This window comes from Coregonus lavaretus, assembly GCF_964263955.1.
Source record: "Coregonus lavaretus genome assembly, chromosome: 13".
Classification (NCBI taxonomy): Eukaryota; Metazoa; Chordata; class Actinopteri; order Salmoniformes; family Salmonidae; genus Coregonus; species Coregonus lavaretus.
In genome coordinates, this window is record NC_140000.1 from 9,040,312 (window position 1) to 9,112,400 (window position 72,089).

At 44.9% G+C, this 72,089-nt stretch overlaps 4 protein-coding genes across 4 annotated transcripts in view; all 4 read left to right on the forward strand.

The window, feature by feature from the left end:
• LOC311140466 (beta-2-glycoprotein 1-like) overlaps positions 1 to 20,263 on the forward strand; it is a 26,837-nt gene extending 6,574 nt beyond the window's left edge. Inside the window, exons 4-8 of the mRNA XM_084175537.1 lie at positions 15,057 to 15,168; positions 15,709 to 15,782; positions 16,194 to 16,373; positions 19,260 to 19,457; positions 19,629 to 20,263. Coding sequence (XP_084031663.1) covers positions 15,057 to 15,168; positions 15,709 to 15,782; positions 16,194 to 16,373; positions 19,260 to 19,457; positions 19,629 to 19,711 — 647 coding nt within the window. The 3' untranslated portion in view covers positions 19,712 to 20,263. The remainder of the gene's footprint in view (positions 1 to 15,056; positions 15,169 to 15,708; positions 15,783 to 16,193; positions 16,374 to 19,259; positions 19,458 to 19,628) is intronic.
• A 3,902-nt stretch (positions 20,264 to 24,165) lies between these two features.
• LOC311139342 (uncharacterized protein) lies at positions 24,166 to 27,418 on the forward strand (the record flags this gene model as incomplete). The annotated part of the gene is made up of 4 exons (XM_084174215.1): positions 24,166 to 24,301; positions 25,352 to 25,500; positions 25,633 to 26,850; positions 27,077 to 27,418. The coding sequence occupies 4 exons, from the start codon at positions 24,166 to 24,168 to the stop codon at positions 27,416 to 27,418; spliced, it is 1,845 nt and encodes a 614-aa protein (XP_084030341.1).
• Positions 27,419 to 42,728: 15,310 nt separating this feature from the next.
• On the forward strand, positions 42,729 to 59,368 carry LOC311139344 (uncharacterized protein; the record flags this gene model as incomplete). Its single annotated transcript, XM_084174217.1, has 12 exons — positions 42,729 to 42,783; positions 46,118 to 46,165; positions 49,088 to 49,213; positions 49,367 to 49,536; positions 49,793 to 49,933; positions 55,377 to 55,545; positions 55,703 to 55,832; positions 56,053 to 56,197; positions 56,391 to 57,011; positions 58,453 to 58,590; positions 58,716 to 58,770; positions 58,941 to 59,368. 12 exons carry the CDS (start codon positions 42,729 to 42,731, stop codon positions 59,366 to 59,368), a joined length of 2,226 nt encoding a protein of 741 aa, XP_084030343.1.
• An 8,810-nt stretch (positions 59,369 to 68,178) lies between these two features.
• Positions 68,179 to 69,922, forward strand: LOC311139083 (L-rhamnose-binding lectin CSL2-like; the record flags this gene model as incomplete). Its single annotated transcript, XM_084173964.1, has 8 exons — positions 68,179 to 68,223; positions 68,501 to 68,536; positions 68,612 to 68,665; positions 68,744 to 68,879; positions 69,105 to 69,214; positions 69,340 to 69,384; positions 69,591 to 69,729; positions 69,817 to 69,922. Exons 1-8 carry the CDS (start codon positions 68,193 to 68,195, stop codon positions 69,920 to 69,922), a joined length of 657 nt encoding a protein of 218 aa, XP_084030090.1. The 5' UTR covers positions 68,179 to 68,192.
• Positions 69,923 to 72,089: the final 2,167 nt, after the last annotated feature.

A 72,089-nucleotide genomic window follows, 5' to 3' on the forward strand; every position in this document is an offset into this window, starting at 1 on the left:
CATTTAACCCAACCCCTTTGAATCAGAGAGGTGCGGGGGGCTGCCTTAATCAACGTCCATGTCATCGGCGCTCGGGGAGCAGATGTTGTTGGGGGGTTAACTGCCTTGCTCAATGGAGTTTACTGGCCCAACGCGCTTAACCGCTACGCTACCTGCCGCCCCCAAAGAATGGAATGGAATGCCCATACTGTAGATTGCACAGTGAATGGAATAGAACCCCCTCTGTTCTATTCAGTCTGTTTCTATCTGTTACATCATGTTCTATTCTATTGATATTTTTTCCCAGAGGTAGCTTTTCACTCTGTCAGGCGTCAGTGTGTAGCGGTAGGACGGAGTCAGGCGCAGGACACAGAGCTAGTAGACAACGTACTTTACTCGTAAATAACAAATGAACATAAACTCCACGCAGGGAGGACAATCCCGCTCACCAGTCGATAACACCAAACATAGAACAAACACGCACACAACACAGTGGGAGCCAGAGGGTTAAATAGGGAACAAATTATAGACATATTGGGAACCAGGTGTGTACAATGAAGACAAAACAAGTAGAACACAGAAACATAGATCGGTAGCAGCTAGTACTCCGGTGACGACGAACGCCGAAGCCTGCCCGAGCAAGGAGGAGGAGCAGCCTCGGCTGAATCTGTGACACACTCTTAGAAAAAAGGGTTCAAAAAGGGTTCTTCAGCTGCCCCCATAGGAGAACCCTTTTTGGTTCCAGGTAGAACCCTTTTGTGTTCCATGTAGAACCCTCTATGGGGCTCTCTATTCTAAGAGTGTATTGGTGAATCAGGAATGAAGGCACTGTGTGTGTGTGTGTGTGTGTGTGTTTGTGTGTGTGTGTGTGTGGGCGTCTGTATGTGTGTGTGTCTGTGTGTGAGGTGTGCGAGCGGTGTGTGTGTGTTTATGTGTGTGTGTGTACCTCAGGAATGGGCCTCTGTGATGGTGTTATTTTGTTGGCAGTTTGTCTGCTTGCGTAGACTGAGACATTGTGTAACCAGGGCCCATTCTCTACATTGCCTTAGCAACGGGACTATCAGCTGTTGATACTAGGACTGCAGTCCAGAAAGAGGCAGGGCTTGATTAGTTCACAGTGTGTCCGTGCCAGATAGGGTGAAAGAGCATGTTCTAGTGTTCATCTCCTCCTGGTTGTGTTCTTTTAACCTTTATTTAACCTTTGTGTGTTTCAGCGTGTGAGTCAAGTGTGTCTTTTAGGAGTGTGAAGGTCTGCATGAATTTGTGTCCTCTGTGCACTATTGTGTGAGTTTGTGGGTGTGTACTTATAGTGTTATATGTGTGCGTTTGTATGTGTGTGTATGTGTCCGTGTCCCAGTCTCACAGAGTTCCTTCACACAGACTGGCACTAGGTTGGCTGGGTGTCTTCCTGTGTGTATTCTGTACATTTGTCTATGAGTTTATTTGAGCTGTGCTCCTTCGTGCTTATTGCAAGGCAGTGGGCGGTAGATCACTGTCAGAGTGTCAAATAGCTGTGTGTATGTGTGTGTGTTTAAGAGAGAGAGAGAGAGAGAGAGAGAGTGAGAGAGAGAGAGAGAGAGAGAGAGAGAGAGAGAGAGAGAGAGAGAGAGAGAGAGAGAGAGAGAGAGAGAGAGAGAGAGAGAGAGAGGGGAGAGCGAGAGAGAGAGAGGGGAGAGCGAGAGAGAGAGAGGGGAGAGCGAGAGAGAGAGAGAGAGAGGGGGAGAGAGAGAGAGAGAGAGGGGAGAGCAAAAGAGAGAGAGGGGCGAGAGAGAGAAAGAAAGAGAAAGAGAGAGGGGGGAGAGAGAGAGAGAGAAAGAAAGAGAAAGAGAGGGGGGAGAGAGAGAAAGGAAGATATTTTGTATATACATTGAATGTGTGTGGGAGGTGGATCACAGATAGAGTGTCAAAGAGCTGTTTGTGTGTGTGTGTGTTTGTGTGTGTGTGTGTGATGTATGTGTGTGTGTGTTTGTGTGTGATGTGTGTGTGTGTGTTTGTGTGTGTGTGATGTGTGTGTGTGTGTTTGTGTGTGTGTGTGTGATGTATGTGTGTGTGTGTGTTTGTGTGTGATGTGTGTGTGTGTGTGTTTGTGTGTGTGTGTGTGATGTGTGTGGGCGACGGATCACAGTCAGAGAGCTCTCTTGCTCATGCAGCTCTGGGCCATGCTGTTCCCTCTTCTCCTCTCCTGTCTCAACCTCTCTTCCTCTCATCCTCTTCTCCTCTCATCCTTTTCCATCTGAGAGGCCCCTGATAAGGTATCTCCCCTCAGAGAGAGCCAAGGACAAGCAAGCAGCTCTGGGCTATTTACTGTGTTTGTTTGGTGAAGCAGAACTGGGCTGTAGAGAGAAGTGTGCAGTGTGTGTGTGTGTGTGTGTGTGTGTGTGTGTGTGTGGTGGACTTGATTGGGAAAGAGGTGCACAGCTTGGCTACCTGGACATCTCTCTGCTTTCACTACCACTCCTTTAAAACAGATGTACCTGTCAGGCAGCAGTAGTTTCACACTGGACCCTGGCTGTGTGGGAGGCAGGCAGGCAGGCAGGCAGGCAGGCAGGCAGGCAGGTAGGCAGGCAGGCAGGCAGGCAGGTAGGCAGGCAGGCAGGCAGGCAGGCAGGCAGGCAGGCATGCAGGCAGGCAGGCAGGCAGGCAGGCAGGCAGGTAGGCAGGCAGGCAGGCAGGCAGGCAGGCAGGTAGGTAGGCAGGCAGGCAGGCAGGCAGGCAGGCAGGCAGGCAGGCAGGTAGGTAGGCAGGCAGGCAGGCAGGCAGGCAGGCAGGCAGGCAGGCAGGCAGGCAGGCAGGCAGGCAGGCAGGCAGGCAGGTAGGCAGGCAGGGAAGGAGGCTGGAGAGCACAGAGAAGAGGGCCACAGTTAGAACACTGAACCAACCCAGCTCCAGGCACTCACACACACTCCCCATACAGCCACACACTCAACTCACTCACCCCGCTCATACTTAGTTACACACAGGATTTATATAGCTACGTATAGGATTAGATATGTTTCAATAACACTCAGTGAACTGACCCCTTTTGATGTTGCTCATGTGTGTCTAAGGGAGAGTTTTACACAGAAGAGAGCCTCTCTCTACCTGCTGTAGTTAGTCTGCATATCAAACTACCCATCCAACATCCATCCCTATAAATCTGAGGTCACTTCAACACCTCTACAAAGAGCCTCTCTTGATATTTATATTTCCATGAACGAGAGGCACTCAAACTTCCAGGAATGAGCAATCCATGCGGTTATACAACTAATGCCGCATCTCTCTCTTTCTGTCACTCTCTCTCTCTCTCTCTCTCTCTCTCTCTCTGTCTCTCTCTCTCTCTCTCTCTGTCACTCAATTCAATTCAATTTCAATTTAAGGGCTTTATTGGCATGGGAAACGTGTGTTAACATTGCCAAAGCAAGTGAAGTAGATAGTAAACAAAAGTGAAATAAACAATAAATATTAACAGTAAACATTACACTCAGAAGTTTCAAAAGAATAAAGACATTTCAAATGTCATATTATGTATATATACAGTGTTGTAACAATGTGCAAATAGTTAAAGTACAAATGGGAAAATAAATAAACATAAATATGGGTTGTATTTACAATGGTGTTTGTTATTCACTGGTTGCCCTTTTCTTGTGGCAACAGGTCACAAATCTTGCAGCTGTGATGGCACACTGTGGTTTTTCACCCAGTAGATAAGGGAGTTTATCAAAATTGGGTTTGTTTTCGAATTCTTTGTGGATCGCTGTAATCTGAGGGAAATATGTGTCTCTAATATGGTCATACATTTGGCAGGAGGTTAGGAAGTGCAGCTCAGTTTCCACCTCATTTTGTGGGCAGTGTGCACATAGCCTGTCTTCTCTTGAGAGCCAGGTCTGCCTACGGCGGCCTTTCTCAATAGCAAGGCTATGCTCACTGAGTCTGTACATAGTCAAAGCTTTCCTTAAGTTTGGGTCAGTCACAGTGGTCAAGTATTCTGCCACTGTGTACTCTCTGTTTAGGGCCAAATAGCATTCTAGTTTGCTCTGTTTTTTTGTTTGTTCTTTCCAATGTGTCAAGTAATTCTCTTTTTGTTTTCTCATGATTTGGTTGGGTCTAGTTGTGTTGTTGTTGTTGTTGTCCTGGGGCTGTGTGGGGTCTGTTTGTGTTTGTGAACAGAGCCCCAGGACAAGCTTACTTAGGGGACTCTTCTCCAAGTTCATCTCTCTGTAGGTGATGGCTTTGTTATGGAAGGTTTGGGAATCGCTTCCTTTTAAGTGGTTATAGAATTTAACGGCTCTTTTCTGGATTTTGATAATTAGCGGGTATTGGCCTAATTCTGCTCTGCATGCATTATTTGGTGTTTTACGTTGTACACGGAGGATGTTTTTGCAGAATTCTGCATGCAGAGTCTCAATTTGGTGTTTGTCCCATTTTGTGAATTCTTGGTTGGTGAGCGGACCCCAGACCTCAGAACCATAAAGGGCAATGGGTTCTATAACTGATTCAAGTATTTTTAGCCAGATCCTAATTGGTATGTCAAATTTTATGTTCCTTTTGATGGCATAGAAGGCCCTTCTTGCCTTGTCTCTCAGATCGTTCACAGCTTTGTGGAAGTTACCTGTGGCGCTGATGTTTAGGCCGAGGTATGTATAGTTTTTTGTGTGCTCTAGGGCAACGGTGTCTAGATGGAATTTGTATTTGTGGTCCTGGCAACTGGAACACCATTATTTTTGTCTTACTGAGATTTACTGTCAGGGCCCAGGTCTGACAGAATCTGTGCAGAAGATCTAGGTGCTGCTGTAGGCCCTCCTTGGTTGGTGACAGAAGCACCAGATCATCAGCAAACAGAAGACATTTGACTTCAGATTCTAGTAGGGTGAGGCCGGGTGCTGCAGACTGTTCTAGTGCCCTCGCCAATTCGTTGATATATATGTTGAAGAGGGTGGGACTTAAACTGCATCCCTGTCTCACCCCACGGCCCTGTGGAAAGAAATGTGTGTGTTTTTTGCCAATTTTAACCGCACACTTGTTGTTTGTGTACATGGATTTTATAATGTCGTATGTTTTTCCCCCAACCCCACTTTCCATCAATTTGTATAGCAGACCCTCATGCCAAATTGAGTCAAAAGCTTTTTTGAAATCAACAAAGCACGAGAAGACTTTGCCTTTGTTTTGGTTTGTTTGTTTGTCAATTAGGGTGTGCAGGGTGAATACGTGGTCTGTCGTACGGTAATTTGGTAAAAAGCCAATTTGACATTTGCTCAGTACATTGTTTTCACTGAGGAAATGAACTAGTCTGCTGTTAATGATAATGCAGAGGATTTTCCCAAGGTTGCTGTTGACGCATATCCCCCGGTAGTTATTGGGGTCAAATTTGTCTCCACTTATGTGGATTGGGGTGATCAGTCCTTGGTTCCAGATGTTGGGGAAGATGCCAGAGCTAAGGATGATGTTAAAGAGTTTAAGTATAGCTAATTGAAATTTGTGGTCTGTATATTTTATCATTTCATTGAGGATACCATCAACACCACAGGACTTTTTGGGTTGGAGGGTTTGTATTTTATCCTGTAGTTCATTCAATGAAATTGGAGAATCCAGTGGGTTCTGGTAGTCTTTAATAGTTTATTCTAAGATTTGCATTTGATCATGTATATTTTTTTGCTGTTTGTTCTCTGTTATAGGGCCAAAAAGATTGGAGAAGTGGTTTACCCATACATCTCCGTTTTGGATAGATAGCTCTTCGTGTTGTTGTTTGTTTAGTGTTTTCCAATTTTCCCAGAAGTGGTTAGAGTCTATGGATTCTTCAATTACATTGAGCTGATTTCTGACATGCTGTTCCTTCTTTTTCCGTAGTGTATTTCTGTATTGTTTTAGTGATTCACCATAGTGGCGTAGGCTCAGGTTTTCTGGGTCTCTATGTTTTTGGTTGGATAGGTTTCTCAATTTCTTTCTTAGGTTTTTGCATTCTTCATCAAACCATTTATCACTGTTATTACTTTTCTTTGGTTTTCTGTTAGAGATTTTTAGATTTGATAGGGAAGCTGAGAGGTCAAATATACTGTTTAGGTTTTCTACTGCCAAGTTTACACCTTCACTATTACAGTGGAACGTTTTGTCCAGGAAGTTGTCTAGAATGGATTGAATTTGTTGTTTCCTAATTGTTTTTTGGTAGGTTTCAACACTACTTTCCTTCCATCTATAGCATTTCTTAATATTATTCAGTTCTTTTGGCTTTGATGCCTCATGATTGAGTATTGCTCTGTTCAAGTAGACTGTGATTTTGCTGTGGTCTGATAGGGGTGTCAGTGGGCTGACTGTGAACGCTCTGAGAGACTCTGGGTTGAGGTCAGTGATAAAGTAGTCTACAGTACTACTGCCAAGAGATGAGCTATAGGTGTACCTACCATAGGAGTCCCCTCGAAGCCTACCATTGACTATGTACATACCCAGTGTGCGACAGAGCTGCAGGAGTCGTGACCCATTTTTGTTGGTTATGTTGTCGTAGTTGTGCCTAGGGGGGCATATGGGGGAGGGAATGCTGTCACCTCCAGGTAGGTGTTTGTCCCCCTGTGTGCTGAGGGTGTCAGGTTCTTGTCCAGTTCTGGCATTTAGGTCGCCACAGACTAGTACATGTCCCTGGGTCTGGAAATTATTGATTTCCCCCTCCAGGATGGAGAAACTGTCTTCATTAAAGTATGGGGATTCTAGTGGGGGGATATAGGTAGCACACAGGAGGACATTTTTCTCAGTTGAGATAATTTCCTTTTGAATTTCTAACCAAATGTAAAATGTTCCTGTTTTGATTAATTTAATAGAGTGAGTTAGGTCTGCTCTATACCAAATTAGCATACCCCCTGAGTCCCTTCCCTGTTTCACACCTGGTAGTTTGGTGGATGGGACTACCAGCTCTCTGTAACCTAGAGGGCAACCAGTGGGTCCGTCTCCTCTATACCATGTTTCTTGTAGGATGACAATGTCTGTATTTCTGATTTCTTTGGTCCAGATTCCTGCTCTTTAGGCCAAAGGCAGATGACCTCAGGCCTTGGATATTCCAGGATGAAATAGTGAAGGCTTTGTGTTCCATAAAGTGTCTAATGTTGTTGGTTGTGTGGTTTGGCCTCAGGCCAGTAATTGTGAGCAGAGCCTGCTGAGCATCTGGTACATGCCATTGGCTTGCGCTAGTGTAAGAGTGGGTGTTGGGCCTGTTTGCCTGCTCACGGCCTGGGCGTATGTGTGACTTTCATGTTGAGGCCCTCTTTGTGGGAGTGGGGGGCTTGGGGTGGGTAGGAGGGGCATAGGTCTGATCTGAGGGGGCCTAAATGGGGTGTGGGCATGGTTGACTTGGGGGGGAGTTAATTGGTTGGGGTGGGGGTGTAGATGTGGTTGATGGTGCTGTGGTCTGGATGTAGGTCCTCTCTGCGGGGGTCCTCTATGTGTAGGTCCTGGGGGGGGTCCCGCAGGTCTGGGAGAGTGTCTCGCTGGTCTGGGCGGGGTGTCTGTTGATCTGTTGCTCCTGTGTGAGGTGTTGGGTCTGCGGTTGAGGGCGATATCCTTTAGGGTCCGGGCGAAGGTGGGCACTCCTGCCTTGTATAGGTGGACCTGGTCGTAAAGGCTGTTCACGTCCAGGGTGGAGTGGTGGGCCAGGAAGACATTTGGTTTTGATGCACAGTCACGGGAAATACTTGCGTTTACCCGCTGTATGGTAGCAGGGTGGAAGTCTTTTCGTGGTAACAGGGTTGAGATAACCACTTGTGCGTTGGGGAAAGTAGAAGAAGCTTTTTCTATCACGCCCTTGAGTGATGTGGCCACCCTTTCCTGCTGTGTTCTCAGGTCGTTTGTGCCTGTGTGTATTATTATGTGGCTGGGTGATCCTAGTCGGTCCTTAGACAGAAGGTCTAGGGCGCGCTGGGTATTTGGACACCAGAGTTTAGACACTGTGTGTTTTGGAAAAAGTTTATTTTCTTGTATGTATTTCCCGTTTGAGTCCATAAGGAGTACAATCTGTGACTTGTGTATGTCCTCAGTGGGTGTGGGGGGGTCGTCATGAGGGCTATCAGGGTGTCTGACTGGGGGGTTGCTCAGAGGGGTTGGGGTCCCCAGGGCTTGGGGTTCTTCATTTGTTTGTCTGGGTGTGATGTCGAGGCTATGGTCAGGGTCTAGGGTGTACTGTTCTGCTGCGGTGTCGAGACTTTGGCCAGGATCTGAGGTGGGCTGTTCTCTAATGGGTTGTTCAATGTCACCCGTCATCGTTCTCACCTTCTCCTCCAGCACTCTGATCCTCTCCTCTAGTGCTCTGTTCTTCTCCTGCTCCTGCTCTTTCTCCTGTTGATGTTGTCTCACCACAGTCCAGAGTGCAGACATGTCTCTCTCCACCTGCAGCTCTCCAGGTCTAGTTAAGGGGGTGTTGTTGTGCTGGACTGTTGTCTGGGTCTGTGCTGACTGGAGTGTGTTCACCTGCTGTTCCAGCTCCACCTGCCTTACCTCCAGCTGGGTGAATTTATCCTTCATTTCAATGAGGGAGTAGTACTCTGTGCTGGGAAGTTGAGTTTCTGCTTGGGGTTGCTCTGTGGGGTTATTTAATGAAGAGGTCTGGTCTGACCCGCTCGGGGTAGGGGTATCTTTCTCAAGGGACAGCTTCTCCTGCTGAGCTATTTCTTTGATTAGGTGAAAGTCCAGCTGGAACTGTTTGGTGTTGCCTTGAACCAAAACGGTTCCAGATTTATAGAGATTAATATTAGACGACTCAGAGTCCTCGTTGTCCAGTATCCTGAGTTTCCACCCGTCGCTAACACCCCCCCTCTTAACAGAGGGGTAGTGTGCTAGTATAGCACTGTGCCATGCCAGGGGATGGTCTGTGTGGAAGATAAGGTTGCTTATGTTCCCATTTTTATACAAATCAGCAAAAAGTGTCTTGTGCTTCCCCAAAAGAAGTTTCAATTTGTACTCTTTTCGTGTCTTGTCGTTTTTTACATTCAGAGGGTACTGTATTTTAATGACCTCTGAACAGTGGGGGGGTGCTTCTAAGGCCTCTTCTAAGGCCTCTAGTTGGGGTAGACTGTACGACTCTCCTGCCATTGTTGGGCTCAAGGGCTTTGACACCTCTCACTTCACACGTCAGTGCTAATTGAAATTGTATCTCTTTGTAGCAAGCTTAAGCTTGTTAGCCTTAGAATTCAGTCCTTATAATATAAAATATATCATTGTAATGAATTTTTCTTCTTGGTTTTTGAAAGTGAAAAATAGCTTCATACTAAACATTACTCACTCAGTTCCAGGTTGGATGGTGTTTTCAGGTTTCTGTTTGTTTTCCAGAGCATTTGCTGTATAGTTTGAGAATAGTAATCCTTGGTAGTAGAAAGCTTTCCAGGTAATTCCGTCCAAAATCAGGTTGTAGGTTTGGAGTTTTGGTTTGGAATAAAGGTTATGTTGTGGAGGGTAGCATCCTGTATATGTCCCTGCCAAAAAATCCTACTTTATCTAACTCTAAATCTATATTTTTTGTTAAAAATGCAGGAGCAATGTCTTTGAGCTCTCTCTCTCTCTCTCTCTCTCTCACTCTCTCTCTCTCTCTCTCTCTCTCTCTCTCTCTCTCTCTCTCTCTCTCTCTCTCTCTCTCTCTCTCTCTCTCTCTCTCTGCAGCAGTATGCATGCTTATCAGCTAGTTACAATCATCTATTTTCAGATTCCTTTTTTCCACGGAGGATATTCATTTTCCTGACTCATAGCTACGACAACCTGCAACACCTACAGTGGGAAAAAAAAGTATTTAGTCAACCACCAATTGTGCAAGTTCTCCCACTTAAAAAGATGAGAGAGGCCTGTAATTTTCATCATAGGTACACGTCAACTATGACAGACAAAATGAGATTTTTTTCTCCAGAAAATCACATTGTAGGATTTTTAATGAATTTATTTGCAAATTATGGTGGAAAATAAGTATTTGGTCAATAACAAAAGTTTCTCAATACTTTGTTATATACCCTTTGTTGGCAATGACACAGGTCAAACGTTTTCTGTAAGTCTTCACAAGGTTTTCACACACTGTTGCTGGTATTTTGGCCCATTCCTCCATGCAGATCTCCTCTAGAGCAGTGATGTTTTGGGGCTGTCGCTGGGCAACACGGACTTTCAACTCCCTCCAAAGATTTTCTATGGGGTTGAGATCTGGAGACTGGCTAGGCCACTCCAGGACCTTGAAATGCTTCTTACGAAGCCACTCCTTCGTTGCCCGGCGGTGTGTTTGGGATCATTGTCATGCTGAAAGACCCAGCCACGTTTCATCTTCAATGCCCTTGCTGATGGAAGGAGGTTTTCACTCAAAATCTCACGATACATGGCCCCATTCATTCTTTCCTTTACACGGATCAGTCGTCCTGGTCCTTTTGCAGAAAAACAGCCCCAAAGCATGATGTTTCCACCCCCATGCTTCACAGTAGGTATGGTGTTCTTTGGATGCAACTCAGCATTCTTTGTCCTCCAAACACGACGAGTTGAGTTTTTACCAAAAAGTTCTATTTTGGTTTCATCTGACCATATGACATTCTTCCAATCCTCTTCTGGATCATCCAAATGCACTCTAGCAAACTTCAGACGGGCCTGGACATGTACTGGCTTAAGCAGGGGGACACGTCTGGCACTGCAGGATTTGGGTCCCTGGCGGCGTAGTGTGTTACTGATGGTAGGCTTTGTTACTTTGGTCCCAGCTCTCTGTAGGTCATTCACTAGGTCCCCCCGTGTGGTTCTGGGATTTTTGCTCACCGTTCTTGTGATCATTTTAACCCCACGGGGTGAGATCTTGCGTGGAGCCCCAGATCGAGGGAGATTATCAGTGGTCTTGTATGTCTTCCATTTCCTAATAATTGCTCCCCAGTTGATTTCTTCAAACCAAGCTGCTTACCTATTGCAGATTCAGTCTTCCCACCCTGGTGCAGGTCTATAATTTTGTTTCTGGTGTCCTTTGACAGCTCTTTGGTCTTGGCCATACTGGAGTTTGGAGTGTGACTGTTTGAGGTTGTGGACAGGTGTCTTTTATACTGATAACAAGTTCAAACAGGTGCCATTAATACAGGTAACGAGTGGAGGACAGAGGAGCCTCTTAAAGAAGAAGTTACAGGTCTGTGAGAGCCAGAAATCTTGCTTGTTTGTAGGTGACCAAATACTTATTTTCCACCATAATTTGCAAATAAATTCATAAAAAATCCTGCAATGTGATTTTCTGGATTTTCTTCCCTCAATTTGTCTGTCATAGTTGATGTGTACCTATGATGAAAATTACAGGCCTCTCTCATCTTATTAAGTGGGAGAACTTGCACAATTGGTGGCTGACTAAATACTTTTTTCCCCCACTGTATAACCTACAGAGGTTATTGTTATATGAGTGACCTGGCCAGTTAAAGGGACATGTGAGGTGTTGACCGCTATGTATCCTGAAGAGGAGTCCCCCCCCATTCCACTAATCCCTGTTTACTGTGTTTCCTGCTCTCAATCCCATAATTCACATTAGCTACACACTACTTTGTGTGTGTGTGTGTGTGTGTGTGTGTGTGTGTGTGTGTGTGTGTGTGTGTGTGTGTGTGTGTGTGTGTGTGTGTGTGTGTGTGTGAGTGAATGTGTGTGGCTGTGTGTGTGTGTGTGTGTGTGTGTGTGTGTGTGTGTGTGTGTGTGTGTGTGTGTGTGTGTGTGTGTGTGAGTGAATGTGTGTGGCTGTGTGTCTGTGTGTGTATTTTTACACACACAGACACATTTTCAAGTCTTGCCATAGATTTTCAAGCCGATTTCAGTCAAAACTGTAACTAGGCCACTTAGGAACATTCAATGTCATCTTGGTAAGCAACTCCAGTGTATAATTGGCCTTGCGTTTTAGGTTATTGTCCAGTTGAAAGGTGGATTTGTCTCCCAGTGTCTGTTGGAAAGCAGATTGAACCAGGTTTTCCTCTCAGACTTTGCCTGTGCTTATCTCTATTCATTTTCTTTTTATTCTAAAAAACTCCCTAGTCCTTGATGATGACAAGCATACCCATAACATGATGCAGCCACCACCATGCTTGAAAATATGAAGAGGGGTACTCAGTAATGTGTTGTGTTGGATTTGCCCCAAACATAATGCTTTGTATTCAGGACAACATTTTAATTTCTTTGCCACATTTTTTGCTGTATTACTTTAGTGCCTTATTGCAAACAGGATGCATGTTTTGGAATATTTCGATTCTGTACAGGCTTTCTTCTTTTCACTCTGTCATTTAGGTTAGTATTGTGGAGTAACTACAAGTTTCCTCCTATCACAACCATTTAACTCTGTAACTGTTTTAATGTCACCATTGGCCTCATGGTGAAATCCCTGAGCGGTTTCCTTCCTCTCTGGCAACTGAGTTAGGAAGTACGCTTGTATCTTTGTAGCTACTGGGTGTATTGATACACCATCCAAAGGGTCATTAATAACTTCACCATGCTCAAAGGGATATTAAATGTTGGCTTTTTTCATTTTTACCCATCTACCAATAGGTGCCCTTCTTTGTGAGGCATTGGAAAACCTCCCTGGTCTTTGTGGTTGAATCTGTGTTTGAAATTCACTGCTCGACTGAGGGACCTTACAGATAATTGTAGGTGTGGGGTACAGAGATGAGGTAGTCATTCAAAAATCATGTTAATAAACACCATTATTGCACACAGAGTTAGTCCATGCAACTTATTATTACATTTACATTTGTACATTTTAGTCATTTAGCAGACGCTCTTATCCAGAGCGACTTACAGGAGCAATTAGGGTTAAGTGCCTTGCTCAAGGGCACATTAACGTCATTTAGCAGACGCTCTTAGCCAGAGCGACTCACAAATTGGTGCGTTTACCCTATAGCCAGTGGGATAACCACTTTACAATTTGGGGGGGGGGGGTTAGAAGGATTACTTTATCCTATCCCAGGTATTCCTTAAAGAGGTGGGGTTTCAAATGTCTCCGGAAGGTGGTGAGTGACTCCGCTGTCCTGGCGTCGTGAGGGAGCTTGTTCCACCATTGGGGTGCCAGAGCAGTGAACAGTTTTGCCTGGGCTGAGCGGGAACTATGCTTCCGCAGAGGAAGGGGAGCCAGCAGGCCAGAGGTGGATGAACGCAATGCCCTCGTTTGGGTGTAGGGACTGATCAGAGCCTGAAGGTACAGAGGTGCCGTTCCCCTCACTGCTCCATAGGCAAGCACCATGGTCTTGTAGCGGATGCGAGCTTCAACTGGAAGCCAGTGGAGTGTGCGGAGGAGGGGGGTGACGTGAGAGAACTTGGGAAGGTTGAACACCAGACGGGCTGCGGCATTCTGGATGAGTTGTAGGGGTTTAATGGCACAGGCAGGGAGGCCAGCCAACAGCGAGTTGCAATAGTCCAGACGGGAGATGACAAGTGCCTGGATTAGGACCTGTGCCGCTTCCTGTGTAAGGCAGGGTCGTACTCTCCGAATGTTGTAGAGCATGAACCTGCAGGATCGGGTCACCGCCTTGATGTTGGCGGAGAATGACAGGGTGTTGTCCAGGGTCACGCCTAGGCTCTTCGCACTCTGGGAGGAGGACACAGCGGAGTTGTCAACCGTGATGGCGAGATCATGGAACGGGCAGTCCTTCCCCGGGAGGAAGAGCAGCTCCGTCTTGCCAGGGTTCAGCTTGAGGTGGTGATCCGTCATCCATACTGATATGTCTGCCAGACATGCAGAGATGCGATTCGCCACCTGGTTATCAGAAGGGGGAAAGGAGAAGATTAGTTGTGTATCGTCAGCGTAGCAATGATATGAAAGGCCATGTGAGGATATGACAGAGCCAAGTGACTTGGTGTATAGGGAGAAAAGGAGAGGGCCTAGAACTGAGCCCTGGGGGACACCAGTGGTGAGAGCACGTGGTGCGGAGACAGCTTCTCGCCACGCCACTTGGTAGGAGCAACCGGTCAGGTAGGACGCAATCCAGGAGTGAGCCGCGCCGGAGATGCCCAGCTCGGAGAGGGTGGAGAGGAGGATCTGATGGTTCACAGTATCAAAGGCAGCAGACAGGTCTAGAAGGACAAGAGCAGAGGAGAGAGAGTTAGCTTTAGCAGTGCGGAGAGTCTCCGTGACACAGAGAAGAGCAGTCTCAGTTGAATGACCAGTCCTGAAACCTGATTGGTTTGGATCAAGAAGGTCATTCTGAGAGAGATAGCAAGAGAGTTGGCTAAAGACGGCACGCTCAATAGTTTTGGAAAGAAAAGAAAGAAGGGATACTGGTCTGTAGTTGTTGACATCAGTGGGGTCGAGTGTTGGTTTTTTGAGAAGGGGAGCAACTCTCGCTCTCTTGAAGACGGAAGGGACATGGCCAGCGGTCAAGGATGAGTTGATCAGCGAGGTGAGGTAGGGGAGAAGGTCACCGGAGATGGTCTGGAGAAGGGAGGAGGGGATGGGGTCAAGCGGGCAGGTTGTTGGGCGGCCTGCAGTCACAAGTCGCAGGATTTTATCTGGAGAGAGAGGGGAGAAAGAAGTCAAAGCATAGGGTAGGGCAGTGTGAGCAGGACCAGCAGTGTCATTAGACTTAACAAACGAGGATCGGAAGAGAGGGGAAAAGAGGGGAAAAGAGGATATTATGTGACTTGCTAAGCAAATGTTTACTCCTGAAGTTATTTAGGCTTGCCATAACAAAGGGGTTGAATACTTATTGACTTAAGACCTTTCAGCTTAGAATTTTTTTTATTAATTAGCAAACATTTCTAAAAACATATTCCACTTTGACATTATGGGGTATTGTGTGTAGATCAGTGACACAAAATCTAAATGTAATCAATTTTAAATTGAAACATAACATGTGGAAAAGGTCAAGGGGTGTGAATACTTTCTGAAGGCACTGCAAAACATCATCAGCACCGTGTGTGTGTATGTGTGTGTATGTGTGTGTGTCTGAGTGGGTGTGTGTGTGAACCTAGTGACTAAATTGAACAGAATGTACAAATGTGTTTTGTTACAGATGTTTTGTCCTTGTTGTGCTGTGCTCCCTTTTCCTCCCCCTCTCTCTGTTCCTCTCTCCTTTCTTCTTAACCTCTTTTCCCCTCTCTTCCACCTTTCTCTTCCCCCCTCCCTCCCTCATGTGCTTCTACATCTGCCCCCTCTGTAGCCCCCACTTCCCCCCAGGTCTCATGTCCTTTACCTGAGGAGGTGACTGACACCTTCAGCGTCCATGGATCCGCAGTCGCTGGAACAACCATCCGCTACACCTGTCTGTCTGGGTGAGAGAGGGAGGGAGGGAGGGAGGGAGGGAAGGAGAGAAGGTAGGGATGAGAACAAGAGCGGTTGGAAGAGGCACGGTGGGAGAGCGAGAGACAGGATGAGAGGTTTGAGACAGAGAGAGAGAGAGAGAGAGAGAGAGAGAGAGAGAGAGAGAGAGAAAGAGAGAGAGAGAGAGAGAGAGAGAGAGAGAGAGAGACAGACAGAGACAGAGAGAGAGAGAGAGAGAGAGAGAGAGAGAGAGAGAGAGAGAGAGAGAGAGAGAGAGAGAGAGAGTCACATCCGAATCACATCCGAATGCGTATGTCAGTTGGAATCATGTATCTTATTCAAAATACACACCTTCTGAGACAGAGCCAACAGAGAGGTGAACCACTTAGTTTATTACCAGTCAATTAGTCATATAACCACCCTCTCTCTCTGTATCTCTCTTTCTCCCTCTCTCTCTGTCTCTCTCTCTCCCTCTCTCTTTCTCCCTCTCTCTCTGTCTCTCTTGCTCATTCTCTCTCTCATGCCCCCCCCCCCCCACCTTCTCTCTCCAGGGAGCTGGTGGGAAACAGTGAGAATCTCTGTAATATTGACCAGACCTGGCAGTACCCTCACCCCATCTGTCAAAGTAAGTGTGTGTGTTTTATAATGTATAGTGTTTGATAGAGAGAGCGCAAGCAGGCAAGCAGAGGGAGAGCATCAGAGCCATGGAAAATGATGGTTGGCGTGTGGGTGGATGGATTGGGACTTTTGAGTGTGAGTGTGTGTATGTGTGGTTGTGTGTTTGTATGTGTGTATTTTGCGGAGGAGGTTATTGTACTCTGCACTTCTAAATCGTTCTACTTTGTGTGTGTGTGTGTGTGTCTTTTTATGTGTGTGAGTGAGAGACTGCAAGTTCTGTTGTTATGTTTCATAGTATTTTACTGCCACCTTCTGGCCTAAACAGAGAATAACATCTCTCGCAAATTCATTCAGCAATTTTCTTCAATCCTGGTCTGGTAAATGTGCATATACAGTGACCTTCTCTCTCCTGTTCCAGGGGTGTGGTGCCCGCCCCCCCAGGAGGTGAACCAGGGGTACCTGGTGGCGGTACAGAGGACTGAGTACGATGTGGGCGATGCCATTTATTACCTCTGTAAGAAGAACCACCTGCTGGATGGACCCAACCGGGTCACCTGCCAGTCCAACGGCACCTGGAGCGCAGTGCCCTACTGCAGAGGTGAGACCTACCTGATACACACAGTGCCCACTGTTGTGTGTGTGTGTGTGTGAGAGAGAGAGAGAGAGAGAGAGAGAGAGAGAGAGAGAGAGAGAGAGAGAGAGAGAGAGAGAGAGAGAGAGAGAGAGAGAGAGAGAGAGAGAGAGAGAGAGAGAGAGAGAGAGAGAGAGAGAGAGAGAGAATTAGGCCAATACCCGCTAATTATCAAAATCCAGAAAAGAGCCGTTAAATTCTATAACCACTTAAAAGGAAGCGATTCCCAAACCTTCCATAACAAAGCCATCACCTACAGAGAGATCAACTTGGAGAAGAGTCCCCTAAGTAAGCTTGTCCTGGGGCTCTGTTCACAAACACAAACAGACCCCACAAAGCCCCAGGACAACAACAACAACAACAACAACACAATTAGACCCAACCAAATCATGAGAAAACAAAAAGAGAATTACTTGACACATTGGAAAGAACAAACAAAAAAACAGAGCAAACTAGAATGCTATTTGGCCCTAAACAGAGAGTACACAGTGGCAGAATACCTGACCACTGTGACTGACCCAAACTTAAGGAAAGCTTTGACTATGTACAGACTCAGTGAGCATAGCCTTGCTATTGAGAAAGGCCACCGTAGGCAGACCTGGCTCTCAAGAGAAGACAGGCTATGTGCACACTGCCCACAAAATGAGGTGGAAACTGAGCTGCACTTCCTAACTTCCTGCCAAATGTATGACCATATTAGAGACACATATTTCCCTCAGATTACAGCGATCCAGAAAGAATTTGAAAACAAACCCAGTTTTGATAAACTCCCTTATCTACTGGGTGAAAAACCACAGTGTGCCATCACAGCTGCAAGATTTGTGACCTGTTGCCACAAAAAAAAGGGCAACCAGTGAAGAACAAACACCATTGTAAATACAACCCATATTTATGTTTATTTATTTTCCCATTTGTACTTTAACTATTTGCACATTGTTACAACACTGTATATATACAGTGGGGGAAAAAAGTATTTAGTCAGCCACCAATTGTGCAAGTTCTCCCACTTAAAAAGATGAGAGAGGCCTGTAATTTTCATCATAGGTACACGTCAACTATGACAGACAAATTGAGAAAAAAAAATCCAGAAAATCACATTGTAGGGTTTTTAATGAATTTATTTGCAAATTATGGTGGAAAATAAGTATTTGGTCAATAACAAAAGTTTCTCAATACTTTGTTATATACCCTTTGTTGGCAATGACACAGGTCAAACGTTTTCTGTAAGTCTTCACAAGGTTTTCACACACTTTTGCTGGTATTTTGGCCCATTCCTCCATGCAGATCTCCTCTAGAGCAGTGATGTTTTGGGGCTGTCGCTGGGCAACACGTACTTTCAACTCCCTCCAAAGATTTTCTATGGGGTTGAGATCTGGAGACTGGCTAGGCCACTCCAGGACCTTGAAATGCTTCTTACGAAGCCACTCCTTCGTTGCCCGGGTGGTGTGTTTGGGATCATCGTCATGCTGAAAGACCCAGCCACGTTTCATCTTCAATGCCCTTGCTGATGGAAGGAGGTTTTCACTCAAAATCTCACGATACATGGCCCCATTCATTCTTTCCTTTACACGAATCAGTCGTCCTGGTCCCTTTGCAGAAAAACTGCCCCAAAGCATGATGTTTCCACCATCATGCTTCACAGTAGTTATGGTGTTCTTTGGATGCAACTCAGCATTCTTTGTCCTCCAAACACGACGAGTTGAGTTTTTACCAAAAAGTTATATTTTGGGTTCATCTGACCATATGATATTCTGCCAATCCTCTTCTGGATCATCCAAATGCACTCTAGCAAACTTCAGACGGGCCTGGACATGTACTGGCTTAAGCAGGGGGACACGTCTGGCACTGCAGGATTTGAGTCCCTGGCGGCGTAGTGTGTGACTGATGGTAGGCTTTGTTACTTTGGTCCCAGCTGTCTGCAGGTCATTCACTAGGTCCCCCCGTGTGGTTCTGGGATTTTTGCTCACCGTTCTTGTGATAATTTTGACCACACGGGGTGAGATCTTGCGTGGAGCCCCAGATCGAGGGAGATTATCAGTGGTCTTGTATGTCTTCCATTTCCTAATAATTGCTCCCACAGTTGATTTCTTCAAACCAAGCTGCTTACCTATTGCAGATTCAGTCTTCCCAGCCTGGTGCAGGTCTACCATTTTTTTTTCTGGTGTCCTTTGACAGCTCTTTGGTCTTGGCCATAGTGGAGTTTGCAGTGTGACTGTTTGAGGTTGTGGACAGGTGTCTTTTATACTGATAACAAGTTCAAACAGGTGCCATTAATACAGGTAACGAGTGGAGGACAGAGGAGCCTCTTAAAGAAGAAGTTACAGGTCTGTGAGAGCCAGAAATCTTGCTTGTTTGTAGGTGACCAAATACTTATTTTCCACCATAATTTGCAAATAAATTCATTAAAAATCCTACAATGTGATTTTCTGGATTTCTTTTCCTCAATTTGTCTGTCATAGTTGACGTGTACCTATGATGAAAATTACAGGCCTCTCTCATCTTTTTGAGTGGGAGAACTTGCACAATTGGTGGCTGACTAAATACTTTTTTTCCCCACTGTACATAATATGACATTTGAAATGTCTTTATTCTTTTGAAACTTCTGAATGTAATGTTTACTGTTAATATTTATTGTTTATTTCACTTTTGTTTACTATCTACTTCACTTGCTTTGGCAATGTTAACACACGTTTCCCATGCCAATAAAGCCCTTAAATTGAAATTGAAATTGAAATTGAAATTGAATTGAGAGAGAGAGAGAGAGAGAGAGAGAGAGAGAGAGAGAGAGAGAGAGAGAGAGAGAGTAGATAGAATATTGACCTTTGTTCTTCATCCTGTACTTCCTGTTCTTAGCGCGCTGTCCAATCCCAGCGGAGCGGAGCCGTGTTCTGATTGGTGGGCTGAAGCGTTGGCCCTATGACGTGACAGACTCGGTGGTTCCTCACGGGGAGAGCGTGACATTCTACTGTAAACACTCAAGGAAGCAGTGCAGCTTCCCGTACACACAGACCTGCTTCGACGGCAGGCTCAACCCCCCCTTCTGCTACCTGGGTGAGTTGGGACCCCAGAACTGGTGCCCTGTCTACCATTATCTATGGTAAACCCTTGGTGCCTTCCTCGTCTTTCTATGTGACTGTTCAGTGGGCAGGAGACCTCTGGGTATACTTATATTGTCTTCATTTGATGTAACATGTCTGTCACCTCCCTCCTTCTGTGTCCCAGAACCCACCTGGCTGCAGTACAAACTGTTCCCTCATCGGCTGGTGTCGGAGATCGAAACCTGCTCCCTTGCAGACCTGGAGTAATACCCCAACAGCCCTATCCCTATCGCCTGTCCCCCTCTCTCTCAGCCTGTACCAATGATAGGCTCTACATGTCTTAATAATACGTGTGTTCATGATAATACATGCATTAATACAGAAGTAAAATATAGTCATAGTAATCATTCATATAGTTCAAATGCACAGGAGGTTGGTGGCACCTTAATTGGGGAGAACGAGCTCATGTTAATGACTGGAGCGGATAGGTGGAATGGTATCAAATACATCAAACACATGGTTTCCATTCGATGCCATTTCATTTGCACGGTTCCAGACATTATTATGAGCCGTCCTCCCCTCAGCAGCCTCCTGTGTTCAAATGTTCACTTCATGTGTTGTTATGGTGTGACTCTGACTCCTCCCACTGTGGGATCTGACTGACCTTACCTGTTGTTTTGTTTTTACATAGTGTGTCCCTGCCCCAAGGTGGCCCTCAGGATACTTCTCCTCCTTATGTTGTTGACACACCAAGCTCTGAGGCTTGGAAGTTCTATTGATGTGAAGGTTTGAAATAAAAACAACGTTTTTTTGTGATGTAATGATTGTGATATTTCATGATATTTCATGTAATTGAAATGAAATAGAGATAAACACTTGATTCTCACAACAATTAGGACACCCTGATATCTTGCTCGCGCACGCGCACGCGCACACATCAATCTTTTGCATTTTCTAAGGTTACATGTCTTTGGATTAAATGGTGATCTGATCTGATCTCATAACGTATACAGTAGCTGCCCACTGTTTACTCAACATGGATTGGTTCTAGTCGGACCCAGAATGTCATTGCTAATCGGGATCCTTGGGACGTCCCTACCCCATTGAAGTTTACATTTGATCAAGGTAAGGGTTAAGGTTAGGGTTTAGTAAGGGTTATGGTATGGGTAGGGGTTAAAGTTAGGGTAGGGACGTCCCAAGAATCCTTGATAGCATTAACCAACCCAGAATGCTGCGACGCCATGAGCTCCCCCCTCTCTCTGCTCGCGCAGCAGGCTGAGCGCAGAATCTCGCCTCCTATCTCTTCTCCGCCTCTCATTCATATTTGGTCCTCCGGAAGTATCCACAGCTCGGGTAAGCCAGTGTCTATGCAGCGAGTGAGTCTTATGGGTGGAGTATGTAGTTTATTATCCAGTTTTAAATGTATGGACAGTATACCGGACGCATCCCACACCTGTTATATTGACATGCGTATGTCCATACAATTAAGTTAGTGAAATAAATTACAATATGCCGGTAAAGTTTCCTACATCGCTTTTCCTGCCAGCTATCGGGCTGCGCTCCCTACAGGGCTCGAACCCTCGACTTGTAAAATGGCTGGTTGTGGGTCCATAGACAGCAAGGGCAGTTATTATGGCAAAAATATCAACATAATTGAGACAAATACCGCGGCGTCTTTTTAAAATAAGGGAGCTGAATATATTACATTATATGCCGTTAACAAACATTGTCCCAGGTTCGAGTGTCGTGTCCATTGATGCGCAGTTAATCCACTGATATGAAACAGGGTTTGGCTATTCGGACCTCGGACTGCGCGTAATGGCGTCTCCCATGAACAGCGACACTTGTTATTCCAACATAAATACAGTACGAGGGTGGATAAAGGTTCGAATGGAGGAAAACAAATACTGTCAATATGATATCGACCCAAACCCGTTGCCAGATATTTAACGAATGTCTTATTTTGTATTAGACTATGCCAGACAAACGAAATTCTGTAATCGAAAGAAAAATGGATAGTCTGATTTCGCTGATATCATGCTCTCTTGAACCCTCCGCTGCAGACTGTCGCGTTGATGCTGTGTTCAATTGGCGACTTTGTTTAGAGCCCGGTAAGCAAATTATATAAAACCAGTGAAGTCCATAATAACAGCAAATGTAATGCAAATATGTGCGTCATTTACTCATGCTGCATTACATTTTTAAGATTGACAATCATAGCAATTAAGCATATCAGGTGATCACTGATTGTAGAGCATGAAACCACATACTGTAGCCTTTAAAAAAAAATCTCGCCTCAGGTTATTGAGATAATAGCAGGAATTGGAACTGGTTTGAATGATGATGATGATGATGATGATGATGACAATGTAATGGTGATGATGATGACGATGATGATGTGGAAGGTGGTGGTGGGGATGTTATGAAGGGGATAGGATGATTTAACCTAAAGTGTCTTTAGAAAGTATTCATAACCCTTGACTTTTCCACATTTTGTTGTGTTGCAAAGTCGGATTAAAATGGATTTAATTGTCTTTTTTTTGTGTCAACAATCTACATACTCTGTAATGTCAAAGTGGAAGAAAAATTCTAACATTTTTGTATTATTATTATTTTTACAAATTAATGAAACATAAAACACTATCTTGATTCTTGAAGTATTCAACCCCCTGAGTCAATACATGTTAAAAATCACCTTTAGTAGCGATTACAGTCTTTCTGGGTAAATCTCCAAGAGATTTCCACACCTGGATTGTGCAACATTTGCCCATTATTATTTTCAAAATTCTTTAAGCTCTGTCAAATTGGTTGTTGATCATTGCTAGACAACTATTTTCAGATCTTGCCATAGATTTCCAAGCAGATTTAAGTCAAAACTGTAACTCGGCTACTCAGGAACATTCACTGTCTTCTTGGTAAGCAACTCCAGTGTAGATTTGGCCTTGTGTTTTAGGTTATTGTCCTGCTGAAAGGGGAATTCATATTCCAGTGTCTGGTGGAAAGCAGACTGAACCAGGTTTTCCTCTAGGATTTTGCCTGTGCTTAGTTCCATTCCATTGCTTTTTTATCCTGAAAAACTCCCCAGTCCTTAACGATTACAAGCATACCCATAACATATGATGCCGCCACCACTATGCTTGAAAATATGGGGAGTGGTACTCAGTAATGTGTTGTATTGGATTTGCCCCAAACATAACACTTTGTATTCAGGACAAAAAGTGAATTGCTTTGCCACATTTTTTGCAGTATTACCTTAGTGCCTTGTTGCAAACAGGATGCATGTTTTGGAATATTTTTTATTCTATACAGGCTTCCATCTTTTCACTCTGTCAATCAGGTTAGTATTGTGGAGTAACTACATAGTTGTTGATCCATCCTCAGTTTTCTCCTATAACAGCCATTCAACTCTGTAACTGTTTCAAAGTCACCATTGGCCTCATGGTGAAATCCCTGAGCGGTTTCCTTCCTCTCCGGCTACTGAGATAGGAAGGACGCATCTTTGTAGTGGCCTCCCCTCCCGAGTGGCGCAGTGGTCTATGACACTGCATCGCAGTGCTAGCTGTGCCACTAGAGATCCTGGTTCGAATCCAGGCTCTGTCGTAGCCGGCCGCGACCGGGAGACCCATGGGGCGGCGCACAATTGGCCTAGTGTCGTCCAGGGTAGGAGAGGGGAGGGAAGGGCCGGCAGCGATGTAGCTCAGTTGGTAGAGCATGGCGTTTGCAACGCCAGGGTTGTGGGTTCGATTCCCACGCGGGGCCAGTATGAAAAATAATAATGTATGCACTCACTAACTGTAAGTCGCTCTGGATAAGAGCCTCTGCTAAATGACTAAAATGTAAATGTAATGTAAATGTAGTGACTGGGTGTATTGATACACCATCCAAAGTGTAATTAATAACTTCACCATGCTCAAAGGGATTTTTTAATAAAACCCCATTTACCAATAGGTGCTATTTTTTGCGAGGTGTGGGAAAATGTCCCTTTTCTTTGTGGTTGAATCTGTGTTTGAAATTCACTGCTCGACTGAGGGACCTTACAGATAATTGTATGGATGGGGTACAGAGATGAGGTAGTCATTCAAAAATCATGTTTAAAACTATTATTGCACACAGAGTGAGTCCATGCAATTTATTATGTGACCTGTACTCCTGGACTTATTTAGGCTTGCCATAACAAAGGGGTTGAATACTTATTGACTCAAGACATTTTTAATGAATTCGTAAACATTTTGAAAAACATAATTCCACTTTGACATTATTGGGTATTGTGTGTAGGCCAGTGACACATTTTTAAAAATATTTAATCAATTTTAAATTCAGGCTGTAACACAACAAAATGTGGAAAAAGTCAAAGGGTGTAAATACTTTCTGAAGGCACTGTTTTTATAGTAAAACAAGAATAGGAGTTTAATAAATTCATAATAGCCTATTTAGTCTATTTGAATAGTTTGAGTCTAGGCATATATCATTATGCACAATGAAAGAACAAGGAAGATATTCTAACAACATAACACTAATTGAATCAACTTCCTAATGTTGCTGCTCTGATATCTTGTGAAATAGCATAAAGACACCTGCCCACCTCAGGACATCTTCCTTATCAATGAAGCCTATAGTCATTTTATTGACAAGTCCTCTTATTATTTGATTTGAATAATTAATCTCTTGTTAAGATTATACAATATTTTATCCCTATTTTACAGATTTAGGCATGTTCCAAAATGGATTCTCAACAGACGGGGGTTCTGACCAATGGTGGCTCAGATGACAGAAGCGGCCAATCCTTGAAGAGATCAGGGACTGTGCCAGAGATCCATGAGGAACCAGTGGACTCCTTGATCTTATCCTGCCCACCAGGTAACCTCCAATAATGCTCCCAGGTGTACTCCAGTACAGGTGTCCAATCAAAACCTTTTGAGGCCAAACAAGGAGGAGGGGCTGGGAGAGCGCCAGATGTGGGCGGGACACAGCCAGCATTACAGGAAGCAGTTGAACCCTGCAGGCTCAACCAACCAATCGCAGTCAAGACTGGACTTCCTGGTGTGTGCGATCAACCAATCAGAATCAAATCAGACGTTCCTGGATTGTGCAACAGGCCAATCACAGACTCTGCAGCTCTCAGCTCTACCAAAGACGTGCTTAACTCTGATTCTAAAGGGAGTAGGTTAGAACCCAGAGCTGTTTCGTCTGGGACCAGTTCAAATGCCCTAACCTCCACTACGGTGACTGGTGCGGGCGAGATGGAAGATGTGTGTGTTGAAGAGATAGAACACAGTGAAGAGCCTCTCCACAGGATGAAGACAGAAGAGAGGGATGAGAGGAGAGATGGAGAGAGGGATGTAAGACAGGACAGGAATGGTAGTCCCATTGTCCCTGAAGCGCCTCTCATCTCCGACACAGCCAAGGCAGAGAGGGATGGAGGGATAAGGGGGGAGAAAGAAAGGAAAGATAGAGAGGATGAGAGAGTGATCCCTCTTTTTCTTCCCCCTAGTCGATGTCATGGTGGGAAAGAGAGACCAGGAGAGGATAGAGAAGGGAGGGCAGAGGCAGGGAAAGGAGGAGGGGAGAGAAGAGAGGAAGAGGCAGGGAAAGGAGGAGGGGAGAGAAGAGAGGAAGAGGCAGGGAAAGGAGGAGGGGAGAGAAGAGAGGAAGAGGAGGGAGAAGTATTGGATTTGAGCTTGCCTAAAAAGAGAGAGATCAAGGAGAGGAGCCTTTGGCATGAGAGCTCACTGCTTATGGAGGTAGATGAGGTAGAGGGGGATGGAGATAGGGACATAGTAGAGGAAGATGATGGTGATGATGAAGAGGATTCTATATTGAGAGGGGATGGAGCTGACATTTTTTGGGGACCTCTCCTGTCTCCCTCGTTCTTCTCTACCTCCGTTTTCACCTCCTTCTCTTCCATAGACTGTGACAGTGAAGGTCTTCTCCTGATAGATGACCAGGGTATTCCATACACACTCACCCCTGAAGGGCACAAAGTGCCCCAAATAGACTCTTCCAGGCCAGACAACCCCCCCTCAAGCCAGCCAATGGTGCAGTCCAGCTCATTGGCGGTAGAGGATGACAGGTCGTCTCATATAACCACAGCAGGGGTCACTTACCTCAGCCAAAGTTTAGTAAAAACTCCACACACACACAAGAAAAACACATGTCCCGCTCCTGTTACGTCTATGAAACCCTCACAGAAGTCAGAACTTCTCAAAAATATAGAACACTCAAAGAACCCAGAACTCTTACAGAATGTGGAACCCCCTAAGGTTCTAGATTCAGGTGTGAAAGCCGATAGTGAGGCTAGTGCTGCTGTTTCCCAACCTTCTAGTTCTGCTGTACCCCTCCAACCCCCTCAGCCCATCCAGATCCTGACTAACCCCTCCTCCAACACCCCCATCCTCCTCTTCCCCTCCTCCCCCCAGCTCTCCTCCACTACCCTAACCAAGACTGATACCAACCCAGGCCTCCTGGCCTTCTCTCTCCCCCCCTCCCTCACCCAGAACTCCCCCAGCACCTCCACCTCTATGTTCCTCCTCCTCTCCTCCTCCACTACCTCTTCCTCCGGTCAGTCTTTCTCTACCTCCACACCCATCGCTCTCATTGACCCCTCCACCGGTCAGCTCTCCCAAATCACTGCCTCCTCTTCATGCTCTCTTTCTCTTTCATCCTCTCTTTCTCTCTCTCTCTCTTCTGGTCAGATCGCCACATCAAGGTCATCCCTCCCTTCCAATCCCTCCCACCCAGTTATTAGATTGACACCCAACAACTCCCCTACCATCCTATCAAGAGAGAGTCCCAGTGTTAACCCTCCCACCCCCCTGACCTCCCCCTCTGTGGTCTCCTCCCTTCCCTACAAGCAGTCCAGTGCTGATGGCAGTTCTAAAGCAGTTCCACTCAGCTCACCTCCTCACAAACACACTGAACCAAACTGTTGTGACCCCAACCCTGATCATCAGTTACTATCTACTGAAGAAACTCAAATGGAGTCTGTTCCAAATGGGTCATCTCCTACTAAAGCCCCTCCCCTTACACACCCGCAATCCCCTTCTCTGTCCTTTGACTTCAGTTTGGAGGCATCCGACCAATCAAAAGCCCCAGAGTCAAAGCACACCTCCCTCCCATGGGACGACCATCTCTACTTCTCCTCCTCCACCGCTCCTCCCTCCCCTCCCCTCGCCCCCATCTTCCCCTCCAGCGGACCCGGTAACCTGGACCCCCTGGATCCTCTGGACCCCCTGTCCCCAGCCTCCTCTCCATCCTCTGGGCCACGAAGGGTCCTCTACTGCCCTCTCTGCCCCAGGATCTTCTACTACCTGTCTGACCTGGAGCGTCACTCCATCACCCACTCTCAGAACAAGCCCCATGTCTGCCTGCAGTGTGGCAAGGCCTTCAAACGCTCCAGCCATCTGCAGGTGAGCTCAGTTGTTCATAAATGTTTGAATTGTGGTGTGGTGATTTGGTGGGCTCATGATGACATATTGTTTTGATTGTGTTTGAAGTGGAACTAGGTCCTTTGTGTCAGATTTCATGTTGTTATGACTGCTATGTAATAAGTAGGTATAAACATATCATAATATATTAACATGAATGTATAGTATTATCTAACAAATGTGACCCTCAACCTTTGACCCTGAACAGAGACACAAGCACATTCACACGGGCGAGAGGAACTTTGTGTGCCCCATCTGCTCCAAGCGCTTCAGGGAGGCGGGTGAGCTGCAGCGCCATCAGAGGGTACACACAGGAGAGAAGCCCTACCAGTGCCCGCTGTGCCACACACGCTTCGCCGAGCGCAACACCCTGCGTCGACACACCAAACGCAAACACCCTTACCACCAGGCCGCTATGGAGATGCTGACAGAGAGAGGAGGAGGAGGGGGAGGAGGGGATGAAGATGAGGGTACAGAAGAGTGGTATAGTTCCAATGTGTCCAACTTGGACAACTCTGACTCTGAACCAGATTCTGAGGTCATTTCCTGATGCTGATCCTCTTGAATAAAGGGAAGGAGAAGAGGAGGAGGAGGAGGAGGAGGAAAGGAGGAGGAGGAGGAGGAGAAGAGGAGGAGAGGAGGAGGAGAGCAAAGGTGGTGTAGCTTCACTGTGTCCAACTTGGACAACTCTGACACTGAAAGGGACTGAAACAGACTTTTTAATGATAAGTATGTGAATGGTACTTTCCAATGAGAACATTGGTTATATGTATTTATACATTTCTCTTGAATGTATTTTATTTCCATTCCCTTACATGGTCCGAAAATGATCACTGATCTCACAAACCATTTCCCATCAAGTATTCCTTCGATTTTCGTCATTTCCACAACTATAGGGCAGAAAATGTTCATGGACATTCTAAAAAGGTCACCCTTTGACATTCTGCTATAACAATAGATTAGCACTACCAAAGTACAAAAAATTATGTTGTAAAAAGCGCTGTCACTATGTTTTATTGTAACATTGTTCTTTATTACTAAAAATGTTTCTTCTCTTGTGGGAGCTGTACTTATAATTAAGTGAGATTATTTAACTTTCTTACTATTAAAGACACTGTGAGTAGTTTGGATTTTGTGTTCAAATTTGAGAACAATAGCCTCCAATTTGTCCTTTTTACATGGTTTTTACATTGTGATTTCTGCTGCCTATGCCTTCAAAACAAGGTGCCCTAATTTGTTAAATGCAGAATTCGGACCAATTTTTTGTTGTTGTTGATTGCACCATTGATGACACTCAATTCAAGGTTTTGATAAATGTTAATTTATTTCAATTAAACCTCCCTGTGTGCCTTCAGAAAGTATTCATACATTTACATTTTAGTCATTTAGCAGACGCTCTTATCCAGAGCGACTTACAGTTAGTGAGTGCATACATTTTTCATACTGGCCCCCTGTGGGAATCGAACCCACAACCCTGGCGTTGCAAGCGCCATGCTCTACCAACTGAGCTACAGGAGGCATATTCACCTTGACTTATTTCACATTTTGTTGTGTTACAGCCTGAATTGAAAATTGATTAAATAGATTTTTTTTCTCATACACACAATACCCCATAATGAAAAAGTGAAAACATGTTTTGAGAAATGTTTGCAAATTTATTGAAAATGGAAAACATAAATATCTAATTTACATAAGTATTCACACACCTGAGTCAATACATGTTAGAATCACCTTTGGCAGTGATTACAGCTGTGTGTCTATCTGGGTCTCTTTCTGGGTCTCTAAGACCTTTGCACACCTGGATTGTACAACATTTGCACATTATTCTTTTAAAAATTCTTCAAGCTCTGTCAAGTTGGTTGTTGATCATTACTAGATAGCCATTTTCAAGTCTTGACATAGATTTTCAAGCCAATTTAAGTCAAAACGGTTACTAGGCCACTCAAGAACATTCAATGTTGTCTTGGTAAGCAACTCCAGTGTAAATTTGGCCTTGTGTTTTAGGTTGTCCTGCTGAAAGGTGAATTTGTCTCCCAGTATCTGCTGGAAAGCAGACTTTTCCTCTAGGATTTTGCCTATTCCGTTTATTTTGATCCTAAAAAACTCCCTAGCCCTTGCCGATAACAAGCATACCCATAACATGATGCAGCCACCTCCATGCTTGAAAATATGAAGAGTGGTACTCTGATGTGTTGTGTTTGATTTGCCCCAAACATAACGTTATTTCTTATTCAGGACATAAAGTTAATTTCTTTGCCACATTTTTAAAAATGTTACTTTAGTGCCTTATTGCAAACAGGATGCATGTTTGGAATATTTTTATTCTGTACAGGCTTCCTTTTCCCCCACTCATTTAGACAACCCGGTGTCAGAGAATTTCGTATTATTATGTACGTAAATCTGCAACACTCATTTAGTATCATATGTTACGTTTCGTATGGTATGTATACATTTGTGGATGTCCATCATCCATTTCGTATGATATGTTACGAATTACAATTCGTAAATATGTTACGAATTACAATTCGTAAATATGTTACGAATTTACGAACGTACAATATGTTACGGATTTGCAATACGTACAATATGTTACTAATTTGCAAAACGTATATGTTACGAATTCTAATTTGTTGTGGCTAACGTTAGCTAGGCTAGGGGTTAGGGTTAAGGTTAAGTTTAGGAGTTAGGTTAAAGAGTTAAGGTTAGGGTTAGGGGAAGAGTTAGCTAACATGCTAAGTAGTTGCAAAGTAGCTAAAAAGTAGTAAGTAGTTGAAAAGTTACTAAAATGCTAAAGTTGTCCGTGATGAGATTCGAAACCGAAACGTTTGCGTTGCTAGACGTTCGCATTGTATGCCTACCCATCCACCCCGACCAACCACCCTCCTTTTGGTTTTGCCTTCAGTAACCTTCTGTCTTATGTAACCATACCGAACGTAACATATCATACTATTGTGAGTGTCCCGGATTTACATTTACTATGTTACGTCTAGTCTATGAGACCAGGCTGAGTAACTACAACATTCTTGAGCCATCCTCAGTTTTCTCCTATCACAGCCATTCAACTCTGTAACTGTTTTAAAGTCACGATTGGCCTCATGGTGAAATCCCTGAGCGGGTTCCTTCCTCTCCGGCAACTGAGTTAGGAAGGACGCCTGTATCTTTGTAGTGACTGGGTGTATTAATACACCATCCAAAGTGTAATTAATAACTTCACCATGCTCAAAGGTATATTCAATGTCTGCTTTTTTTTTTTTACCCATCTACCAATAGGTGCCCTTCTTTGTGAGGCATTGGAAAACCTCCCTGGTCTTTGTGGTTGAATCTGTGTTTGAAATTCACTGCTCGACTCAGGGACCTTACAGATAATTGTATGTATGGGGTACAGAGATGAGGTAGTCATTCATAAATCATGTAAAACACTGTTATTGCACACAGAGTAAGTCCATGCTACTTATTTAGTGACTTGCTAAGCAAATTTCTACTCCTGAACGTATTTAGGCTTTATCACGACTCAGGATATGACCCAGAGGAGGATGGTTCAGTTCTCAGATCATTTATTATAACACGGGGAATAGGCAAAAGGGCAGGTCGAGGACAGGCAGAGGTTTGTGACCAGATCAGAGTTGGACAGGTACAGGACGACAGACAGGCTCAGGGTCAGGGCAGGCAGAAGTTCATAAACCAGGTCAGAATCAGGCAGGTACAGAATGGCAGGCAGGCTCAGGGTCAGGGCAGGCAGAAGCGCAGGGAAAAACAGGAAACACGCTGGGACGACCTGACAATACAAGATGAACTGGCAACAGACAAACAGAAAACGCAGGTATAAATACACAGGGGATAATGGGGAAAATGGGAGACCTGGTGGGAGGTGGAGATTAGCACAAGACAGGTGAAACAGATCCGGGTGTGACAGGCTTGCCATAACAAAGGGGTTGAATACTTATTGACTCAAGACATTTCAGCTTTTAATTTTTAATTACTTTTTAAAAAATCTAAAAACACAATTCCACTTTGACATTATGGGGTATTGTGTGTAGGCCAGTGACACAAAATCTCAATTGAATTCATTTTAAATTCAGGCTGTAACACAACAAAATGTGGAAAAAGTGAAAGGGTGTGAATACTTCCTGAATGCACTGTACCTACACTGTATATTACAAGATTTGTACATGGTGCGCCTGGCATCCTTCTGGCATCCTTCACCAGTCTCCTTTCCTTCAGGACCATCCATCAAGTCCGTCAGATCAGTGGTCATGGAGAAATGGAAACAAGGTCATAAAGTTAATCAAGTTAAATACAAGTTTAATACTTGATTAACTTGAATACTTTCAGGCCAATTGTCAATCTATTAAGATAATGCATTTTATTTTTTAATGACGTTGACATCATTCACAGTGAAATCCACTCAGGTCTTTCTGTCCTGGTCTCTATGGTAGCTGATATATGTGCTAGGTTTGTGACCTGCAGAGTTGGAATGTCTCCAGGGTCTAATTGGGTTTGTAAGGCAGGCTTCAGTTTTTTTCTCCTTTCAACCATTTTCTGTCCCATGAAGCCTTCTTTAGGCCAGCAGAACCTCGCTGATGATACATCATTAAATAGTGCATCTCCTAAATGAACTGCCTGGCTCTGTACTCTGCATCATCAGGGTAATGTTCATTATTAATGACTACGACCATACCATTACTACTGACCAGGACCATACCATTACTACTTACCAGGACCATACCATTAATACTGACTAGGACCATACCATTACTACTGACCAGGACTATACCATTACTACTGACCAGGACCATACCATTACTACTTACCAGGACCATATCATTACTACTGACCAGGACCATACCATTCCTACTGACCAGGACCATATCATTACTACTGACCAGGACCATACCATTACTACTTACCAGGACCATACCATTAATACTGACTAGGACCATACCATTACTACTGACCAGGACTATACCATTACTACTGTCCAGGACCATACCATTAATACTGACCAGGACCATACCATTACTACTTACCAGGACCGTACCATTACTACTGACCAGGACCATACCATTACTACTGACCAGGACCATACCATTATTACTGACCAGGACCATACCATTACTATTGACCAGGACCATACCATAACTACTTACCAGGACCATACCATTACTACTGACCAGGACCATACCATTACTACTGACCAGGACCATACCATTATTACTGACCAGGACCATACCATTACTACTGACCAGGACCATACCATTACTACTGACCAGGACCATACCATTACTACTGACCAGGACCATACCATTACTACTGACCAGGCCCATACCATTACTACTTACCAGGACCATACCATTACTACTGACCAGGACCATACCATTACTACTTACCAGGACCATACCATTAATACTGACTAGGACCATACCATTACTACTGACCAGGACTATACCATTACTACTGTCCAGGACCATACCATTAATACTGACCAGGACCATACCACTACTACTTACCAGGACCATACCATTACTACTGACCAGGACCATACCATTACTACTGACCAGGACCATACCATTATTACTGACCAGGACCATACCATTACTACTGACCAGGACCATACCATAACTACTTACCAGGACCATACCATTACTACTGACCAGGACCATACCATTACTACTGACCAGGACCATACCATTATTACTGACCAGGACCATACCATTACTACTGACCAGGACCATACCATTACTACTGACCAGGACCATACCATTACTACTGACCAGGACCATACCATTACTACTGACCAGGACCATACCATTACTACTTACCAGGACCATATCATTACTACTGACCAGGACAATCTCAATCCTGGAGGGCTGCCATGTGTGCAGGTTTTTGTTCCAGCACAGCACTAACAGGTAAGTTAGAGCTTGGCCAGAACAAAAACCTGCACACATGGCAGCCTTCCAGGCCCAGGGTTGGCCGCCGCCACTGATCTCTAGGCTGATCTCACTGATCTCCCTAACACTCTTGTGCAGGAGAAGAAAAGGGAGAGAGAGGAGAGGCCAGAGTCCTGTATGTGAGTATGGAACCTGCCATATGAATGGCCTTAGTAGCAAGTTACAGCACTAGCTACTGGTTCATTATTAATACCAATACTGTATTACTGCTAGATTATTACACTACAGCACTGTTCTCCAATACTGTATTACTGCTAGATTATTACACTACAGCACTGTTCTCCAATACTGTATTACTGCTAGATTATTACACTACAGCACTGTTCTCCAATACTGTATTACTGCTAGATTATTACACTACAGCACTGTTCTCCAATACTGTATTAGTGATAGATTATTACACTACAATACTGTTCTCCAATACTGTATTACTGATAGATTATTACACTACAGTACTGTTCTCCAATACTGTATTACTGCTAGATTATTACACTACAGCACTGTTCTCCAATACTGTATTACTGATAGATTATTACACTACAATACTGTTCTCCAATACTGTATTACTGATAGATTATTACACTACAGTACTGTTCTCCAATACTGTATTACTGCTAGATTATTACACTATAGTAATGTTCTCCAATACTGTATTACTGATAGATTATTACACTACAGCACTGTTCTCCAATACTGTATTACTGATAGATTATTACACTACAGTACTGTTCTCCAATACTGTATTACTGCTAGATTATTACACTACAGCACTGTTCTCCAATACTGTATTACTGCTAGATTATTACACTACAGCACTGTTCTCCAATACTGTATTACTGATAGATTATTACACTACAGCACTGTTCTCCAATACTGTATTAGTGCTAGATTATTACACTACAGCACTGTTATCCAATATTGTATTACTGCTAGATTATTATACTACAGTATTGTTCTCCAATACTGTATTACTACTAGATTATTATACTACAGTATTGTTCTCCAATACTGTATTACTACTAGATTATTACACTACAGCAGTGTTCTTTTGATGTGTGTTCTGTTCTGCGATCCACCTTAACCTTTCTGGTGATTCACCAAATGTACAAAGTACAGAATCAATGTTGTTCGAGTCACGACCCTGTATATACCCACAAGGCACGAGCCAATGATGGGTCCTGACTCCTGACCCTCCATTTTGGAGACACGCTGTACTGCAGTTTCTCTGATGTTAGGCTACTGTGAGGTACATTAACTGAGGTCATATGTGGTCATTAATTAAATGTGACTCTACCATAAAAATGACTAATTAATTCAAAAGAGTCTCTTTCCCTTTGTTGATGCCATTGGGCTGTTGCAACGCTTTTGAATTAATCAGACAGTTTATAAAGTCTGATGATGATGATGGAGATGATGATGATGATTTTTTTGCTGGATGGGTGTGTGAAAGCCTCAGTGCAGCTGTGTGCATGTGCGTGCATGCACACGCGCGCACGTGGGTGTGTGTGCGTTTGGTCCCCCCATCCAGTTTGGACAGAGCTTCAAAGAGAAGTGACAGACAGACAGATGGACTGATGGACACAGAGAGCTGTGGGGGTGGTGTGTGTGTGTCTTTGTTAGTGTGTGTGTGTGTGTGTGTGCGACAGAGAGAGAGAGAGAGAGGGAGAGAGGGAGGGAGTGTGAAGTGGCACAGGCTGTGGCCTCTGAGTGGCCCAGGGCTCAAAGCCAAGCGATTGAAGAGGTAGACATGGCGGAAGAGGAGGATGAAAGAGTTGCCTTTTAAAGCTCTTTATGTTACCACTCACAAACTCAAACAAAATAACATTTAAAAGATTTAGCAGCAGCACATACACTGTTACCAGAAGAGGCTGGTGGGAGGAGCTATAGGAGGATGGGCTCATTGTAATGGCTGTAATGGAATTAATGGAATTGTACCAAACACATAAAATACATGGAAACAACGTGTATGACTCCGTTCCATTGATTCCATTCCAGCCTTACAATGAGCCCGTCCTCCTATAGCTCCTCCCACCAGCCTCCTCTGTTACTTTATCTTCTTCCACATTAAATATATGAACAGAAGGACCAGGCTCTATGGATAGAACTCACAGGATGGAAGGTTGTCTGTTACTATGTATTAAAGTCCACTAATGGCCATGTGGTTGAGGTTAGAATGGGCAAGGTTTAGCTGATTGTCTTCTACTCAGTGCCTTCAGAATTGGTGTAGGTTGCCACGGTGATAGCATATTGGCAATACCTGTCATTGCAGACTGTGGCCACTTGTGGGCACACTTATTCTGATAATGCACTGTGCTGTACCCACATTATGCATTACTCTGCTAAGGACAGTGAGGGCTTCAGGAAAGGATTCCTTTACATCTGCATACTTTGTGTGTGTGTGTGTGTGGGGGGGGTGGAGAAAGAAAGAGAGAAGGCCTTTCTGTATTCAGATGCACGACAAGGTTACCACAGTGCACAATTAGGTCTGTGCACATGCATGTATTTGTGTATGTGTCTGTTAAGTGTGTGTGATTCTGATTGTGTGTTTGTGTGGTGTCAGTGTGTGTGTCAGTGTGTGTCAGTGCGTGTGTCAGTGTGTGTCAGTGTGAGTGTCAGTGTGTGTCAGTGTATGTCAGTGTGTGTGTCAGTGTGTGTCAGTGTATGTCAGTGTGTGTGTCAGTGTGTGTCAGTGTGTGTCAGTGTGTGTGAGAGAAGGTTCACGTCACCAGGAACAGAGAAAGGTTACGTCCTGCACCAAGCCTGCACCAGACACAGTATAGGATTAACACTCAGAATGTGAGAGAGAGGGAGGGAGCGAGGGAGGGAGGGAGCGAGGGAGTGAGAAAAAGAAGGAGGGTAACAGGTGATAATCAAAAAGGGAGTCCCGGACGGGGGGAGGGGGCAACCAGAGGAAACAACGATTACATCATCTCTTTTCCAATGCCATCAGTGTGTGTGTGTGTGTGTGTGTGTGTATGTGTGTGTGTGTGTGTGTATATGTGTGTGTGTGTGTGTGTGTGTGTGTGTGTGTGTGTGTGTCTGTCACAGGATTGACAGTGAGTGATAAAGAGAGACAGACCAGAGCACTCTGACATGCTTTCTTGAACATGAAAGTAATCATCAAAATGGTGCAACTTAGACCATGCCTTTCTTTTCCATTTGTTTTTGTGTTTATTATGGATCCCCAGCAGCTACTCTTCCTGTCAAGGCAGCAGCTACTCTTCCTGTCAAGGCTGCAGCTACTCTTCCTGTCAAGGCAGCAGCTACTCTTCCTGTCAAGGCAGCAGCTACTCTTCCTGTCAAGGCTGCAGCTACTCTTCCTGTCAAGGCAGCAGCTACTCTTCCTGTCAAGGCAGCAGCTGCTCTTCCTGTCAAGGCAGCAGCTACTCTTCCTGGGGTCCAGCAAAGATTAAAGTAGTAATATACACTATAATAAAAACGGCAAACATTAAAATACATTTTACAACAGATTTCACAATACATTAAGTGTGTGCCCTCAGGCCACTACTCTACTACAACACACAATCCAGGTGTACGTGTGTGTATAGTGTGCATGTTGTGTGTGTTTGTACCTGTGTGTGTGTGACACTTCAGTCCTTGCTGTTTCATAAGGTATATTTTTAACTGGATTTTAAATCTGATTTTACTGCTTGCATCAGTTACCTGATGGGGAATAGCGTTCCATGTAGCCATGGCTCTATGTAGTACTGTGCGCCTCCCATAGTCTGTTCTGGACTTGGGGACTGTGAAGAGACCTCTGGTGGCATGTCTTGTGGGGTATGCATGGGTGTCCGAGCTGTGTGCTAGAAGTTTAAAACAGACAGCTCGGTGCATTCAACATGTCAATACTTCTTACAAAAACAAGTAGTGATGAAGTCAGTCTCGCCTCTACTTTGAGCCATGAGAGATTGACATGCATATTATTAATGTTAGCTCTATGTGTACATTTAAGGACCAGTCTTGCTGCTCTGTTCTGGGCCAGTTGTACTTTTCTTAAGTCCCTCTTTGTGGCACATGACCACATGACTAAACAGTAGTCCAGGTGTGACAAAACTAGGGCCTGTAGGACCTGCCTTGTTGATATTGTTGTTAAGAAGGCAGAATAGCGCATTATTATGGACAGACCTCTCCCCATCTTAGCTACTGTTGCATCAATATGTTTTGACCATGACAGTTTACAATCCAGGGTTACACCAAGCAGTTTAGTCTCCTCAACTTGCTCAATTTCCACATTATTCATTACAAGATTTAGTTGAGGTTTAGGGTTTAGTGAATGATTTGTCCCAAATACAATGCTTTTAGTTTTTGAATTATTTAGGACTAACTTATTTCTTGCCACCCATTCTGAAACTGACTGCAGCTCTTTGTTAAGTGTTGCAGTAATTTCACTCGCTGTAGTAGCGACGTGTATAGTGTCATCCGCATATATACACACACAGGCTTTACTCAGAGCCAGTGGCAGGTCATTAGTAAAGATTGAAAAAAGTAAGGGGCCTAGACAGCCGCCCTAGGGAATGCCTGACTCTACCTGAATTATGTTGGAGAGGCTTCAATTAAAGAACACCCTCTGTGTTCTTTTAGACAGGTAACTCTTGATCCACAATATAGCAGGGGATGTAAATCCATAACACATGTGTTTTTCCAGCAGAAGATTATGATCGATAATGTCAAAAGCTGCACTGAAGTCTAACAAAACAGCTCCCACAATCTTTTTATTATCAATTTCTCTCAGCCAATCATCAGTCAATTGTGTAAGTGCCGTGCATGTTGAATGCGCTTCCCTATAAGCATGTGGAAAATCTGTTGTTAATTATAGCATTGTATCTGGTCAATCACAATTTCTTCCAAAAGATTACTAAGGGTTGGTAACAGGCTGATTGGTTGGCTGTTTGAGCCAGTAAAGGGTGCTTTGCTATTCTTGGGTAACGGAATTACTTTTTCTTCCCTCCAGGCCTGAGGGCACACATTTTCCTGTAGGCTTAGATCAAAGAGATGGCAAATAGGAGTGGCAATATCATCCGCAGTAATTTTCCATCCAAGTTGTCAGACCCAGGTGGCTTGTCATTGTTGATAGACAACCATAATTGTTTAATGTCTTCCACACTCACTTTACGGAATTCAAAATAACAATGCTTGTCTTTCATAATTTGGTCAGTTATGCATGGATTTGTAGGTTTAGAATTTGTTGCTGGCATGTCATGCCTAAGTTTGCGAATCTTGCCAATTAAAAAATCATTAAAGGGACTGAGGCATATAGCCTACAGCTGGATCTACCGTACAGATAATATAATTAATTAGCTGTAACTTCCTCTCCTGTCTTCCCTTCCTCTCTTCTCTTCCATTCCTCTCCCCCTCTCTTCCTGTAGTCCTGACTTCTTACATCTCTCTCTCCCTCTCTCTCGCTACCTCTCTCTCGTCCACTCTCTCCCCCTACTTCCCTCTCTTCCCACCACTCCATCATTCTATCTCTCTCCTTCCCCCTTTCTCCTTCTCCCCCCTCTCTCTCTCTTTCTGACCTGCTGAACCAGCACACACCGACCTGTCTGTCAAACTAACAGAACAGGTGCTCCTGCAAATACCACCCTTCCCCTCCCCCATGTCCCCCTCTCCCCCTGCTAAGCCCACTGACACACACACACACACAGACACACACACACACACACACACACACACACACACACACACACACACACACACACACACACACACACACACACACACACACACACACACACACATACACACACACACACAGACACACACACACACACACACACACAGACACACACACACACACACACACACACACACACACACACAGACACACACACACACACACACACACACACTGTTTTCTAGCATACTGCCAGTTTATAAAATGGATTGGAAACAGTCAGGTAGAGTATCACCTCATATTCGGATATATACACTGACGTAAACTGACTTGGCCTGGGTTTCTGTGCCTGTCACATGTTTCATACAGAGTACATCACGTGTAAGAGGATGACGTAGGTATTTAGACAGGGATGCTGACTTACTAAAGTTGCATTCCTTGATTTACACAGAACATTATCAGATGAAACTCTACACATCAAATCATACAGTAGTACTTACCGCACAGTCATACAGTAATACCTACCTACCACACCAGAACACACCTCCGCAATATCCAATATTCCAAATCATTATCTGCTTTAAAAAACATAAGGGACAAAAAAGTATAGGCCTCAAACTAGTGTAGTGTATCTGTCCAAAGTTGGTAACAATGCCAAGTGCATGTTGACATGAGTCATCCATTTTGTGGGGACTTTTGACAAAGACACATAAACACACGACCACTTATTGTTACTCGATCTCTCCACCAATCAGCAAATCAGTCAACAGATGTACAGTCGTGGTCAAAAGTTTTGAGAATGACACAAATAATAATTTTCACAAAGTCTGCTGCCTCAGTTTTGATGATGGCAATTTGTATATACTCCAGAATGTCATGAAGAGTGATCAGATGAATTGCAATTAATTGCAAAGTCCCTCTTTGCCATGAAAATGAACTTAATAAAAAAATTAACATTTCCACTGCATTTCAGCCCTGCCACAAAAGGACCAGCTGACATCATGTCAGTCATTCTCTCGTTAACACAGGTGAGAGTGTTGACGAGGACAAGGCTGGAGATCACTCTGTCATGCTGTTTGAGTTAGAATAACAGACTGGAAGCTTTAAAAGGAGGGTGGTGCTTGAAATCATTGTTCTTCCTCTGTTAACCATGGTTACCTGCAAGGAAACACGTGCCGTCATCATTGCTTTGCACAAAAAGGGCTTCACAGGCAAGGATAGCTAAGATTGCACCTAAATCAACCATTTATCAGATCATCAAGAACTTCAAGGAGAGAGGTTCAATTGTTGTGAAGAAGAAAAAGAAAGTCCAGCAAGCGCCAGGACCGTCTCCTAAAGTCGATTCAGCTGCGGAATCGGGGCACCACCAGTGCAGAGCTTGCTCAGGAATGGCAGCAGGCAGGTGTGAGTGCATCTGCTCGCACAGTGAGGCAAAGACTTTTGGAGGATGGCCTGGTGTCAAGAAGGGCAGCAAAGAAGCGACTTCTCTCCAGGAAAACATCAGGGACAGACTGATATTCCCGCAAAAGGTACAGGGATTGGACTGCTGAGGACTGGGGTAAAGTCATTTTCTCTGATTAATCCCCTTTCCGATTGTTTGGGGCATCCGGAAAACACCTTGTCCGGAGAAGATAAGGTGAGCGCTACCATCAGTCCTGTGTCATGCCAACAGTAAAGCACCCTGAGACCATTCATGTGTGGGGTTGCTTCTCAGCCAAGGGAGTGGGCTCACTCACATTTTTGCCTAAGAACACAGCCATGAATAAAGAATGGTACCAACACATCCTCTGAGAGCAACTTCTCCCAACCATCCAAGAACAGTTTGGTGACGACCAATGCCTTTTCCAGCATGATGGAGCACCTTGCCATAAGGCAAAAGTGATAACTAAGTGGCACGGGGAACAAAACATCAACATTTTGGGTCCATGGCCAGGAAACTCCCCAGACCTTAATCCCATTGAGAACTTGTGGTCGATCCTCAAGAGGCGGGTGGACAAACAAAAACCCACAAATTCTGACAAACTCCAAGCATTGATTATGCAAGAATGGGCTGCCATCAGTCAGGATGTGGCCCAGAAGTTAATTGACAGCATGCCAGGGTAGATTGCAGAGGTCTTGAAAAAGAAGGGTCAACACTGCAAATATTGACTCTTTGCATAAACTTAATGTAATTGTCAATAAAAGCCTTTGACACTTATGGAATGCTTGTAATTATACTTCAGTATACCATAGTAAAATCTGACAAAAATATCTCATAACACTGAAGCAGCGAACTTTGTGAAGACCAATACTTGTGTCATTCTCAAAACTTTTGACCACGACTGTACAGTATGTTGCTGGGACGGTTGAAGGAGGGGGAGAGGGGTGAGGGAGGGGGAGAGAGAGAGACAGGGGAGAGGGGGAGTGACAACTTTGACAGTCCCCCACAGTTGGCACCAAGGATCCAGGACGCTTTAGGCTGGACAGGAGAGGGCCAGAGAGAAAGAGCGAGAGAGGGTTAGAGAAAACGAGAGAGAAGGATAAGGTTAGTTCTATGATAAGGAAGGAAGGAACATCAGATCCTTTCCTCCCCAAGTTCACCTTTAGAACCCTTTTCCAGGGGATTAACGAGTGCGGAGAGAGAGATTTTTTTTTTAAATGACAAGAAAAGGAACATGAAAGAAATCATCATTAAACGCACTTGAAGTTATCTCTTCCTTTTCGCACCTCTCTCTAATTTAATCTTAAACCCACTCCAAGTTCCCCCGAGGGACTTCTCTCTCTGTTTCAGTAAGTATTCTCTTTAATTCTCCCTCATTTACTCTCCCTCTCTCACCCTCTCTCTCTCTCTCTCTCTCTCTCTCTCTCTCTCTCTCTCTCTCTTCCTCTGTTTCTCTTCCTCGCTCTCTTTCTCTCTCTCTTTCTGCATCTCCGTGCCCTACTGTGTGATATGAGGACTCATCAATGTCCTACTGTATGAGTTGTGCTCTAATATAGTTTTTAAATAACTGTGTGTGTGTGGTGTGTGTGTGTATGTGTGATTGTGTGTTAATGAACACCTGTTCAGTGATTTTGTGTAAATAATCTCAGTCACTCTGTGTGTGTCCACTTTCATGCTGTTTAGAAGTTCCCAATTTGTCTTATGGGTGGCCAGCGGCATAGTCAATATAGTCAATAAATGGTGTGTGTGCATTAATGAAGTGTGTGTGAATTAGTAGTAATAACCTCTTTGTCTCTCTCCCCCCGGTTCTCTGTGTGTAGATAAAACCATTTATTTCTCTGTGGCAGTTTTGTCTTTCTTTCACTTCTAAATCTGTGCATCCAGCCATCAGAGCACGTTCCTCTGCATAGTTGTGTCCTCTGTGATAGGTGATGTGGCTCATTACGTGTCCATTATAATCAGTGTCCCCTGTGCATTCACTGTTTGGAGTCTGGGTGTCTGTCACTACCTCTGTCTCTGTCACTCATATGGCCTGACTCACCCTGTCTCTCTCCTCTCCTCGCCTCTCCTCCTTTTCCTCAGTTGTTCTAAATGCTTCCTACTCTGTCTCTTCCTCTTTCTTTCTCCTTATATCTCAGTGTGTGTCTGTGTGTGAGTCCCTCCTCTCTCTCTCTGATTGTGGCAGCCTGCCGCGAGAAGTTTGGTCAAGTCAATGTCGATGTTTCTCATGAGACTGTTTTTGCCTGTGTGTGTCAGATAGTTTGTCTCTCTGTACTACTGTCCACTCTATCCTGTGTGTGTCAGATAGTTTGTCTCTCTGTACTACTGTCCACTCTATCCTGTGTGTGTCAGATAGGTTGTCTCTCTGCACTACTGTCCACTCTATCCTGTGTGTGTTAGATAGGTTGTCTCTCTGCACTACTGTCCACTCTATCCTGTGTGTGTTAGATAGTTTGTCTCTGTACTACTGTCCACTCTATCCTGTGTGTGTCAGAAAGTGTGTCTCTGTACTACTGTCCACTCTATCCTGTGTGTGTTAGATAGTTTGTCTCTGCACTACTGTCCACTCTATCCTGTGTGTGTCAGAAAGTGTGTCTCTGTACTACTGTCCACTCTATATCTCTCTCTTCTTTCTACTGCTCTGGTCTGTGTGTTCTGTACTCAGTGTCAGTATATTTTTCTCAAGGGATAAGCAAAAGCATTAATTTCACCTGTTCCCTCTCTCCCTCTCTCTGTTCTTCTCTGTTTTCCACACAGAGAGAGACAGAATCGGAAGAGTCCATTCCTCCTGATTCCCACCCAAGTGGGAATAAAAACAGGATTCCACTCTTTCTTTCTGCTCCTCCTCTCATCCCTCGCTCCCTTCCTCTCCGTCATGACGTTGCTGGCCTCTGAGAGGTCGCTTCTCATCCGGAACAAATTCCGCTCAGGTGAGGATCGGGCCGGGCCGGTTGGAGTGGGGATGGATCGGGCCGGGCCGGGTGGGGTGGGGCTGGCAGGGAAGGGAAGGGAGGGTAATTAGGCCTGGGGTGTGGGACTAAGTTGCCCTTAGGCTGATCTTGGGTCATATATACAGTACTGTCTGTATTAAGTCATAAAGTGTCACTCAGCCTCTTGTTTCTCTCAGTCACCCGAGCCCATTGCTGAAACTATGGTAACTAGTAATGATTGATGACTATAACATTAGCATAGAAGTTATTCTGGAATGATTGTGAAGGATATTGGCAGTTAAGTCTAGTCTTGGTTACATTAAACATGAGGATGATTAATCAGGTAAACACAGGGGCGCAACTTTGGTTTTAGAGGTTGGGGGCGACATAATATATGTATATATTTTTTTCTTCAGTCGGATAAACACTCCAAACAGCCTACACAACCACTCGGAGGCGTCCGCATGGTCCTAAAGCACACCGTTGCCTCGTTTTGTATCACATTCCAATGATAAAACTGGGGGGGGGGGGGAATGCAATTTCAGAATGTGGGGGGGACATGTCCAGTGAAAGTTGCGCCCCTGGGTAAACATATTGATCGTTGTATATCTATTTATTGATTGATACCACAGAGCTCTCCTGAATAAACATACCAGAGGCTTCACCACAAACCTTTTAATCTCCCAATGACAGTATTTGTAGCATATTAATCTCAGAACCCCAGAACCAAATTTTACAGCTAGCTATGTTTTAATCTGTCATGAGAGATAAGTGGAATATAGCTACTTTCTGTCTCTATTTCCAACCATAATGATGTGAAGTTCTGTTCGTTTACACTGAGGGCTCAGTACACAGTGAACTAAAAACTCTTAGGGCTTCTGGCAAATTCAAACACATAAGTAATTAAATAAGACAGCATTGGAGGTACAGTTATAAGATTGGAAAATATTTGGATGACATTATACAGATGCCGAATCTTACATTTGATCATCCTGTAGTTGCAGGTTTAAAAAGGCTTCTAAAGTTTGCAATTTCCACTTAAAACATTTCTGACTTGATTTGCCCTAAAGAAAAATGTATCAACCTCTACAAATTTTAATCCACATAACAATTCACATTTTCTGTTGCTGCAGGATTATTTTCCTGCTGTAGCAAAATTGCTCAAATTAAGATCCTACATCTGTAGTAAGAAATGTGTAAAGCTACTGAATCCTTTTGCACGTTGGATTTCTTTACAATGTTTTGTGTTGGGCCATCAGCCATAGGCTACTGTCCTTTAACTAGCAGCAGTTGTGTTCTAGAATTGGAACGTGTCTCCTTAAAAATGGCCGCCGCTGTTGTTATCGGTCAGCTGCTGTCATAAAGAGGCTTGGTAGGGACAGGAAATGAGGTCATAGAGACATTCCTGCCGTTGTTATTTTCCACCAGCTGTTCATTACCAGGCCTGTCTTGGGCAGCTGGAGGTTCAGATTAGATTTGATGAGTTTATTTATTTATTTAAATACCAGGAAGTGTTTTGAGGTCTCCAGATTGGATTCATTAGAAGAGACATTTAAATGAGTTAGACTGGCTAACTAAGTATCAGCTGTCCTGCTGCTTTGAACCTACTATCTCTTCAGCTATGGAGGAAATGGTTGTAGGCTATGAAGGACCAATCGACCTATAGGTTAATGTTGTCTGATTGGTTGATGTTTAATTCATAGCCTATGGATGGAAGGATGGCATTATGGGTTGTGTAACTTGTGTTCAAGAAGATGTATTACTATACTCTGAGTATGTTACCATGACTGTGATCAAAACAGAAAAGTGGTAGGGTGTGCTGTGCCTGTGGACAGTGGTGGTGTTAGTCAAGGATCTTAATTTGACCAGTTTCTCACGGCAGGAAAATGATCCTGCAGTAAAAGGAAATGTGTGTTATTGTGTGGATGATAATACATTGACATTTTTGTAGGGGTTGATACATTTTTAGTTAGGGCAAATCAAGTCTGACATTTTAAAGTGGAAATTACAAACTTTTAAACCTTGAATACACTACAAATGTGCATTTCCTGTTGTGCAGGACATTTCATGCAACAACAGGGTGATCAAATTAAGATTTTACATCTGTACTTCAGCTGTGAAATCATAATAATGATACTACTGCATTTGGTAGCTGCTAAATGACAAATTATCGTTGATAACCTGTAAGGTTCAGTATGAGATTACTTCACATTATAGACAGTTGAGGAGACGATTATAATCTCCATCCAATCTCTGTTATCTCTCTCTGTCCATGAATGCTTGCCCAAAGCAGGAAGATAATCTCACTGAGCTAAATCCATTCATACCTTCAGTAGCTTACACTGTCACCTTCCTGCTCTTATCTGTCATCAAGATTCTTGCTTCATTTGTTTCCACTCAGTTACAGACTGTTAATTGTTAACGGTAAACTGAATTGAGCTACCATCTGTATATGGCTTATAAATGGTTTATAAGTAGTCAATCAACTCTTATGGGTACCTTTTAAATGATTATTAAATGTGTTAGTTCCCTGGAGCGGGTCAATGGCCTATCTGTAACTTTAGGTGGGTCCTGTAATCTCACCTTTGAGAGTCCAATCCATTATTCCACCTCACAATCCATTCCACATACAGGACCATGACTAAGTGAGCATGGAGGCTTATGTGAGTCAATCAGGGTGCCCAGTCCAATATTGTACCAAGGTGTAGCTGTTACTGTAGAACCAGGCTAAGTGGTGTTTTTACTGAAGTAATGTAATGGGGTCTCTTTTCGAGTAGCGGTTGGCTGACAGAAAAGAGGGGAGGAAGAATTTACTTAGCGTGCATGACAGTGACGAAGGGAGGGAGGTGGAGAGTGCAGAAGAGAGAAGGACAGCTGAAGGGGGGATGGGGGCGACAGAAATAGACATACTGACAGATAAATAGTTACAGCCCCCCCAAACCCCTCTCATCCTGCTGTCCCCTCCCTCCCTCCTTCCCAGATCTCAAAACTCAGCACTGAAATGCATTGTGGGAAATGTCACCCAACCTATCGGCCCCTCCCCCAATAAACCTCTTAGTGTGAAGACGTGTGTGCAGTGTATGTGTGTGTGTGTGTGTGTGTATGGACTTCATGACTGTGTGTTTGCTGCCATATGTGACACAATACTTTATGATGGAGTGTGTGCAGAGATGTACTAAGATTGCTAAGTCACATGTTACTATACTATTCCAGGGGGATATGGTACTACAGAACATATAACAATAGTTAACCTTTTACCCATAGTTACCTTGCAGGTTATTCCAGGTATTCTTCATACATCTAATTCACCACATCTCTACTGCTTGTCTTTCAGTCTTGCAGTTGAGGATTCAGAACCGAAGGCAAAATGAAATCGACTCTGGTGAGTGGAGTTACTGTTTATGTCTACTGACAGGGTTGGGGTCTTCTCTCTTCTTTACATTGCCTTCTAACGACTGTTCTCTCTCTCTCTCTCTCTCTCTCTCTCTCTCTCTCCCCCCCCCCCCCCTCTCTCTCTCGCTCTCTCTCTCTCTTCTCTCTCTCTCTCTCTCTCTCTCTCTCTCTCTCATCTCTCTGTCTCTGTCTCTGTCTCTGTCTCTCTCTCTCTCTCTCTCTCTCTCTCTCTCTCTCTCTCTCTCTCTCTCTCTCTCTCATCTCTCTCTCTCTCTCTCTCTCTCTCTCTCTCTCTCTCTCTCGGGTTGAAAACTACCTGTCCCTCTCACAAAGGAGATAAAGATCAGAGTAAAGCTCTGGTGAGTAGCTCACTGTTTTTCTCAACCTAAAGACGATACTTATTGTCTCACTGTTTCTCTCAACCTAAAGACGATACTTATTGTCTCACTGTTTCTCTCAACCTAAAGACGATACTTGTTGTCTCACTGTTTTTCTCAACCTAAAGACGATACTTGTTGTCTCACTGTTTCTCTCAACCTAAAGACGATACTTGTTGTCTCAATGTTTTTCTCAACCTAAGACGATACTTGTTGTCTCACTGTTTTTCTCAACCTAAAGACGAAACTTGTTGTCTCCTTTCTTCACCTCTTAGACAAGTCACTGACAATATATCTGACAGTAGGCTAAAGTAAATGCAAGTAGTATAAATACAGATATTGTTCAACGACAAAAGAAAACCCTATGTATTCATGACAGAGTCTCTACTGCTATTGTTGATGGGTCAATTCCATTTCAACTGAAAATCTATTTAATAAAGAAATTATGATAATTTAGGCCATACATACAGTTGGCCCAGCGTCGTCCAGGGTAGGGGAGGGAATGGCCGGCAGGGGATGTAGCTCAGTTGGTAGAGCATGGCGTTTGCAATGCCAGGGTTGTGGGTTCGATAAAATAATGTATGTGCTAACTGTAAGTCGCTCTGGATAAGAGCGTCTGCTAAATGACTAAAATGTAAATGTAAATGTAATATATGGTCTAAATTGAATGAATTTAATTGAAATGAAACTGACCCCAAAACTGTTTTGCTGGTTTGACCTGCTATCTCCCAATGCAGCGTCTAACTGACGATGGTGCCACTCAGAAGTCGCGCCTGTGTGGTCTGAACACTAAAACTGCACAAGGTGATGATGCCCCGTCTGTCTGTCCACTGTATTCCTGCTGTCTATTGTCTGACTCATTTAGTATGCTCCCAGCAAAGCATAACACTCTTCATCATCTACCTCTGTCTCTGTCACTCTGTCTTTCTCTTCCCCTCTAACTACCCCCCTCTCTCTCTCTCTCTCTCTCTCTCTCTCTCTCTCTCTCTCTCTCTCTCTCTCTCTCTCTCTGTCGCACTAGCTCTCTCTCTCTCTCTCTCTCTCTCTCTCTCTCTCTCTCTCTCTCTCTCTCTCTCTCTCTCTCTCTCTCTCTCTCTCTCTGTTGCACTAGCTCTCTCTCTCTGTCGCACTAGCTCTCTCTCTCTCTCTCTCTCTCTCTCTCTCTCTCTCTCTCTCTCTCTCTCTCTCTCTCTCTCTCTCTCTCTCTCTCTCTCTCTGTAACGTTATCAATACCTCTCTCTGTTTCTTGCTCTCTCTGGCTCTCTCTCTCTCACTCTCCCTCTATCACTCTCTCACTACCTCTCTCTGTGTTTCTTTCTCTCTGTCTCAATCCATTTTCTCTTATCTACTCTAATTCCTCCACTCCTCTTTACCTGTAGAGTGATGAGGAAATGAAGGTTCAGAGCCCTATGATGGAATTGGAATTCCATTAGCTGTCAATCACACGTAGATATGAACCATGTTGCTCTCCATAACAGGCAGGTTTCATTGGATTAAACCTGTCAGCCAAGCAATGATGGGCAGAACACAAAACCCCACCCATCGAGGGGTGGAGAACTGTCGTTTTCTCCATCACTCACATCTCTCTCTCCCCTCCTCTGTATCCTCTCCTCCTCTCTCTCCTCCTCTCTTTTCTCCTCTCTCTTCTCCTCTCTCCTCCTCTCTTCTCCCCTCTCTTCTCCTCTCTCTCCTCCTCTCTCTTCTCCTCTCTCTTCTCCTCTCTCCTCCTCTCTCTTCTCCTATCTCTCCTTCTCTCTCTTCTCCTCTCTCTTCTCCTCTCTCCTCCTCTCTCTTCTCCCCTCTCTTCTCCTCTCTCCTCCTCTCTCTTCTCCCCTCTCTTCTCCTCTCTTTTCTCCCCTCTCTTCTCCTCTCTCTTCTCCTCTCTCTTCTCCTCTCTCTTCTCCTCTCTCTTCTCCTCTCTCTTCTCTCTCTTCTCCTCTCTCTTCTCCCCTTCTTCTTCTCTGTAACCTTTCCCCTTGTATTTATCCCCTTGTCCATTGTGATTAAAATACCACTATTATTGTTTCATTTCTGGTTGTGTTGTTGTTGTTTTTGTTTTTGTTTTTGTTTTTGTTTTTGTTGTTGTTTTGTGTGTCTCCAGGGGTATGTGTTTCCTTTAAGGCAGACATTTTGGGTACCCCTGCTGGGTTGAACTGGGATTGAGTGCCTACAGTAACACAGTTATGCATACGCAAACACACATCTGCTCTCAGCTCCTGTTGCTTCTGTCTCATACAGGAGTGTGTTGCTTCTCTCTCTAACAGACAGGAGTGTGTTGCTTCTCTCTCTAACAGACTAGAGTGTGTTGCTTCTCTCTCTAACAGACAGGAGTGTGTTGCTTCTCTCTCTAACAGACAGGAGTGTGTTGCTTCTCTCTCTAACAGACAGGAGTGTGTTGCTTCTCTCTCTAACAGACAGGAGTGTGTTGCTTCTCTCTCTAACAGACAGGAGTGTGTTGCTTCTCTCTCTAACAGACAGGAGTGTGTTGCTTCTCTCTCTAACAGACAGGAGTGTGTTGCTTCTCTCTCTAACAGACAGGAGTGTGTGTGGGGCCGGGAGGCAGAAGAAGGCTCGGCTGGCTGATGACCTCGGAAAGAAGATCCAGCGTCGGCCAGGACCTCTTGAGCTACTGCACAAACACATACTGCCTCTGGAGAACCGTGAGTTAACACACACACACACACACATGCACAAAATAACTATAGACGTTTTCAAACAGTCCAGATGTCATAACTAATAAACATTTTCCTTCTCCCCCTGTCTTCCTTCCCCCACTCTTCCCTTAGGCCCTGTCTCCTTCCCTCTCTCCTCAGATGTCTTCCAAGATGACATCTCTTCCTGCTCCTCCTCCTTGTCTTCCGAGCAACTCGGTGTCCTCCTATCACCTGCACTCTCCTCATCGCCGGGGTTCTCAGATGACCAATCACTGAGTGACCTGTCGCCTGGGGTCTCGCCCCTTACCCACAGTCCCGCCCATGCTCAGGTGAGATTACATTCCCCTAAATCCTAACCTCAACAATCAAGTGAGATTACCTTCCCCTAAATCCTAACCTCAACCATCAAGTGAGATTACCTTCCCCTAAATCCTAACCTCAACCATCGGGTGAGATTACCTTCCCCTAAATCCTAACCTCAACCATCAGCAGGGAAAACACAAAACTGCCTTTAGAACTGCAAGTCATGCTTGGGTTAAAGCATCTACTATAACCTGTTTATATTTCTGTCCTGCTTTCCTGCAGTCTATCTTGGCGTTGCTCCCAGCAACTGAGGGCATCAGGCAGCCAATGTGCATAACTGTGGGCGACTCCAGCTCCATGGCAACGACCGGGAGACTAAAGAGGATGTATCTGACCACCCATGCCACGCCCCTGCTGCCAAAGGTACTGGAAATAGATCAAACACACATCCAGAATAATGTGGAAATGCATCTGTAAAAAGCATGATAGAAATTAAGAATGGATTGATAGAAGCATTAACAATGGATTAATTGATTCATTGATTGGTGGTAAAGTCAATCAAAAATAATACCATGCATATACAGTATTACAGTATTACAGTACCCCAGATGTTAATGTATTGTCTGCATAGAGAGAAAGACATGTTTTGACTGAGGGTCAGGTACAGTAGATCAGTAGGGACTCTTCTTCTCCTGGTGTCTACTGTATAGTTATTCAACCACATAGCATAACGTACACATTCACTCTGGTGTTACGCATTCATTAGTGTCAACAGTCACTACCAACGGAACTATGCCCTATGGCTTAACACACACCCACACACACACTGTCACGACTGTCTGTGAGATGCAGTAAACGAAGTCAGGCGCAGGACACAGAACTCTCGGATACGTACTTTTAATACGAAAAGGATCCAAAAGGACACAGAAAATAACTCCACGCAGGGAGGAAATAACCCGCTCACAAAATAGACAACCGTGAAGGGGAAAACAATCACACACAAAGTACAGATGAGAGACAGGGGTAATTATAAGGGAAACAATTAACATAATGACGAACAGGTGTAAACAATACAGACAAAACTAAACAAACACCGATAACATCGAACGGCAGTAGCTAGTACTCCGGGGACGACGAACGCCGAAGCCTGCCCGAGCAAGGAGGAGGAGCAGCCTCGGCAGAATCCGTGACAGTACCCCCCCCCCCCTCGGGGACGGCCAGGAGGACGCGGAGCAGGGCGAGTTGGGTGACTCCGGTGGAACTCTGTCAACAGGGAGGGATCTAGGATGTCCCTCCTAGGGACCCAGCACCGTTCCTCCGGACCGTACCCCTCCCACTCCACGAGATACTGCAGACCCCCCATCCGACGCCTCGAATCCACGATGGAACGGACTGAGTACGCCGGAGCCCCTTCGATGTCTAGTGGGGGCGGAGGGGCCTCTCGTACCTCATTCTCCTGGAGTGGACAAGCTACCACCGACCTGAAGAGAGACATGGAACGAGGGGTTATTGCGATAATTAACAGGCAGCTGTAACCTATAACATACCTCGTTCAATCTCCTCAGGACTTTAAATGGCCCCACAAACCGCCGGCCCAGCTTCTGGCAGGGCAGGTGAAGTGGCAGGTTTCTGGTCGAGAGCCAGACCCGATCTCCCGGTGCATAAACCGGACCCTCACTGCGGTGGCGATCGGCGCTCGCCTTTTGCCGTCTGATGGCCCGCTGCAGATGGACGTGCGCAGCGTTCCATGTCTCCTCCGAGTGCCGAAACCATTCATCCACCACAGGAGCCTCGATCTGGCTCTGATGCCAGGGTGCCAGAACCGGCTGATAGCCCAACACACACTGGAAAGGAGTGAGATTAGTGGAGGAGTGGCGGAGTGAGTTTTGCCCAGGGAATATACCCCGACCACTCCTCCTGCCAGTCCTGGCAGTAGGACCTCAGAAGCCTACCCACATCTTGGTTTACTCTCTCCACCTGCCCATTACTCTCAGGGTGAAAACCTGAGGTAAGGCTGATCGAGACCCCCAAACGTTCCATAAACGCACTCCACACTCTAGAGGTGAACTGGGGACCCCGATCAGACACTATATCCTCAGGCACCCCGTAGTGCCGGAAAACATGAGTAAACAGGGCTTCGTTTGTAGGGCTGTGGGAAGACCTGGCATAGGGATGAGACGGCAGGCCTTAGAAAACCGATCCACAATGACCAAGATCGTGGTATTCCCCTGGGAGGGGGGAAGGTCCTTGACAAAATCCACCGACAGGTGAGACCACGGCCGTTGTGGAACGGGGAGAGGTTGTAACTTCCCCATGGTCAGGTGTCTAGGCGCCTTACACTGGGCGCACACCGAGCAGGAAGAAACGTAAACTCTCACGTCCTTAGCTAAGGTGGGCCACCAGTACTTCCCGCTAAGACAGTGCACCGTCCGACCAATACCAGGATGACCAGAGGAGGGTGACGTGTGAGCCCAATAAATCAGTCGGTCACGGACCTCGAGCGGCACGTACCTCCGTCCCTCTGGACACTCTGGGGGAGAAGAGTCGGTACGTAACGCCCGCTCGATTTCCTTGTCGACCTCCCACACCACCAGTGCCACGAGACAAGACTCCGGTAGTATGGGAGTGGGCTCAATGGACCTCTCCTCTGTGTCATATCGTCGGGACAGGGCGTCTGCCTTAACATTCTGTGACCCGGGGATATACGTGATCTTAAAGACAAACCGGGCCAGAAACATGGCCCACCTAGCCTGCCGAGGGTTCAGTCTCTTCGCTGCCCGGATGTACTCCAGGTTACGATGGTCAGTCAGAATGAGAAAAGGGTGGTTAGCCCCCTCAAGCCAATGTCTCCACACCTTCAGGGCCTGGACCACAGCTAGCAGCTCCCTGTCCCCCACGTCATAATTGCGCTCCGCCGGACTGAGCTTCTTAGAATAGAAAGCACAGGGGCGGAGTTTTGGAGGCGTGCCCGAGCGCTGAGACAGTATAGCACCTATCCCCGCCTCGGACGCATCCACCTAGACTTGGAACGCCAAAGAGGGATCCGGATGTGCCAGCACCGGAGCTGAGGTGAACAGGTCCTTCAAATGACTAAACGCCCCGTCCGCCTCAGCCGACCACTGCAAACGCACCGGGCCCCCCTTTAGCAGGGAGGTAATGGGAGCCGCTACCTGTCCAAAACCCCGGATAAACCTCCGGTAGTAATTGGCAAAACCCAAAAACCGCTGCACCTCCTTTACTGTAGTTGGAGTCTGCCAATTACGCACGGCTGAAACGCGCTCAATCTCCATCTCCACCCCTGACGCAGACAACCGGTGTCCCAGGAAGGAGGTGGACTCCTGGAAAAACAGACATTTCAATTTTGTGAAGAAGCGCGCCCCGTGTAATGAGAGGGAGAGGATAGCTGTATTTAATAGTGATCTGATTGAGACCACGGTAATCAATACACGGGCGTAAACCCCCATCCTTCTTCTTCACAAAAAAGAAACTTGAGGACGCAGGAGAAGTGGAAGGCCGTATGTATTCCTGTCTCAAGGATTCGGCGACGTATGTCTCCATAGCAGCCGTCTCCTCCTGAGACAGAGGATACACATGGCTGCGAGGGAGCGCCGCGCCAACCTGGAGGTCTATCGCACAATCCCCCTGTCGATGAGGTGGTAATTGAGTCGCCTTCTTCTTACAGAAGGCGCTGGCCAAATCGGCATACTCAGGAGGAATGTGCATTGTGGGCATTTGGTTCGGACTCTCCACCGTCGTTGCCCCTACGGAAACACCTACACAACGCCCCACACACTGATCAGACCATCCCTTGAGAGCCCTCTGTTGCCATGAAATGTTGGGGTCATGGGATATTAACCAGGGAAGTCCCAACACCACTGGAAACGCAGGAGAGTCAATTAAATACAACTGTATAGTCTCCTCATGACCCTTCTGCGTTTTCATCTTCAGTGGCGCTCTGACCTCCCTAATCAATCCCGACCCCAAAGGCCGGCTATCTAGGGCATGGATAGGGAAGGGCACATTGACTGGTAATATGGGGATCCCTAACTTATATGAGAAATGGCGATCGATAAAATTCCCAGCTGCGCCTGAATCGACTAGCGCCTTATGCTGGGAGTAAGAAGAAACTTCTGGAAACATCACTTGGATACACATATGAACAGGAGAGAGCTCTGGGTGAGTTGGGACCTTACTCACCGGGAATGACTCATCAGTGCGCTGCCTGCTGCCTCGAATCCGAGGAGACCCTCCCCAGCACCGAACCGCCGTGTGTCCTCGGCGGCCACAGTTGGTGCAGGGGACAGCCTCCTTCCTGGCCTCCCTACTACCAGCACCCCCGAGCTCCATAGGGCTCGGCTCGGAGGTGCTGGGGGATGGAATGGACGGCCCCAGCGCTGGACGTCCGCGGGTAGCCAACAGGGTATCCAAGCGAATCGACATGTCCACCAGCTGATCGAAGCTTAGGTTGGTGTCCCTGCAGGCCAGCTCTCGACGAACGTCCTCCCTCAGGCTGCATCTGTAGTGGTCGATGAGGGCCCTCTCATTCCATCCCGAATTGGCAGCCAGAGTCCGGAAGTCCAGTGCGAATTCCTGCGCGCTCCTCCTCCCCTGTCTGAGGTGGAATAGACGCTCACCCGCCGCCTTCCCCTCCGGGGGATGATCGAACACTGCCCTGAAGTGGCAGGTGAACTCCGCATAGTTCACAGTAGCGGCGTCTATCCCTCCCCACTCGGCGTTGGCCCACTCCAGTGCCTTGCCGGACAGACAGGAGATGAGGGCGGACACGCTCTCGTATCCCGAGGGTGCCGGGTGAATGGTTGCCAGGTAAAGTTCCACCTGGAGCAGGAAACCCTGACACCCGGCTGCGGTGCCATCATAAGCCCTCGGGAGCGAGAGCCGAATCCCACTGGACTCCGGATGTGAGACGATAGGAGTAGCCGATGGTGGTGGTATCGTTGGAGGAGGTGTGGGCAAACCTCCTCTCTCCCATCGTCCCAAAGTGTTCATAACGTTATCCATAGCGGCACCAAGATTTTGTAGCTTCACTGCCTGTTGTAGGACGCGCTCCTCGAGTGATCCAGTCGGTGCCGTCGCTCCTGCTGACTCCATGATAAGGTGTGTGATTCTGTCACGACTGTCTGTGAGATGCGGTAAACGAAGTCAGGCGCAGGACACAGAACTCTCGGATACGTACTTTTAATACGAAAAGGATCCAAAAGGACACAGAAAATAACTCCACGCAGGGAGGAAATAACCCGCTCACAAAATAGACAACCGTGAAGGGGAAAACAATCACACACAAAGTACAGATGAGAGACAGGGGTAATTATAAGGGAAACAATTAACATAATGACGAACAGGTGTAAACAATACAGACAAAACTAAACAAACACCGATAACATCGAACAGCAGTAGCTAGTACTCCGGGGACGACGAACGCGGAAGCCTGCCCGAGCAAGGAGGAGGAGCAGCCTCGGCAGAATCCGTGACACACACACACACCTGCTAGATATCACAACTGACTGGACACACTGTCAGTTGTCACGGTTTCACACATGCACCTCATGCTAAGATTCAGCCCTTGATTCTGACGTTCAACCTGAAAGGATCACATATGTTACATGACCTATTGTATACACTCCTGCTGTTAACTTTGCCTTAAGAACTCATAACATGGTAGTACTTTCAGAACTGGCTGTACTCATCAGAATTGATCTGACCTCTCTCAGGTTATATCGTTTATGTACTGTATTTTGACAATGCTTGAATAATATATTTGTAATAAGAATATGGGATATGAGAAATATTACTTTGATTCATTCTCTGTCTCTCCCTCTCTTCCTGTTCCTTTCTCCACCTTTCTCAGACAGCCCGGTCTCTCACACCTCCCGCCGACACTTCCTCCCTCATTCCCTCCCTGACTTCCTCTCGTCCCCCCCGCCCGCGGAAAACACGGGACTCACAGCCCAAGATGAGGAAACTCAAATACCACCAGTACATTCCCCCCGACCAGAGAGGCACGGCCGGGACTGCCGGTAATACTCTTTACAATTTAAAAAAACATTATTGTCTTTTATGTATATTTTTCCTTTCATACAATACTTTCAGCCCAATGTGCTTTACATGACAAATGTTGTCAAAATGAGTCCACTACATAGCAGGGAAGTTGATCATTATTAACATTGTCCTCAGGGGGAGGGGCCAGTCAGAGGAGCCCCATCCCGGCCCAGCCCATAGACCCCGCCTACTCCAGCCTCCTGCAGCAACAGCAGGTGTTCCTCCAGCTGCAGATCCTCCAGAACCAACAACAACAACAGCAGCAGCAACCGGACCAGCAGCAACAGCAGCAGCTCACCGTCACACCCAGGTAGGTACCACTACACACACACACACACCACACAAAACCTCCCTCCCCCTGGGCCTTCTCATAAGAACTGTGGTTTCATTCAGATGTTATACTGTTCATCAGACCATTTAAAGTTGGTTAACCATTACATGGGCGATGGCAACTAATGAGCATGAATGTTTTGTTTTTATCAAAGTGGAGACACCAACCAAATCATGAGGTTCTCTGGAGCCACACCCCAGAACCCTCAGTCTGTATCCACGGCAACAAACCCCACCCCTGTGGACACAAGTCCCTCCCACACGTCTGAGCTCCTCCCACCTAACCTGGTCGACCTCACGGTAATATGGGCAGAATAATAACTTGAACATTTTAATGTTTATAGCACTTCTCACTTCCTATTTATCTGTACCTCCTCTTCCTTCTTTGGTCCTTGCTTGCTTCTCTTCATTCTCTGACCTCTTTCTGTCATCCCTCTCTATTTGCTGTCCCTGACCCTCTCCTCTCTCCCACGCCGTCCTCCTTCTCTCCCAGGTGTCTGAGTTGCGACAGCAGCTGCGTAAGCGAGGTCTCCCTGTCTCTGGCACCAAGCCCTCCCTCCTCCAGAGGCTCCGCCCTTTCCAGCTGCCCCACCTCTGCTTGACCCCTGTGCCCCTCTGCCAGCTGGGTACGAGCCTGGAACCCCTCACCCCCTCCTCCTTGCTCACCCCCACTCACAACCCCAGCTCCAGCCCCGGCTCTGGGCCTGATTCTCCCTCCAACAGCCCTAACCATCAGGTCTACATCCAGTCCACTGGAATTCTGAGTGGGGTTCCAAACGGTATTCCTAATGGAATAGTGGTCAGTGTGGTGGGGGAGCAGTGTGGCTTCCTGGCCCCTGCGTTGACCCCATCGTCGACTCCCAGCCCCGGCCTCCCCCCCTGCTCCTCTTCGCCCCTGTTAACTGGCGCCTCCTGGAGGTCGGAGCAGGAGCAGCAGGAGCTGAGCCTGGAGCTGGAGATGAGGGAGAGGATGAGGAGCAGGCCCAGAGAGAGGCTATCTCCTCCTCTGTCTCTGTCCTGTGGAGGTTCCCTCCATCCCTTCCTGCAACAGGATCCAGGATGGCCCAGAGGGACACCAGAGACGGACAGAGAGACAGAGATCCTGTTCACACAGGTAAACTAACGTATACTGGATAAGAGTGTCTGCTAAATGACTAAAATGTAAATGTAATGTAAATGTATACCTGATTCAGACAGACAGATACACCAGTCTCTCCTATACCTGACTCAGACAGACAGATACACCAGTCTCTCCTATACCTGATTCAGACAGACAGATACACCAGTCTCTCCTATACCTGACTCAGACAGACAGATACACCAGTCTCTCCTATGCCTGACTCAGACAGACAGATACACCAGTCTCTCCTATGCCTGACTCAGACAGACAGATACACCAGTCTCTCCTATACCTGACTCAGACAGACAGATACACCAGTCTCTTCTATACCTGACTCAGACAGATACACCAGTCTCTCCTATACCTGACTCAGACAGATACACCAGTCTCTCCTATACCTGACTCAGACAGACAGATACGCCAGTCTCTCCTATACCTGACTCAGACAGACAGATACACCAGTCTCTCCTATAACTGACTCAGACAGACAGATACACCAGTCTCTCCTATACCTGACTCAGACAGACAGATACACCAGTCTCTCCTTTACCTGACTCAGCCAGATACACCAGTCTCTCCTATACCTGACTCAGACAGACAGATACACCAGTCTCTTCTATACCTGACTCAGACAGATACACCAGTCTCTCCTATACCTGACTCAGACAGACAGATACACCAGTCTCTCCTATACCTGACTCAGACAGACAGATACACCAGTCTCTCCTATACCTGACTCAGACAGACAGATACACCAGTCTCTCCTATACCTGACTCAGGTAGACAGATACACCAGTCTCTCCTATACCTGACTCAGACAGACAGATACACCAGTCTCTCCTATACCTGACTCAGACAGACAGATACACCAGTCTCTCCTATGCCTGACTCAGACAGACAGATACACCAGTCTCTCCTATGCCTGACTCAGACAGACAGATACACCAGTCTCTCCTATACCTGACTCAGACAGACAGATACACCAGTCTCTTCTATACCTGACTCAGACAGATACACCAGTCTCTCCTATACCTGACTCAGACAGATACACCAGTCTCTCCTATACCTGACTCAGACAGACAGATACACCAGTCTCTCCTATACCTGACTCAGACAGACAGATACACCAGTCTCTCCTATAACTGACTCAGACAGACAGATACACCAGTCTCTCCTATACCTGACTCAGACAGACAGATACACCAGTCTCTCCTATACCTGACTCAGACAGACAGATACACCAGTCTATCCTATACTTGACTCACCACACCACAACAAACTTCACACAGGTACACTACTATATCATCCACAAGATTTAACTGAGACAGTGCACCACATCACTGTGATTTTAGCTTACTATTTACACTATTCACCGGTAAATACAGTGTAGCTTCATACAGTATTTACAATTTAACCTCCTCCACTTTCCAATCAGGCGTTCTGCTGCCAGCCGTGTGACGTGATTGGCCAGGACTTTGAGCTGCCCATGCAGATCACAGCCAGTCCCATACAAGCCCCACCCAGCGTCCGCAGTCTGGAGGAGGAGCTGCAGGAGGCCATTAACAGAGTACTGGTCAGTGTGTGTGTGTGTGTGTGTGTAAATTAGAGTCACTGCTGACATTCATTGTATTGTGTAAAAGGTGACCCTGTCAAGTAAACCCTTGAGTGATTTCCCTGTCTCTGTCCTGCCCTCCTCAGATGGACCCCAGTCAGTCAATAGATGACATTCTGGAAGAACCTACCATCTGTGTGGGTGAGTGGATAGCTCTCTGGCCTCTTAACAATGACACTTTATAGTTCAGAATTCACCAAGACTGGTCATGGATAATGACAGGCTTTTGTTCCAGCCCAGCACTAAATACTAAGATCTAAGATATTGATGATTTGTCTACTGATCAATATTGCCTTCCCCGTCTCTTGTAGACTCCCACTCCTCCTCTGTCTCAGAGCTCCAATCCCCTGTCACTATCCTCCCTGGCCCCTCCCCTCCTCCCCAAACAGACCAATCCCAGCCCTTCTGTTGTCATTCTAAGGATGACAACTTCCTCTCCTCTCCTCTATGCTCCTCCCTCCTGCTGGAGCTCCCGCCGTCGCCTTCGACAATGGGTCCCCGCCAAGCCGCCCCACCCCCTCTCCCTCCCTCCATCTGTACTTCCCCCCCGCCTCCCACTGTGACCTCACGGAAGAGGCGGGCTCAGGCAACCTTTGACCCTGCTGATTGGTTGGACTTGCTGACCTCTGGACTCCGCCCTCCCAGTCCTCCATCCGCCCCATTCGTTGAGACCGACTTTGGCCTCAATTCGGATCTAAATGTCAACCGAGCATTGGATCTCATGGTGGAGCAGTGGTGAAGGTCTTGGGTGGACTGAGTGTCAGTGTGTGTGTGTGTTTGTGTGTGTGTGTGTGTGTTAGTCAGACTTCAACATACACCTCCCAAACAAAGGGAACAGATTTGTGAATGTCCATCCATCAATCCATCTGTCCACTTTGTGAGTGAATAGTCTGTTTGAGAGAGGTGACTGCAGATCTGTACTCCACGCAATGTCGAGAGACAGATGCTACTGCATTGGAAGAGATGAAAAAAGACTGAGTTGCATTGGTGGAACAATAACTGGCAGAGTGAATCACACACACAAACACACACACAAACCTTGGGTCCTGTTAAATTAAAAATAGGCAAATACAACAAATGAACAATATTTGGAGTCACACACAATACAACACATTGTTTACAGTGGGAAACACAAAGAAACCCAGTTGCATATTAATTCCGACATGCCTTCTCGCTGTGCAGGGACTAGTATGTTGTATCTGACTTACACGGTATCTCAGAGACCTGGTGCTGGGTTGGCTTGAACAGGGCCCCTAGTGTTCCCCCAGCCACAGTCATTGAGTCCTAGTCATTAAAGGCCATTAAAGCCAGACTGGGCAGACAGACAGGGCATACAGCTTGTCCATGTCTCCAGACCTTTCCCCTAGTGCCAGACACACAGTCGGCATGTGGAGAGAGAGAGCTGGCAGACACCACACAACCCTTACAGGGAAGTGTATGTGTGTCTCTCTGTGTGTGTGTGTGTGTGTGTGTGTGTGTGTGTGTGTGTGTGTGTGTGTGTGTGTGTGTGTGTGTGTGTGTGTGTGTGTGTGTGTGTGTGTGTGTGTGTGTGTGTGTTTGTGCACGCCTGGCTGCTTCTGTTTGTGTAGGTGTGTGTGTGTGTGTGTGTGTGTTGATATTCACGCACACACCCATTGTATATTTATCTGAATTGTTGCCAAATATACTTGTAGCTACTTGTTTGTGTACACTAAGTGTGCAATGTCTCTAAGTATTGATTTACTATGGTTGGTCTGTAAGAGAGAGAGAGAGAGAGAGAGAGGAGAGAGAGAGAGAGACTCTGCTTCTACATTTCGTGCCTATTTTAATTGTGGTCTCAACACTGATGGTCTGTTGCTGCAATATGTCACACTGTGAGGGGGTCACTAAAACCTAATCAACCACTATGTTCAATTCATTGCTTGTCTTTTTTTTCTCTAAGAGAAGAAAAGAGGTAAACATCCTATTAAGCCAAGAGATGAATAGCAATCATTCACTCTGAGAGGCTTCAGCGCCTGCTACACGACCATATTACCAGAGTGTATGTTCTCATCAGTATATGAGAACAGGTGGTCACTATGTTTTATGAGGACCTCCCACAGTGTTTGAAGGAAACAGCTTGGCGCTCTACACACTGTAAGGGCCACAGTTACTGTTTACACCTGTTGTTATGGAGAATAAAAGGTCAAATAAAGGTTAAGTGCAGGATAATAATGTCAATTAATTTCATGAAACAATTTCATGATGTTAGCTGTTAAAACAGGAATAAACAGGAAGTAAATCTATCTGAAAGAGAGGCTTTTCTGATTGCAGGAAGTGACACAGGTGTTCCCTGAGACCACAATCTCTATCTTGGCCAGTTCCAAATTGACCCCTAGCCCCTACCCCCTAGGCACCTGAGGAGGATAGAACTGGATAGATATAATCAATATGGTACTAGTGCCACCATTCCCCTGATAGGCTATGTGGAACTTTCCCCATATTGCTCACTGCTATCCAGCCTACTGGAAGTAGTGCCCTGGGGCGAGGGGCTAGAGGCTAGGGGTCAGGATGGGATTGGCCATATTCATGTTAAATGACCACCAGGGGTGTCCCATCAGTAAAGAGCTGAGGAGGTGAATACTGTACTTCTTCCTAACATGGATCATGATGAAGTTGTCTGTGTTTCCGTGCTATCAGTGATTGACAAGGCAGTCCAAGGGCTTATTCACAGGGTCAGAATTTTCAGTATTTACAGAGCAGATATTATTCTCTATTCCACATGATGTTCTACCAGATCCAATGGTTCCGAGGTCATGACAGACTTAATTCAGCTGTTGTGATTCCGATTAGTTGTATGGCCTGTCAATTAGTGAAGTATGCGAGCACTGATAATGGCCTGGTCTGAGAGCAACCCACAACCTCTGTTAGCAGTATGGCGACGGCTCCACCTAGCCTTCCAATAGGCTTAGGGGAACTTCTGCCAAATAACTTCTGCCTATCTGGTTCATGTAGATTAGAAAACCAAAAGGGTGTAGGGGCTAGGGGTTGTTTTTGGACCAGGCCTGTGTTATGTTCATTGGGAGAATACACCACATAGTGTGCCTTCTAACCTCCTAGCTGACTCGACACCCTTCTTAAAGACCATTGTGTGAACAACAAACTGTGATCTTACTAATGTTCCCCAGAGACATATTTATTTATATCCATATATATGGCTCTGATGTTCCCCACCCAGTCTCTGAATAATAACCACTGCGCTAAGTGCAATATGCTGTATGTGAAGGGCACAGCCATTGGGAAATAGCAGGCCACCATATCTCTGTCTTGTCGTTACTCTAAACAAAATGGTGTAATGGGTCCGCACGCAAAAAGATGTCGCATAGAGCTTACTTCATTATACACTCTTTTTTTTCTCACTGCATCAGGGTTAGCATACACAGATGTTTTGGCTTTACAGCCTTCTTCAGTGTGTTGGTACAAATTTATTTTAATTCAAAACAGCATTTGTAGGGCACAACCGATTAGCAGCAGGTGCTTCTAATCAGGGTTACCAATCATCTGCCAAGCTTTCATGTTGAAGCATTTCACGAGCAGCTTTCATCGTAGAACTGTAGAAAACCATGTTGAATGGTGAGAATGGGACAGACTGACGACCGTGATAATCACAGTGGTCAAAGACGTTGTCTGTCTGCTGCACTTAGGATGAAGAGCGAGAGAGACACCGGAGAGTAACATGCTACCTCTTGTGAATGGAGATGCTTTAGGCCTGCTGTATTCTGTCTGGTCCTGGACAACCACTGTGTATTCTGGTTTTCATCTGAACCAGTCTCTTCCCCTAAATCTGTGCTGATATCACCTGAATTGTTAGGAGTGTTTCACTTTCAGAATGAGTGGAGAGGTTGGTTGGTTGGGAGAACTGACTACACTAGGTTATTCCAGGGAAAGCAACAGGAGACTAGGCGAAGCTATGCTGCAAATGCCTGATCCCTCCCCCTTCCTGTCTGTCTGTCTGTCTGTGTTGTGAAGGTTTTTCTGTCCCCCCTTTAGACATTCTGTTGCCAGAATGAGACAAAGAGGGATTAGACTGAGATGTTGTCATAAACGAGACCAGGAAGTATCAGAGCCAACTGTTGCCATTGTTTCAGTCAGCTCCATTCTTTGGGAGTTCAATTTGGCTTCCAATGCCGATATACTTCCAGGATAATCTTCAAATTAATGACATCACTGTCTAATCCGTCTTCATCTCATTCTAGTACTGTAACCAGGACGTGTGGGGATTTGATTTATTCATTGATCATTTAACCTATTCAGGCAAAATGTTATTGATCCATGTCCAAATTGTATTGTAAAAAAAACATTAAGAAATTAAAAGTCTTAATAGATTTCCCATCCACTGTCTCGTTGTCTTGTGTCTGATCTTCCAGTAAATGTCCTTACTGGAGGTGATTTTGAAGGAAAATTAAAATCATTGAAAAGGAAAAGGGATCGTGAATTGTAACCAATGAAAGCTACATTGCTCAGGAGAAGGGAATATGAACTTAATAATTTGCTCATTCACCATTAGTCACAATGTGACTGGTAATACAAAAAAGTTTTAACATTTCTGGATATTTCAAACAGAGGATTTATTTTGGTGAGTTCAGGAGTAGGACTGCTTACTAAGTCACAAAATCTGACCCCAAATTCAATATATCCCGTCATTAACTATTTATAGTAATGTATGAATCAAATAATATATATATATATATATATATTTTTTTATTGATACTAATAAATGCTGTTTAAATAACCATTAAACATTTATGACTTCTACATGTCTTGATTGAGAGTTTCCAGAATATTATCAGTCATCATGTACTCATATAAACGTATGTGTAAGGTAATGAACTCAACAAGGCGGCTTGTAGCCTTCTGTATATATTGCTAAGACATGAATGACTGAAAGTAGCCTATATCATCTAATGCAGGGGTTTTCAAACTTTTCTTGCCCAGGGACCCCCATCCAGGCAAACTGGCAACCCAGGGATCCCCATCATATATTAGCAAAAAAATAGTAATGTATTGTCTTATCGTCAGGTGAATGATAATGGAAAGTAGAAGTAATCAACATTTTTAAATGAATAGATTTTGTAGATAGTTTCATTATTTTGACCTCCCCACAGTTCATTGGAAGAGAAAGTGTAAACCTATTAGCTAGAAAGGTACAGTATCTTAGCAGCGGAGAGAAAATGTTGCTGTTGTAAAGCACATTTTCTGCAATTCTACACATTTTCTCATTGAGCTGAGAGAAAGTTTTGCAGTTTTGAAGTTAATTTCCAGCAACTCTATACAGTTTGGCATGGAGCTGAGAGACAATTTTGCAGTTTTAAAGCAAATTTCCTGCAATTCTATGCATTTTGCCATGGCTAATGCTGTGTTCTTCTGCACAAACATTATAACAAAATCAAGGGGCATGTGCCCTGAATGCCCGTTTGTTTGAATTTCAGATTTTCCCTGATGCTGTCGTTTTTACATTTACATTTACGTCATTTAGCAGACGCTCTTATCCAGAGCGATTTACAGGAGCAATTAGGGTTACGTGCCTTGCTCAAGGGCACATCGACAGATTTTTCACCTAGTCGGCTTGGGGATTAGAACCAGCGACCTTTCGGTTACTGGCACAACGCTCTTAACCACTAATTATTTGATTGTTCAATAATTTTTCTGCATGCTTTCTATCTGGTTTTGGTCGTTTAAGTTGATACAAACCATTTTTCCATTCCGAAAATTACCACTTAGATGGCCTAATAATTTCACATAAAAACCATAAAAAATCTACAATGTTATTTTGTTGTAGCTAGCCATATACTTAGAAATGAGCGTCTGCTAAATGACTAACATGTAAATGTAAATGTGAATGATTGCTTTTCACATATTTTTTTCTCACTTAGGTAACACACAGACACCACAGGAGGTTGGTGGCACCTTAATTGGGGAGGACGTGCTCGTGGTAATGGCTGGAGCGGAATGAGTGGAATGGTATCAAATACATCAAACAAATGGTTTCCAGATTCTGGTTAAAAACCTTGTGACAAATTAAATAAATATTTCCATACCAATAAAGTTTGTTTGATTGATTATGGGCCCAGTGATGTAAGCATGGCGTGTACCCTTCGTAGTTGGGGCACCCAGCTCATGCCCGGGAGGCTGCCCGATTCCAAAACGAATGCAATCAACGCTTATCCGGTTCACCTGGGGCCGGCCAGGCCCATTAATATAATCCCCTCAAGCAAAAGTCTTCTCACCGTTGAATGTAATTGGGAATTGAGGATTGATACCAGAGCACGCTCCTTGTAGAGAAGCAGGAGAAACAAGCCAGCTCAAGGTGAGATGATCAAACAATACAAACAACTTGAAATAATCAAAGTTTACACGTGTAATGGGTCCAATAACGAAACTACAAAGGACATAGTCATAACAGAAGGTTGATAGTCCGGTGGAGAAGATAGCGGTAACTGAGGTTTTGTTTGAAACCGCTAGTGAGTCGGGTGAAGCTAATAGTACAGAAAGTGAGAATGAGGGTTACAGTGGCGAAGAAAACGGGAAATACCACGACTCGTTTTTAGTCGGAGTGAGGGGTTCGGATCAATACTATTTGGGAAATCTGTTTAACGTCTCCAGGAAAATCTGTGTGTCTGCGGAACAGAAGAAGCGTGTTTTAAGACTCAAAGATCGGAGTGGCGCAATAAATAAAGGCAGAGGATATAACTGAAGACATCGATGGATTGGTTGGTGCACGTCGACTGACCTGTATGGTGGATGGAGAAAATAAATTAACTTCATCCATGCTACTGTCCTTTGATGAAGGGTCTCTCCCTTATCATATAACGTTATGATTCATGATATATCCTCTAAGAGCTTTTGTGCCCTTCAGTGTCATAAATGTAAAATATATGTTCAAGTGTGTGCAGAAGGGAAGAGTATTGTATGCCAGATGAAGGTAAATGCTGCAACTGTGGAGGTGCCCTGTTAGGGTGAAGGAGAATGAGGTGGCAAGGGTAAGGCGCGTCTCCTATTAGGAGGCGGTGAGAAGATTGGAAGGAATGAGTGGCGGGGAGAAACAATGGTAGTAGAGCCACCACGACCTTATTCATACCCCATCCAGCTGGTGTCGGTAATGCACCATTAACATTGGAAGCCAACCACCGTTAAACCCCATCGAAGAAGTCATAGCGGAAATTGTTGATCTATGATAGCTGGCGATTGTAGTATTGAAATGAAAAACAAGAGAACGCTGTCTTGCGACTTACTCACATATGGCGTAGTCATCTATGTGAATATGGGAAGACCGGCGCATGAAAACTTAGTTAAATTCAGCGCTTAATTGGTAAATCAGGAGGTGCCAGAACAAAAAGTGAGCGTGAGAGGGGGGGTGACCTGGGGAGCTCTGAGGTACCAGAACGCATTAGGATTTTTTATTATTTTTTATAATAAAGCATTGAATGCATATCATCGCATTGCAGCCTGGTCTCATAGACTAGACGTAACATATAGTAAAAGTAAATCCGGAACACTCAAATTAGTATGAACAGTATGTTATGTATGGTTACATAAGACAGATGGTTACTTAAGTAAAAAAAACAGTATGGACATTGCAATTTATTTCCCTGGCCACATCTGCATGCCTCCTTGCAGCATGCCTAAGGCACATTCACGCAGATGAGCAGGGACCCTGGGCATCTTTCTTTTGGTGTTTTTCAGAGTCAGTAGAAAGGCCACTTTTAGTGTCTTAAGTTTTTATAACTGGGACCTTAATTTCCTACCGTTTGTAAGCTGTTAGTGTCTTAACGACCGTTCCACAGGTGCATGTTCATTAATTGGTTATGGTTCATTGAACAAGCATGGGAAACAGTGTTTTAACCCTTTACAATGAAGATCTGTGAAGTTATTTGGATTTTTACGAATTATCTTTGAAATACACTTTTTTTTTTTTTTTTTTTGCTGAGTATCATACGTTTTGCTATTTTGTAACATTTCATACTAAATGGAGTGTTACGGATTTAGATATAGAGTAATACAAAATGCTCTGAGATCAGATTGCATAGTGGCATAGAGGTGCTTAAGGAAGTTGCACACATGGGAAACTTTTTTTGTAGCTTGGGGTCTAGGAAAAATGTGGCTTTTATAAGCTCATTTAATGCAATGCTGCATAATTTTACATGACTGGAGACTTTGGCAGAATCTTTAATACCGCACAAATGATCGACATGACCGGCTACTATGACACTGACAAACTGAATCTGAGATCAATTAAAAACCACCTTGTCTTGAATCCATCAATGGACTAGGTGTGTGGAGACACGCACATTGTAGGCTACGATATGAGGAGGAAATTATAGTCCTAAAAAGGCCTGTCTGATATGCCTTGTTATTGGACTACAAACAATCCACAGCTAGGCAATAAAAAGCTATTGATCTTCTGCGGCTAAATTATAGGCCTCATGGTATAGTAGGCTATTCTGAATTATTTCATTTCTAAACAGACAGCAGAAATTCTATAACTTTGGCAAATGTATTGTAATTTATCATGGGTGCTGCAGCTCCTCCACAACACGTTGCACTCCAGAACACTGATTCTATAAGGAAATAAATGCTACCAGCTGTCTCACGTCAGAGTTAGATGTTCATCCATGTTTCTCAAATGTCTAAGTTGTTCCAAACATCACATTTCTAAGTGTTTTAAGGTTAAGTTCCGGCATTAACTCCAATTTTGGAAGAGGCAGACGCTTACAGCCATCCCCATACACAACCGAAACCTACTTGAAGGTAACAGCTCTCACTGTTGCCCCTAGTGGACGGTTTCCACATCTCCCGACATCGAATACTGACTTGTCACGTATGACCTGGCTCAATAAATGCAGTGCAACACTGGAGAGATGAGACTTGCAGGCTTATGTCTATCAGAGCAGAGGGAGGGAGAGAGATCATAGAAAGTGTATCATTCTAGTTCTTTGAGATACAGGCCCGCTTCTCACAAGGCCACGCGTTGGTCTCGAACATGGTTTGTGGAAAATTGCAACCTTTGAGTCCAGGTCCGCCCAACCTGAATCTATGCATAGAATATCAGGCCCGGGCTGAAAATTGACTTTTTTTGTTGGGGGGGGGGCAGAAGAATTGACAGGGGCAACTCGATCGCTTTTATTATAATTTTGACATTGCAAAAAGTGAAGGGGGAATAGTGTTTTCTCACTAATGGAGGAATGACTAAATCTTTACTGAAACGGTGCGTGTAAAGCTATATCACGGGTAAATCGACACCCAGAGAAAATAAAACACAACGATAACTAAAATGGGCTTTATTCTGTTGTGATTACGTGAAGGGAGGACGGCACGTCACACACTACTTGTGGTTTGAGCTGGAGTGAGATTTTAGTTCTGTGTTGCCAAGATGACTGCTAATCCGCTGTGCTTTGTGTTCCTGGTTGATGCTTTGCAAACAATGATCTGTTCTTGACAAGTATCAAATGTTAATTAAAGCTGTATTTGGCCAGGTGACCATCTGTAGCCTCTTACCTGTTACTACCACACCTGAACCAGCTACTACCACACCGGTACCCAGCATCATGCTCCTTTTAAGACTGACTGCGTTCACCTGTGAGTATACTGAGGCAGTTTAGAATATACATTCCAGTATTTTCCAGATGTTTCTAAATTTGTCAGTTTGTATTTGTAAGTAGGTGAAGTCCAATATAAACAGTATGACCCAGGTCTAGTATACAGCATCCTGTCTTATCTGAGGACTAGGTGCTGTTCCATGTCTGTCTGTATCATACTGTACACTATATACTTACTGTACACTACTTCTCCTGTAAAGAATTGCGAAGAGACTGACCAAGGTTAGAAAAGCTGAACTAGCTGTGATGTTTTTCAGTGCTGGCTGCAGCTTGCTGTACACTACCGGCTGCAGGTACGTGGTTGTGTGGGTGGTTGTGAGTGTGCACGCATCATCTATAATGTGATGGTAATTATGTTTCTTCCTCAGCAACTAGAGTGGTCACCTGTGACAATGGCGACAACGTCCAGTTCCTGAGCTGTGGTATGAACACACACTACCCTGATGGTCTCTCCATAGTGCTGTCTGTCTTTTTACCTGTTCTTATTCTTTCCCTGCTAGATTCTGGAGTGATCTTCATTGAGAGAACTCTGTACGGACGGACTGACGGAACCACCTGCAAAGAAGGACGAACTGCCAACCAGCTGACCAACACACAGTGTTCACAGACGGGCGCCATGGAGGTCCTCTCACAGAGGTACACAGTGTTTATTTGATAAAGAAAGTCTGGGATTGTCAGAGGCGTGTTGTTGAAAAGCACATCACAGTATCGTCTATGCTTTTTTTTTTTTAAGCCATTTTTCCTGACGTTCGCGGTAAACACTGCAGATGTCTGTTTAAAATGTCAAGCGCTGCATGCTTGTTGACAACGCCTTTGATTAAATCCCAGCCATCACTCATCTTACCTCCTGATATCCCCCAGGTGCAATGGGAAACGGGTGTGTGAAGTGAACACTGAAGTCTTCCGTACTTCTGACCCCTGTGTCGGAATCTACAAATACCTGGAAACCACCTACACCTGCATCCTAGCAAGTCAGTCTGTCTTATTATTATAATAATACACCAGGCTAATGTGTGTCTGCTATGAGAAGGTATGCCTTTGTCTGCCCAGCAGTAGCCAGTGTGGTGAGTAATTCTTGTTTGTTTTGTCCTGGCAGCACGCAGCATCACGTGTGAAGGCTCTGAAGCTCTACTAGAATGTGGTAAGGCTCTGAAGCTCTACTAGAATGTGGGGAGGCTCTACTAGAATGTGGGGAGGCTCTGATGCTCTACTAGAATGTGGTAAACTTGTCAACACTCTGCTGTACAGTATACTCATATCTCATATGATTATGTATTATTCACGGTTTATATTACCGTCACTTGCACAGCAAAGACCTCCAGCCTTACCTCTGTTCCTCCTCCTCAGATGACGGTACGATCCAGATCCACAGTGCCAACTATGGTCGCCGTGACCAGCTAGTGTGTTCCTTTAATCGGCCCGCTAACCAACTAGCCAACACCAACTGCCTCAGCCAATCCACCACTGCCAGTAAGGTGGAAAAGAGGTACTGAAACCTGCAGTGTGTACTGTAGTGTTAACCTCTACCTGTAGAAACATGACTAGCGTTAACCTGTATCTGTCGTTGACACAGGTGTGATGGGAATAGCCAGTGTAACGTCCCGGCGTCCAGTTCTCTGTATGGAGATCCCTGTGTAGGAACCTACAAGTACCTGGATGTGGCTTACACCTGTGGCTAAACGTGAGGCACGCACACTAACGCATGCACACATGACTGGGAAGTAGAATGCTGGGGCTGACCGTTTTGTCTTCCAGGAGATTTACTCTGTGGAACATAAAGACCAGAGAGACTTCTGGGATATCTTGCTCTTCATTGGTTGGATGTCTTCTTTCCTGTCCTCTCTCCTCCTTTGACATCTCAGTTGAGAGTAATCTATGTAAACTGCATGTTTCCATGTAAAGTTCAAGATTTGTAAATCACATTCATTGTGTATTTTGTTGTAGGCATTTGTGTGTAGTGAGGCCCTCTGGAGATGTATCCCTGGTGCTGCAGCAAGGCACGGTCAGGAGGACTCATGGAGAAATAAAACATTAACCCCAGAAAAGTAACTTTATTTCAAATAACATTACCATAATGTTTTGAATAAATACTTTAGTACAATGTTGCTTTTTCTGAACTGAGGTGGTGGGTCTGGATTAAACTAAGCAGCAAAAGACAAGACTTGGTGTCTTTTGTTCAATATTACGAAACATGTCCACATGAAGTACTTTATTTGAATCCACAAATTATATAAAAGGATTCAAACATTTCAAAGGTATTGGATACATGGACACTTAAGAATACAAAAAGCACATGGCAAAGTAATAAACTTTATGGCCTGAATACAAAGTGTTATGTTTGGGGCAAACCACATTACTGAGTACCAGTCTTCATATTTTCAAGCATGGTGGTGGCTACATTGTTGTGGGTATGCTCATCATCGGCAGGGACTATGGAGTTTAGAATAAAAATTAATGGAATAGAGCTAAGCACAGGCAAAATCCTGGAGGAGAACTTAGTTGAGGGAGACAAATTAACCTAAAATGCAAGGCCAAATATACACTGGAGTTGCTTACCAAGACAACGTTGGATGTTCCTGAGTGGCCTAGTTTTGCCTTATATCGACTTAAACTACGGCAAGACTTAAATGGCTGTCTAGCAATGGTCAACAACCAACTGTACAGAGCTTGAATTTTAAAAGTAATGTGCAAATATGGTACAATCCAGGTATGCAAAGCTCTTAGACTTACCCAGAAAAGGTAACAGCTGTAATTGCTGCCAAAGGTGATTCTAACACGTATTGACTCGGGTGTGAATACCTATGTAAATTAGATATTTCTGTAATTCATTTAATACATTTGCAAAATAATTATTGAAAATGTGTAGATGGGTGAGATTTATTTTAACATCCGTTTTGAATTCAGGCTGTAACACTGGAATAAGTCAAGGTATGAAGGCACTGGACACACAGACCGGAGTTATTGTGGCATGTCACTACCTCACTGTCCAACCCAGCAGTATGAACAGAAGAGCAAACTGAAGAGGAAGAAAATGTTCAGCAACTCTTTCCAGTTGTCCATTCTTAAGAATTTACTGGGACCTGGCATCCACAGGAGATGGTAGTCGACACATACACGTGGATGCAGGACTTCAAGGGCAAAAGTGCTCATATTGACGGTGAACAAAAATAAAATATACATTCAACTTCATCACACTTTAGATCAGAACTGAATGTAGCCAAAATCAAGCCAAAACACAAATGCTCAAATTGACTCCCACACAACTAAGAGGACAGGGCAAGCAGTCACTGTTCCATTCACAGACCATCATGAGAGACCAGCCTGCTTGAATAGAAAGGTTTCCCTCCACAAACCTGGGGTATACCAACAAAGCCAAACCACAGGGATGTTGGAGGGGAAATTATTATTCAATGTAAACAGGCAATAAACATCACTTCATGCATCACCTTCAACTCACAAAAGCAAATGGTATACCAATAACATAAATCAAGATTTTGTAACAGGAAAACTACTGTGAAAGCTGGTTTTCATCTGAATCTATAAAAGACCTTCCCCTAAATCTGTTCTGATATCACCTGACTTACAATGCCTTCGGAAAGTATTCAGACTCCTTGACTTTTTCCACTTTGTTACGTTACTGCCTTAATCTAAAATGGATTTACATTTTAAAAATCCTCAGCAATCTACACACAATACCCCATAATGAAAGTGAAAACAGGTTTTTAGAATTTTTGGCAAATGTATCAAATAAAAAAAACAGAAATACCTTATTTACATAAGTATTCAGACCCTTTGCTATGAGACTCAATTTAGCTCAGGTGCATCCTGTTTCCATTGATCATCATT